Source organism: Borostomias antarcticus (assembly GCF_949987555.1).
Source record: "Borostomias antarcticus genome assembly, chromosome: 16".
NCBI classification, from domain to species: Eukaryota; Metazoa; Chordata; class Actinopteri; order Stomiiformes; family Stomiidae; genus Borostomias; species Borostomias antarcticus.
In genome coordinates, this window is record NC_140249.1 from 18,175,370 (window position 1) to 18,247,458 (window position 72,089).

Genomic DNA, 72,089 nt, shown 5'->3' on the forward strand with positions numbered 1-72,089 from the left:
GCGTAAAGTTGGACTACCGTCCGCGATCACATCTATGTCTTCCACACTGCTGAAACGGTCCTGATTCATCCCGGAACGGTTGTAAAAACTGTCCGTATGATTCCAAGTGTTCGCCATCCTCTTTGTTAAGGCGATCCTGGGTGCTTTCACCAGAATCAAGCTGTGATTGCATCACCACCAATTTCTTTCCTGACGGAAAGGGCGCTCAAGAATAATGAGCTCTAGGTCGATAAAATTACCATAGTAGCTACGGTAGCATAATATGCTTTCCATATCAACAGCTGTTAAGAGGTCTTCATCTTCACATGTGTGCTAAACTTCACCACGCGCACTGGCCGAGTGGTCCGTTGAAGCGCCACCCCCGAGGTAATGATTGGTTAACTTTATTACACGGTAAAGGTGAGAGAGGAGGACACAAGAGCAGAATCTGTGACGCTAAAAAGATACACAGCCTACATATACTATTAAATGACTTAACTCTTACCCCTTTTTGACCCAGAAATATTCGTGTTGCTAAGTATTAAACTAAGGGAGCTATTGAGCTCTATGGAGTGTCAAAATGTCATTCAGAAGCATATAAATGTACCGGTAAAATGTTTAGAGTATGACAAGGGATATTAAAATGTAGAAATTCATCCTAAAAATATCCTATAAATTAACACTCATGGCATATTTACGGCCCGGCAGCTTCAGCTTGTATTCCCATTGTTCTTCTTCCTAGTAAGTCTGACTTCCCATGCATGAAAAATCACCAAACTTTGCACATACTGTAGGTCCAGTCCTTTGCCAGAAGTCCTCAACTGGCATTGTGGGCCAATAGTCCTGATGGTGGCGCTAGCCTACAGCAAGCGTCTAAAGTTTAAAGCTTAAAACAAACAAACAAATCAGCCGTACGTGCTGTCACTTTGCAACCACCACCAAAATATAGGCCCAAGTGAGCAGAGGCTTCCATATGTTTTGAGCTGGCCGGAATTATTAAGTCCATAAATGTTTTTCTCAAAAACTGTAAAACCTATCAAACCCTACTCCTCTCACAGTTTTTGGTCAATTGACACCACAACTGCTACACTGCATCTTCAGACTGTCCTCCACAAGAGATCTTCACAGGTTTGAAATTATAGAAATATCAAAAATTCAGCGCATCAAAATGTTTTACTGTAAATAGTACTGTATGCAGCTACAGCAAATACTCAATAAATCTCCAATGTTCATGAAAAAGACAATTTTCATGACATGGTGGATGCAGTGTGAAAACTGTATTTTTGACAGTATTTGAAGTCAGTCCCCTCAAACTACCACTGTTCATACAGGAAAAAATACACTACTCACAATATAGTGTGTCTCCACAATGTCTCCATCATGTTATTGGCAACCCTGTCCCAATAGCAGACCATAAGACTACAACTGGCTAAATGGACTTTGATTGAGCCTGTGCCTGAACCTGTGCCACTGATTGTTTTATTGGTTTCCACCTGTCTTGTTAGTCTGTGTATAGCCTACATGCAGCTACCTTCTTGTTCTTTGTCTGTTCATTATTTGCTGTAACTTTGCATTGTCCCTGGTGTTGTCCTGTGCCAACTTGTAAGTCTGTAAGCTTTGTCTTTTATTCTCCATTTGAGTGTATACCTTGGTTTTATTGTTTAGTCTTTGGTTTTTGCCCATCAAGGTGCCTTTTTTATTTTGTTGAAACTGCTGAAACCTCCATGCTACACCTTGTGGTTGTGATGTTTAAGTCAGTGTGAAACCATGGCTTCTCACATAGCAGGTAGCTCAACAAGAGTTCAAGTTGCAGAATAAAAATGCTAATGCATACTCCATTTTGCTGTGATATGATTTTTATGCCTCCACCAGGCGATAGCCTGGCCGGAGGCATTATGGTCCGTCCGTCCGATGTTTGTTAATGCAATATCTCGGGAACACATTAATGGAATTTCTTCCCCTTTGGTAGAAATGTTCATTTGCACTCAATGATGAACTGCTTATGTGTGGGGGTCAAAGGTCAAAGTTCAAGGTCACTGTGACCTCACAAAATGTTTTTGGCCTGATGAACACAATATCTCAAGAAAGGCTTAACGTTATTTGTTCATATTTGGGTAAAATGTCCAGTTGGACTCAAGGATTAACTGATTACATTGTGGGGGTCAAAGGTCAATTCATTGTATTGTGAAACACTGGGCATGTTTTAATGACTGAGAAGGAGATAGGAAACAGTCCAAGTTAATCAATCATAACTAGGCTTACTATGAGCAGTGTCTTATTGGCTCTGTTCTGACTTCAGTGGGCAGTTCATTCCACGACTGCAGGGCTAGGAAAGAAAAGAGCTGTGACCGTAGGGGCCTCGGAGCGACGGGGGAGTCGATCACAGGCAGCAGAGAAAAGTGGTTGGGTGGGGGTGTAGGGTTTGACCATGGCCTGCAGGTAGAAAGGAGCTGTTCATTTCATTTGTCCTGTAGGCTAGAACCAGTCTTAAAGGAGTAGTAAAGGGAAAATGCATGTTTAGCCCTGTTTTAAGGTTACTTATGATCATATACAATGGTTCAGATCAAAACGTTGACAAAACTAGCACTTTTGAGAAAGTCTGATAATTGCTCTACCACTGTTTAGGTCATACAATGGATATGGGTGGGCATCTTGATAAATCATTCAAAAACATGTTAAACTCTCGATTTCAAAGACAAGAGGCTCACCGAGGGGATAATTCAGTGACGTAATTTGCATGCATTTTCCCTTTACTACTCCTTTAAACTGGATGGGAGCTGCTACAGGGAGCCAGTGCAGAGAACGGAGTAGGGAAATTGGGTGGAAGAGCATGGGGCCGTTGAACACGAGGTGAGCAGCAGCTTTCTCCAGGAGTCTGATGGCCAACGCTGCAGGATGTCAGCAAGTAGAGAGTTGCAGGAGTCTAGGTGGGAGATGACAACAGCCTGGATGAGCACAAGCGCACAGATTTCTTTCTCACACCCAGATTTCTTTCCTAGCATAAAGTTTGATAAGAGAGCTGAGTATTAGCAAAAGCAAGGAGATTATATTATGATATATGTACAATGAGCTGTGACAAGGAAGAATTACAATATTAATTGATTTTAAATATTAATCATTTTAGGCCAAAATTGGTAACGTGAGCTACAAATGACATGGCATGCTTACTTGCAATGTGGTAATAATGCCTTCAGGTCATTACACTACCCATGCATGATAGACCACTTTGATTTATAATGTGGCAAATGCTAAATATAGTGGCAGCTGCAAACATCAGGCCACTATAGCTAAATAATGCCAGACCCAAACTAGATAAAAACAGACTGTAAGTAATGTATGAACAATGTCACATTGAGCTTGCTCAACATGAAGTTAAAATTGAAATACATCTGAAACCTCTGAATGTAACGTTAGCATTAGCTAACGTTAGCATAGCTACCTATATACAGTATCAATACAGTTGACGTTAATATAAGGAAATGTAACATTAGATAATGTTAGCTAAGTTATTCGATGTTGACCCACTTACCCTCTAGATCTTTTCCAACGATTTCCTAAAGTAACCATATTTCATGATCATTTATATAGCAGGTTGATTGCTAAAAGCATGGTTTCAACTAATAGGCTAATATAGTTGGCAGACGTCAATAAACATTACTTCCCAAATCTCCAATAAACTAGCCAATCAGAGGCAGAGTAGGGTGGGTCTTCCTATGGTGAGATGTCTTCCGCCAAGTTCACAGGACTCATGAACACGCGCCCAGCATCCCTGAGGCTCGTTCACAGCATATTTCTAAAATCGGCTCAATACGTTATAGGTAGGCTATTGGTGGCTTAAAAAAAAAAAAAAAAACGTCAATGAGTTAAAAGTTGATCGTTTTTAGATTGGTCTCTGATGCTGAATGATACCCAGAAAAAAAAAGGTTTCCTCTGCTAGCCTTATCTATTATAATCTATTTCTAGTAGAAACAAGCCTTTTGGGCCGCATGCCGTCACGTGACTTGCAATACCGAGCTTGGCCTCTAAGCCCATGCTGGCTTCAATGCACCAAGCTGATCCTGGGGGCTTGGGGTTAACATTAAAGTCAATCACTGCAACAATATAACAAGCCAACTGTGCCTCAACAACTAACGTTAAGCTACACCGCAACCAAAAAGTAGGCTATAGGGTATAGGCTAATAAAATCAGAAAGGCCTAACGTTATACTGTAACTATGATGTCTAATCAATCAAGTGTAATCACGTCTTATAGCCCAAAAATCTAGGCCTATAGCCTAATGACCGTTAGCTGTGTGGTGGCACTCACAAATTATGGTGGCTAGCGAGTAGAGCAGCAGGTTCTGCTGGATTTTCCCCTGGCTGCAATATCATTGAAACGTGAGAATCATTCAGCTAGTATGTGCAATATAAAGAAACTTCTCGGATGGGGGAATATTACTGTTATGTGGAAAAAAGACGTGCATGCATAGTGCATAAGGGTCTGGCATATCTCCCAGACGGGCCTGCCTGCTCCATATACGGATGGTAATGAATGGTGATTGGCTGCTGTTGAGTCGCTCCAGGTCTAACAACTCATGACTAATGGAGTAATCTGTTTACACAAGCTCTCCTGCCTGAAAGACTGTGTGTGTGCGTGTGTGTGTGTAAGAGAAACAGAGAGTGAGAGAAAAAGAAAGTTTGTTTGGTTTATCATATATCCGATGATGATGCTTGCTTCAGGGTGGGGGTGGGGGTGGGGGGGTCAGCGACGTTGCCGCTGGTGCCACTTCTCGTGGGCGTTGAGGCCGATCCTTGAGCCGCACACTCGTCCGCAGGTGGAACAGGGGAACCCGGATGCCAAAGGAATACCGGCCGCCCGCTGTGTCGTTGTGTGCGCCTCTCAGCCATTCTCTGTACGTTTTTGTGATGGATTTGTGAGACTGCTCTGGCACAGGTCAACTGCCAGGCTGATCTGTCCTGTGCGAGAGTTTCAAGCTGCGTGGAATTGGTGTTTAAGTGCTGTAAAAGGACTTTTAGATTTGACTTCAGGGTTTACTCCCCTAGCCACTTTACCCCCCCGGGTTAACCCAAGTGGCTGTGGGGCTGCCTTCTTCCGCCTTTGCAGCCGTTGTGGTGGTTCTCACACCCATCGTCTTCCGCCTGCTCTGCCATTGAGGACTTAAGCATCACTCTTGGTCTGGCCTCTACCCTTCGATCTATTGAGCTTAGGTGACCCTGCCAGGAGTACGAGACTCCCGCCGACCTAGCTCTAGGGGTCATGGAGACGCACAAAGTGCCCCACCACGATAAGGTGGTGATCCCATCGGGACACTTTGGTTTATATCACACCTCAGGCAGGGTACCTACAATATAGGTATTTCTCAGTTTCTCTCAGTCCAACTAACAGATTTTTTTTTTTACATAAATGCACACATTTGTTCTGTAGCCTCAATATTTAGCAGAACAAATAGGCTTAGCATCTCATTTACCTTGTTTGATCTCATGACTAATGGAGTAATCTGTTTACCCAAGCTCTCTCGCCTGAAAGACTGTGTGTGTGCGTGCGTGTGTGTAAGAGAGAGACAGAGAGAGTGAGAGAAAAATAAAGTTTGTTTGGTTTATATCACACCTCAGGCAGGGTACCTACAGTATAGGTATACACTGACAGTTTCCCTCAGTCCAACTAACTGATTTTTTTTAACATAAATGCTCACATTTGTTCTGTAGCCTCAATATTTAGCAGAACAAATAGGCTTAGCATCTCATTTAGCTCATTTGGACTCTACTCAACCTAGCACCTGGCTCAATTTGTCAAGCCTAATTGAACTGCTTACCAATAATGATATCATAATCATCAATTCTTAAGTCCAGAAAGAGAAAAATTAGAAGAGAACAGTCTCAGATCCCAATTTGTTATACTGTAGAGCCACATAGAACCTCAATCCAACGACGCTCCCTGTTTTGGAGAAGATACCTGGCAGCTTAAACATCAAATTGCAGCATCATGCAAAAGCTAATTTTCCTGAAAGCATCAACAAAGGTGGACTGCCACTTTACAATATATTGCAATATTATTTTATGTAACCTTTATTTAACCTATTTAAGCGAGAAGTCCTGTTGAGATTAGAATAGTCCTGGCCAAGAGAGTCACAATAAGTTTCGAACAGCATCCAGGTATAACAACAAATACAATAACAAACAATAACAGTAATAAGATTTAAAACACATTAAGCAGATACCACTCAACATAGCAACAGCAATACAATTTCAACACAACATAGCAATTCATAGTCATAAGCCTAAAAGGAAAAAGACAGACAGAAGGAGACAGAACCAAGGAAGCAACTAAAGGCTCCAATTGAATTTGCCGCCAAACCATTCACATCTTTCAAAGACCTAATTGGGATCAAAGCATCAAGCTGCAAATCTGTATGCAAGTGATTCCAGACTACAAGGGCAGAGAACACAGGTCTGTTTGCCATATTCTGTGCCAGCCTTATAGACAGCAGGAGAGTGCCATTTGAACGCAAACTGATTTTGGTTACTGGTTTTGAGTGAAATATACCCACATATCATATCAGTGAGTCAGTCTGAACCTAAAACCTAGCTTGAGCTTCAGTAGCTTCAGAGCTTCAACATGGCAGCTGCTGCCATTGGTGTGTGAATGGGTGAATGAGAGGCCATTGTAAAGTGCTTTGGATAAAAGCGCTATATAAGTGCAGTCCATTTACCATTTATAACTCAAACTCACTTGACAGGAAAATCTGTTAAGATAATTAAAATGTTTAGTTTTTTTTTAAGTGAAATAGATTTCATAATTCAGTTCTGTGATGAAGCCTGTCAAGTTAATTGGTCACCCATACATAACATGTCAATTCAGTTCATGGTGTAGCGAATCAAATCTGTCATGTGTGGTGTTAATTGTTCAAGCTGTGAAAATGATTGAAGCCTACAGATGAAGAACCATACAAGTGCCATTTACATTTACAGTTATGTTACTGTTTTGTAATCTAAGTATATTCTGACTTTTACATTAAAATAGGGTTAAATGCACTGCATAGAAAACATTTAATACTTGCAAGTGATGTATATCATTCACCCCAAATATTATTAGTATGGTCTGTACATCTGTTAGTGATCAAGCGCTCTGCAAAAAATCAAAACGCACATATATGGTTATTTGTCTATAGGCCTCGATAAATTAATGAAATATTCAGGGATCAGAGCAAGCAAACAACTGTTCATGTTCTACTTGGTGATTGTTTATGGTGCATATGAATGTTTCCCTTCAGCATTGCCATCCCATTGTCACTTCGTTTTGGGGAAATTGTGTCAAAGTAAATGGCCATAGAGCTGACCATGGAGACACAAGCTCCTGACCATTTCATTGTTCCAGCAGCTTATCTTGGCTTTGACCAGTACCCATTGATATAACATTACAGCGCATTAATAAGCATAGTAATAGATATACATGCACTGTAGATATACTGGAGATATACTGTAGATATCCCAGATAGAAAGCGGATCTGGGCCATATACAGGCCAGATCTGGCCCTTGTGGCTTAGTTCTGGCCCATATATGGCCCAGAATTATTACACATCCGCTTGCTATCTGGAATACTGTACATGCACTGTATTCTTTTTGCTGAGTGACTTAGTTGACAATCCACTGTCCAAGGTCCTTTTGATCTTCATAGCTCAGTGGTTTGAAGAGATAGCTGTCTGATAATTCTATCACCAGACTGCAACTAGCCTCCAATCAATAGCCCAAAGGTTATGATGATGGGAAATATTTGACCAATCGGATCTCTTCATCCAAGGCTCAATTAACCTAGAAATGTGCTTGTGCCTCTTATCGAGACATCAGAAAAAGAAATGGAGAGAAAGAAAGATAGAGACAAAGAGATAGAGAGACAGAAAGGGGAATTAAGCATGATTGGGCAGAAAACAAAGCCTTGAATGTTTGAATCCATGTTATACTCAAGACCTCATAACTGCAAAACATAGTAATACTGTCAAATTGTCTTTACAGATCAAAATAGAAAATAGAAGTCCCCTAAACTATGTTCTCAGTCAAATGTAGCCTACCTGTAGGGGACAGAACTAGGTCATCATTCTATGCAATTTCAAAATCAAATTGAATGATAAATGCTAGTATTAGTAACATACTGCTACTGTAGTGTAAGTACCATACCCTCCATCCATAAAAGCAATTCAATCCAGTAACTGTGAAAACCTAGAAAGTCAATTTCATATTCAGCAGTCAGCAAGAGGGCATCACAGTAGACTACACCTCTGTGAAATGTTGCCATGAATTTATAACAAACACTTTTTTTTATAACAGTCAAACACTCGCGCATCATCCAATATTTATGGCTGTTATTTTTGCACTTAATATTTATTGGCTTCATTACTCACTCGCTCTGCAACAGTAATTTGCTCTCATGCACATTTGCATTGTGTTGATGTGGTAATATATCTTGATCCATTGGCTCTTCCAGTCGAGGGTTGTGAAATGATTAACAAACAACTGGGGCTGTGCCCGTCGTCTCCCTGAACTGCAGATGACCTTAGAGCACAGAGATCCAAACACTCTGGGCACATTTGCAGGATTTCCACTATAATTCTGCACCACAAGCCGTAATATCCACCCTGAAAATTGTGTGACCACAATTCAGTGAAAGTAAGGACGCTCACGGGTGGAATGGTGTGGGGTGCTGAATGCTTTGTACTGGAGATTTTGAGCCCTTTGTTGCATGTAAACACACATGCTCCCACATATTCACAGCAGCTCACACATGTTCACATCCTTACACATGCTCACGCTTGCTTGCTCACACAGGCACACACCAAATGTCCCCTTTACAGTGATCGCATGAAGTAGATAAGACAAGTCAATACTGTAATTCCCCTAGTGTCATTGAAGATTCCCAAACAAAACATAATAATAATAATAATACAATTATAGAAAAACAACAAACCAATAAGAATAAGGGAGGGGGCATAGCTAAACCAAGTTAGGGTGATAAAACTATGGGCTGGGGGGAGGGACTGGTAATCTGAAATTATCCCATTAATCTTATTATTTTATACTACTGTAAATGTAATGACTTACCAATTATATAAATTTCTGAGCTTTCATAACAGTACTTATATTAGTTATATTCTTTATTATTTCAACTTAAATTATTAGAAATATTCTACACTATAGAATTACTACTGTGTCATCATCAAAGTGAAGTCATTTGACAAGTCATTTGTGTCCTCAGTGATAACAATGGGCCACGTGACCAATATTTTCCTAAATTCCGTTCTTAAATTTAATCCTAAGAATGTTTCTAAAGAAAGCTCCCTTCTGATTCACAACGTATTTATAAATTGCTGAATGAGTTCGCACCTGCCTTCTCATAATGATGAGTCCCATGGGTTCGCAAATTGAATGCGCGTGGCTGTACATCCGAATTAGCCTAGGTAAACTCCCCAACAGCCCCATATAAGGACATGCAACTACAGGGTCATGCTTTTAGATGTCACTTCTCAGTATGAATACCGGCCATCCGCGCCCTTGACTCACCAACTTTTCGGTGGCATAATGATTAAGGCAGGGTTTTGTCATGTGTGTTGGCAAGTCAGAGGACAGCAAATCGAATCCAGCGTGGGCAATCAAAATCAGATTTTTATTTCACCAAGTAGGCTTCCTCCTACGAGTAATTTGCATTGGTGCATGGCAATAAACATAGAGAGACAGGACAGTGTGAAATAGAATGTCGAAGTGATAGAATACATTATAGAACAGCCTACCCAGATAGCAAGCGGATTTGGGCCATATACAGGCCATCTGCCCCTTGTGGCTTAGTTCCGGCCCATAAATGGCCCAGATCCGCTTGCTATCTGGGTACAGTCTACTAAAATGAAGCTTTAAAATACACAGCTGTCAAGCATGCCCAAACGAAAATCTAAAGACCGGATTCCACCTGTCATATTTAGTAACGTCAGTATAAGATGGGATGATATTAGCCTACTCGTTCAGTGAACGCTATACCCAGAGGGCACACAGTTGGACCAGGTGCATCAGGGATATTTTTGGGAAAGACAGCCCTCTCGCTTTGTAAAATAATAAAAACAATTATTAAAATATATTATAAATGATACTGCTGATAATGCTTAAGAAATTCTTAATTACTTTCGTGAATTAGCACCATTGACTGTTGAAACACCTTCAATATGATGTTAGTATGAAATATCTCAATTTACTGTTCTGGCAGTCCAATTAAGTTCAAGGTATGCTCAATAGAGAGAACCTTAAAGGGACCCCGAGGAGTTTATTTTTGGTTACGAAACAGTCTCATTTTAATGTGGGTGAATCTACATTACCAACACTTGTTTGTGTCCATTTTCAAAAATGTCGTTTCTTGTATGTAGTTTATTTTTAGATTATTATTTTGTGGTCTGGTCGTTCAGAACTTCCTTGGAATGACGAAATGATTTACTGCAGTAGCCTCTAACATCATTTGATCACAATTTGATTTCAATATCACAGTTGCCTGGACATGTGATAATCTTTTGGTTTGGTTTGTGCAACCTGTCAAACTTCAACCACACCCCTGCAAGACAATACTGCCACATACACAATATACATATTTCACACTATACTGCAGGGAGAAATGAAATCTGATGCAGCTCAATGCTATATAATACCGACCTCTTTCAAACTACTTAGCTGTGTAGAGATGGAATTTCAGAACTAATACCCAAGAGACAAAAGAAACCCATGACATAATACCGCTTGAAGGGTACACAGTAAGTATGCATATTCGTTATGAGAGATGCTTGAATGTGAAATCCCAAGGGGCCGCCCACATCACAATGGTTTTCTCTATCTGCCATCAAGATTTCCCTGTTACTATAGAAACAGTATAATGTTGTGAAACATTAGCACCTGTCTGGATCACCCTTGGTGGAAGGCACAGGGAGGAAGCAAGAGGAAGCACCAGCTGGAGCCGTCAAATACCAGTGTCAGAATCTGGAGTGAATAATAGCAATATTACACAAAAGGGAGTGCTGTTATACTGAATATCAGCACGGCTGTGATTCGGTTGTAGGTAGCCTACGAGGCCACAGGCCAAGTACCGAAGATAATCATAATCATAATGATGCATAAATGCCTGTACATATGAAGACTATAAACAATAGGCAGTCAAAAACAGACAGATTGGAAGCAAAATAAACAGACAAAATAAACTATGTGTTAACAGACAACAATAAGCTAAACAATTAAAGATGCTCTTCAATGACGGTCAAGTCGTTTGTGTGCAGAAATCAGGACAATGCCCAGGATTTGAAGCTCCACAGTGCTCTTCCTCATCACGTGTTTTCATTTCCCTGAACACATTCACTCAGCTCTTGCTGGGTTTATTAACAAACAAAGACAAGCAAATGCTGGACAAGTTGGCACCTGTTGTCGGAAAACGGTACTATCAGTTCTGCATTTATGTCCATGGAGTTGAGATAACCCTCGTGCCTGGGCTTGTGTGAGGGAGATAAGCGGAGGGACCATATCAATGCTAAGTTGGAAAATAAGCCAGCAACGAAGAACAAATTAATCTTAACCTAACAGTAGTAAAGAGTCATAAAGAGGCTCAGTTGTCCTCTGGGGGTGTGGTTTTCAGGCCTGGGAACTATCACGGCCACTAGGACAATGTTGTGCCTTTCTTGTACTGTACCTACTTTTTATATGACACGCTAATGACATCTTTTAATAGTTAGAGTTAAAAAAAGGAGGACAAGTCACCACATTTATGAGAAGTTATACTCCAAGGTCAACTGAACTTCCAACCGATTGGCCACTGAACCATGACCGAAGTGATTGCCTGTGCAGCAAGTCCTCCCTACACATAGAGAGGCATAGAGCAAGGACCATTCAGAGCACAGTATCTTGTTGCAGTGTCCTCACATGCTGAGAGGAACACTATCACTTATCCTGCTCAGAGTAAAAGAATAGCTAGTAAGGTTTCAGATTTCTTTAACGCTGAGATCAGTCTGCGGTGAATGCTTAAGTTGTGAGAAGTAGAGCAGAGTGAACGGTTGAACCGAGGAGATACTGTAGACTTGAGGGTACTGTCTAGGGGAGCTGTGAACAATGCTACCCACAATCCTATAGTGCAACAGCAATGTCTCCATCAATCAGAGACGTTGTTGTTGGCAACCCCGCCCCAACAGCAGACACTAGAGCTGTGTTCGGAATCGCTCCCTATTCACTATATAGTGCACTATATATGGCGTCAGCCATTTTGTTTGTAGTGTCCGAATTCTCCACGGAATTTTCGTTCCCTATATAGTCCACTATTTATTACCCACAATTCACCTTGATTTGCAGGGAACAGTGCATGTACCCTACATTTTCACCGTTCCCTAGGTAGTTCACTACATGATGAACCCTATATAGGGAATAGGGAGTGAGGGAACGAGGGAGCGATTCCGAACACAGCTTAGGACTACAACTGGCTAAATTGATTTTGATAGAAAGGAGACCTGTGTCACTGATTGTTTGATTGGTTTCCACCTGTGTTGTTAAGTCTGTAGCCTACATGTAGCTCCCCCAGGCTATTTCTTTGTCTAGTCATTATTTGCTGTAGATGTGCGTTGTCCCTGGTGTTTCCTGTGCCATCTTTGTAAGCTTTGTCTTTTCTTTTCCACTTTTTAGGTGTGTACCTTGGTTTTATTGTTTAGTCTTTGGTTTAGTTTTTTACCCCTCGTGGTGCCTTTAACAAACATTTTGTGGAAACTGATGTATTTTCTTTAATAATAAAGTATGGTGCAAGTGAGACAGTGTGCGGGTGCTCCTACTTTTTCTCAACTGTGTGTTTGCTCCACCTACAAACCTGTCACTAAGAAGATTATTCAGGTGTGCAAGAGACTCCTTGAGTTGCGGGGGGGTATTGTGAGTACGACAGGACCGGGCGCCTCAGAGCTCCTGCTGCTGGCTGCTTGAACGTCATGCGGACTTGATGTCTCGAGATGGGCCTCACCCAGGCGAGTTGAGCCTACATTCTCAGATTGTGGCTCAGCTTTGGGCTCGGTTCGGCAGGGCCGAGGTGGATCTCTTTCTACCTGCGTAGCTGGGAGCTTCTCTGCGAGCTGGAGGGGGAAGATGGTGTTGAAAGCACTGGAGAAGTCAAAGAACAAGACTCTCACTGAACCTCCTGGTCTCTCCAGGTGTGAATGGGCTCTGTGGAGTAGGTAGATGATGGCGTCGTCCACGCTGATTCGGGCCTGGTACGCGAACTGCAGTGGCTCCAGGAAGTCGCTCACCATGGGCCTCAAGACCAGCCTCTATGCACAGAATGTTGGGGAGACACAAAATGCAATACATATATTCACAAATCAGGGCTTCACTAGCTGGTAAGACAGTCAAAGTGATTAGAAAAGCAATGCAGAAGCATAAGGGGTTGACAGCACATGCAGGATACACTAGGAATACTTTGATGCTGGGAGTGCGATGAGCACTCAAAATCAAAAAAGTTCAAAACATTTTAACAGTTGAGCTTCTTATTCTAGCGCCCCCTGCTGTGAGGGGTGCAGGGGTTAAGCACCCCCATGGTGGGCCATCCTCGTGCGCTACTACTCCGCCACTTTGGCTGCATGCTCCGGAACCCACACACCAACACACGACTGAACGCTTCCTCCTGGGATATTGCAACTGTCACCCTGGTAAAAGTGATTTAATTCTATAGATTTAATGCATGTTTGTGTTGGTGAAATGTCTATGCATATTTGCACACTGACAGTTAACTCAGGACTATTTGAAGAGAAATTTTGAAGACTAATTTAGTCATCACACTAATTTACTCATCTCACTTTACTCAGCAGTAGATGTTCATCGCCCAGGCCCTTTGAGCCAAGGTGCTGTGAGCGATGGCCCTGTGAGGCCAGGCCCTTCAGCCCGTCTGACCTCCAGGCACGAGCAGCATCCATCGGAGATTAGCACCCCGGCCAGACCAGGTAAGAGTCTGACATGTCTACCTGTTTCTTGACTATTTTATTCTTCCCCATATGCCAGAAGCCCTACGCCGCCAGCACCTTAGTTTCCTGAAAATCCGTTTATTCTTTTTGGTTTTCAGTTACCTCTGTAATGCCATCGCCTGTGAGACCAACAGCTCCAGCAGTATTGCCCTCCTCATCTTTCCGGAGCCCCTCGCTTACCCCTCTGCCATCAAGCTCTGCAGATGCTGGTATGTGGAATTTTATGAACTACTTCATATTGCATGCAGGGATATACTTGAGTTAAATTTCCATTATGTGACAGTACAATTACTTATAGCCACATATGTGTTAATAGCCAGATTTCTAGCAGCCTGGCACTTTGGTAAACTACATTTAGATTTATTTTTTTACTCTTTAATTTAAATTATTTAAAAAAGTATTCTTAAATGTAAACGTTTTTATGCATACTTTTTAAATCTTTTTTTATTGTATCTGAAAATGTCTTTAAACATGTCTTTATGAAGCACATTGAGTTTTCCCTCATGTATAAAATGAGTTAATAAATAAAGCTGTCTTGCCTTCCAACGTTGGTTTTGCATTTGATCTCCACACCACTCGAAAGACAATGGGACTAACAGAATTTTTGTTTGTGCGACGAACTGGCATTTCTGACTTCGTCTTTCACCTCCTCTGGCATTTAAGAACAAACATGCTTAGTGCTCCAGTGGACAGACCAGTGTTTGACCTGTGCAACCCTCAGGTTAGGATGCTCAACAACTTCAATTTCAACAAAAATCCCTACCAGGCAACACTATCAAACATTGTAAAGTCAAGCCTGTTTCAGATTGTAAACTACATTGTTTACTTTTTCAGTTGAAAATGTATTATTTCCCTGAATTGTGAAAAACATATTTTCATTATGCCAACATATTGATAATGTTAACATAATGTCACTTTATCTTCATCAAACAACTATTCACCCTCTGCATCAATGTACTGAAGCAGCCAATGGTAAACAAGGAGACAACACTACACTCATGGATGTCTCCATTTTTGTACTCATAAAAGATCCTCAGTATAATTTTAACAGTAGAATATTATATTTTTTTTTTACAATGCTTGCTAGTCACATTTATTTGTGTTATAAAAACTGTTATCTTGGCCTCCACTCCAAGATAGTGTAGTTGCCTTAGGGACCTGTGTTGATCAACAGCGCCCCCCAAAGGACTGGTACTGTCATTCAGCAGGGACTAGTATTGGGGTTTGTAATTTGAGGATGCAGATCATGGGTCTAATGTACCATGTTGGTGAATAATGGCTTTATTATAGTAAACACATTTACATTAGTTACATTACACTTCAGTTAGTAAGAGTAATTTAACGACTTCTGTCTCTGTCAAAATACAACATCATGAAAATATATTGCTAGGAAACGAGCTGGCACGCAGGCACACACGCCATCTTATCCCAACAGCTTTTATCATCCAGGTGCATCTGTTCTACAAATGCCTTACATTTATATAAAATCAGTATCAATCATGTACGTTGTACATTTTACTTAGGAAATTACATCTCTAAAACAAGTGCACAGTGAACCTGTCGTCCCTCACCCATGATGCATGTCGTCAGTACAGTTGTTGAATGAAAATGTGTTAAAAGCAAATTCTCAGCTAATGATCGTGGATCTCCAGAGCATCCAGGGGCTAATCAGAGCTGGGCTTCAGAACACCTGTGCTATTCAGAGATCTGCATTGCGCCTGAAGCACAAGCCTCTATGCACATTGCCAATCAGCGATCGCAGAAGTAGAGAGAACATATCTGCTTTGTAGGACAAAATCCCACAGACTCCTCACCTAATGGCATGTCTAATTTCGTCACTGTTGGACACATACACTCCCCGGCCACTTCATTAGATACACTTAGCAAAACGAATGCAGTCTAATACAACTCCTGTAATAAATCTCTCTTCATGATTGTTCTAATGTTCACTTTATGTTGAAACTGTTTACGAGAGGTGGTGATTCAACTATATGATCATTTTGGAGGATGTAGTTTGTGATGCTGTTGAATTGTATTGCATTGTACTAGCATGTGTATCTATTATTTTGGCCACCCCTTTGATTGAAATAGGGTGGCCATAATAATAGACACGTGGCAGTACAATGCAATACAATTACCAACTACATCCTCCAAAATGATCATATAGTTGAATCACCACCTCTTGTAAACTTCAACATAAAGAGCTGCCGGGTGGGGGACAATAATCCTGTTTGTAGGATAAAAATGCTGACTGATTTACAGGATGAGTGCAAGTACGAGAGGACATGGTTTCTCATCAATCAAAAAACGACAGGACCCACCATTTAAGCCATTCACTTCGCTAACGTGGGGCCTGGAGTTTCCCTGTGGCCTACTTCCCTGATGTCACAAAGACTTCCATCTCCATCGTGATGTTCAGAAAAAGAAACACACAAACGACAGTCATTCCAAATGTCCTTCTGAGGCATTTGCTCGCAGAGGCCCCTGGAAAAACTTTCCAGTCATCTCACTTTCAAGCAACCCAAATCTCATCCCATTGGCCCTCTCTGTCAAGATAAACAAAGAGGAATTCAGCTCATTGTTGCAGTACTGGTTTCAGAGGTTGTCCTTTACATACTGTAGCTGAGAAGAGAGCACACACGTCAAAGGAATAGCTCCGTGTTAAACTCAGACATATCCTTACTCCTCAGGCACAAGGGATCCAAAAGACAGACAGAAGATTCAGCAGGGCTATGATTTTTGACATATACTGTACGGCTGCTTGGAGGCTGAGGTTCCAGAGATGGCTGTCCGCAAGGTCTAGTTGTCAGGCTCAGTGACACACTGCTCCACTATCTCCCTGAGGTCGGGGTTCTCCATGGCAGCTGCCACTCTCTCCTTGTCATTGATCTGTTTATTTACTTAAAAGAACAAAAGAAAAAGTAGAAAAAAAGTTATCTTCTGTTGTCAAACTACCTTAAATGATGAATGGAATCTAACAGTACTCTTCTATTGTGGATCAAAATAGAATTTTCCTCCTTTAATTCTATTCAATTCAACAAGCTTTATTGGTAGGAAATACACAGTAAATGTTGCCAAAGCATTCTATACTGTATACCATTCTCTATAATCTATCTAAAAGTAGCCTACATTCTTTTCTATTCTACAGAGTAAATTTGGATGAAAATGCGTACTATCTTCCTCAGTAGAGTGGGCTCCTTCAGAAATGTAAATGTCCAACTGTGGAAGAAATGAGGGAAAAGTAAAAATTACTTTGCGGTGTGTGTGTGTGTGTGTTTCTCAAAGTCATTGAGTCCTAATCAGAGAAGGGCTTGACAGAAAGCGCCACAGAAAATAGAATAAATAGCCCCACATGTGGAGCTGGCTTTGTCCCAGAGGCTACTCATTATCCAGTATGGGCAGTACAAGAGGAGAGAACAACAGCATTTTCTTTTTATTATTTACTCATCCTGCGGTTGCTGCTTAAAAAAGTCATCAAAAATGTTCAAAACAGGATAATTGCCTGTGCAAATAGCTAGATGAGAGAGTTTGCTACATAAACATAACTTAAGGGGTGTTTGTTTGTTCCCTGTTGCTTACCTTGTGCTTAAAGGGCAGGCACCTTTGCAGTTTGACTTGTAAACAGAGGCCTGAAAAACACATGTTATGTTAAGACATTTCCATTGATTTACTTCTTATATAATCAATGTGATACATGCATACTGTCCACCAGGATTACATATACAACACATCATTCTGGTGCTTTGTAGCGCTAGAATGTCTTTACCTTATTTCTGAGACTTTTACTGTCTTTTCTCTTTATTTTGATTGCTATTGTCTATCTAGTGTCTAGCATACACCAGAGATGCCACCACCAGGACTGTGGAGGTGTGGACAAGAGAGGCTGTGGAGAACCTACAGGACTGTCTCCAGTCCACGGACAGGGGCCTGTTCACAGAGGACTACAAGGAGGACGTGGACGGTCTCTGCTCCTGCATGACACTACAACCGGTCATACCTACCAAAGAGGTATCCAGCTTCTCCAACAACAAACCATGGATTAACAAGGACATTAAGGCGCTACTCAACAGGAAAGAGAGGCCATTTATGGCTAAGGACAGAGAGGAGGCCAGGTCAGTCCAGAAGGAATTGAAGAGGGAGCTGCGGCTGGACACTTCAGGCCCAACTGTGTGTGGGGGGGGTGGGAGTCCGGAACATGCCAATGAGCTTAACCAGTTCTTTAACAGGTTCAATGCAACCCCCACCCTCACAAGGCTAGAAGGCAGTCCAACACCTCTGCCCCTGCTTCCCTCCTCGCCTGCGAGGCTAGTAGGCAGTTCAATGCCCCCGTGACAACTGGACAGCCTGGAGCTTGTGGTGGAGAGGAGGATGAGGGACAAACTGAAGTCTATTCTACAAAACCCTTCCCATCCCCTCTATGATGAGCTGTGACAGATGAGGAGCCTTCAGCCAGACTCATCCCACCCAGGTGTGATACAGAGCAGTTCAAGCGTTCCTTTGTGCCAGCAGCCATCAGACTGTATAACAGTGGCTGAGTGTTCTATCAATCTATCCATCGATCTATCTAATAATGAAAGAACATAGAAAATTGTAAAAAATAAAAAAAAATCACTGTCAGTTCCCAGGATAATCAACCTTCAGAGTGTGTTCAGGGGAATAGACTAGGCGGACGTGGTCTTCAATGGAGCTATGTCCTTACAACTTAATTCATTAGTGCTCACCATAGGAACAATACGGCAAGAAACCAGGTTGGGAATCCCAGAATAGGCATTATGCAGTGTAAATATACACAAAAACATAATCCAAAGCAGAAAACAGACAGGTTTGGAAAAGTGCCTGGCACACATCTTATTGCGGATTGATTTAAATGCTGCTCCATTTCCAATTCAAAGGCTGGCCATCAGTGCAGTGATTGCAGCCTGTGTCATCACATACGGCTATTTGCTAGATATGAAAATGGCTGTATGCCTGATACTGTGCACATCACATGCAATAGTACTGTGCAATACTGTAGTAGCCAAGGCTGAATCCATGCCAGTTAACTATGTTATCAATTGAAAAACATACCGATTAGTGTAGCCAGGGAGCAGTGGGGAACTGTTGGGGTGAACTTGATAATGATGAGGTACTCGTCTTCGCCAAGCTCCTGAACCTCGACACATTTCTCGGTCACAACATCCAGCTCCTCCAAAGTGTTTGGTTTCTCAGGGTCTCGAATAGTGCGAATAACATCTGGGAAAACGACACACACAACAGATTATTGGGATTATTGTCTATTAATCTGCCATATCTTGCGCTTCCTCTTTATAAAGACGAGGAGGGAATTTTGGTTCGAATAATTACCCATAACATTTAGCGAGCTATGACTATATATATATATATATATAATGTGTGTGTGTGTGTGTGTGTGTGTTTTCCCCAAAAAAAGTTTTACAAGTGAGCATGCACTTTTGACAGTTATAGTATCCTAACACTTTAACTGCGTTGCTTTGGCAATGTTCTCTTGCTATGGCTAGCTAGTTAGCTCCTGCACTCACTAGATATATAAAATGAGATAAGATACTCTTATCTTACCGTACACTTCTAATGCTTTCTCCTCCATCGTTTTGGTCCTATGTGCATTCTTCTTATCAGAGAATCCAGAAAACTTCAAAACCCTGGTGACTGTGAGCGATACAAGGGTGGAAACTATGTCCATCTTTCAAACAGCGCCATACTCATACAGCTTTCGAGCTTTGACAGACGAGTTCACGAGTATTGGACATGGGGTCTATTGGAGATTAAACTTTGCGGTTTCCGCATGAACTCATAACCATGAGGATCGACTCAAGATGTCGGTTCCATTCATTAAGATGACATTACATTGTAGAGCTCTGCGTAAATTGTGCAACAAATGAACACCTGATCTGACGATTACTTCCGCCTTTAGATTCAGACAAAAGTAATTGATGCTTACGATTCCGCCATGATATGCCTATCATCCCGTTTTTTGCAGTTGGAAATCTTCTTCATTGTTTCATTAATTATATTTGATCTGCTATGATGTCGCTATGCACATTAATAATTGGGGAATTACTACATATTCGCCATTCGACGACATGAGTCTTACGCAATTATCCGTAGGCGAGCTTCTATTGGACAACTTCAACCAGCTGATCCGAACATGAACATGTGACTGTCAGGATGTCGATGAGTGTTTACATGTAGAGGAAGTAGATATGTTCAATTTCTTTTCCTATTGTCCTCCGTCTGATGGATAATTGCCTATTGTAAAATGTCAGTTTAGACAAAGAGTCACTTATTGGTCAACATTTTTTGCATGAATGTTGAACAGACCTGAACCTAGCGATAACTGCACGTTAGAGGTTGCTCTCATTCTCGAGAGCAATCTATGCAGAAATGTTGTGGACATGGGAAAAGCCAAAATGGCCCAAGGCTGCTCCTTGCTCTGTTACTTGAGCAGCACCGGCGAGCTAGTAGTTGGCGATATCTCTGTGAGCGAGACGTCAGGGACAACGCTCGATGGCACCTATGCAGAGTGAGTAAATCGAACAAAAAAGGTCGACTTTGTCCACCTTGAATGAATGACTCACCCGACCATCTCGCTCCGCCGTACTACGTCTTTAGCCCCAATTTGTGATTCTACCTTCACACATTGGGGGCTATCCTATGTTCTAACACCTACCTTTATTTATTTTTACTTTTACTGTCCTCAGCTTTGCCTGGGAGGACGTGACAGCTCCCAGCAGGTCCCGTATCAGCCCTAGACTCATGACTGTGGGTACAGAGTGTGGACTGCGACTCTATGAGGTAGAAGCCGACAGACTTGCCTCCAGTCCTCTTCTTGCCTGTCCCTCTGAGTATGCAGCAGACAGCATTGTGCAACTGGTCAAGGGTCATGACCTTAGTAAGTATCACTGAGGAAGTAAGATAATGCACATGCCACCGACAAAGAGGTCAATGGTTGCCATTCTGACCAGTGACCACACCTGACTTCACTTCAACTATTTGTCAAGAAAGCACAAGTCTCCTTTGTTTTAGTATCTCTGAGTGGCGTGACATCAAGCCTAATCTCTCCCCGTCTTCAAGGACGTCCATACACTGACCGTTGCCGCTTTCATTCTCGCAGGTGTGTCCGAGCTGGTGTCCTTGAAGGTGCTGTCCTTCGTGGACGCTAGATGTCACCTCCTGCTGAACTCCACCACCCTGGTGGAGCTTCTGTGTGAGCGGCAGGGGAGGAGCGAACCCCAGGCCCTGTCCTGCTGCCACCTCCCTCTACCCCCAGACGCCCGCGACACCTGTGCCCACCACCTGCTCTGCCAAGGCATACTCTTTGTGCTAACCACCAATGGAGTCATATGTATCCTAAATAAGAGTCATAAGAGTTTTTTATATCATTGTTATAAATTGTCAATGTAGTCCATGAATAAATAATGTTCATTCAGACTACACACAAATAATGGTCAGTTTAACATCTTCTCAGAGAACAAACGTTTAATAGGGTTGTGACCATGACGTGTTATTATCTCATTAAGCACAGCAGGCCTCTTTGACTCCGCCTCCCAGATGTGTTTGACGGTGCGGAGGGGAGGCAGCTTGCCACTGTGGACCTCCCGTCCTACCTGGCAGCCGAGCCGAGTGAGGACGAGACGCCCCCCTCCCTCTCCTCCTTCTGTCTCCTGCAGGTGTCCCCTGACCTCAGCACCGCCGTGGCCGCCACCCTTTCCAACGCCGCCGTCGCGGTCGACCTCAACGATTACTTCAGGTGATCTGTCGGGGAACCGCAAAGCGCCTCCTCAAATGTATTCAAAGTGTATTCAAAGTGTAGACAACGTCATCTAGACGTTTCAGTGTTATTAAAGTGACGAGATGGTAAGCAGTAATGTCCAGTAGCTGCTGAGGTAGGCACCCTTATATTCCAAGCACCAGAACATTATGGGATGTATGATCAGTAGACTGTGTGTGGGATTCAAGTTGAATTCCGAACTAAGAACAGAAACGTCCACCTACGGCTAGATAATCATCGTTCCAAAAACATTATTGCCTAACGCCAGGTGGATGCATGGTTCTGTATTCACCCGTTTCATACGGCTTGTGTCTGTGCTTTCCCTGGCCTCATTAGGAGGCACCCAGAGCAGCTGCTGTGTCGCCTGCCCCCCAGCCGCCCCCCTCTCAGGCCCCAGGAGCCCAGCGACCAGGACAGCCTCGCCAGCGCCGCCTACAGCCACACGGTGCTGGGCACCCACTTCAACACCGACCGGTAAGAGGAGCTGCCCGCACGCAACCTCTGAAGTGGGTGATAAAACAGCAACGTCGGCAGAAATCTCTGAGAGGCTTTTATCTCAGCGTATCATGACGTTTAAAACTGCGTTAACTGCGAGCTTTATGACATTTATGATTAAATGATTTGATATTGGTTAGTAATGATAAGTATTGCACCTGTGTATTTTAAAGCTACCCTTTTATGTCTTTTATGCCTACCTCTTAATTTTATTGTCCAGGTCCTGGGATGCTCGGCTGACGGACATGTACAACAAGGCTAAGACCCCTCCTCCCTCCCCGTATCAGCCAGGAGGGGCCCCTTGGTTTAGAGATTTCCCTCAGGTTGAGTGTCGTCAGGCCGCGTCCTCCTCCAAGCTCTCCCAGAGCAGAGTCCCAGCGGGAGGAGCCACAGCGCAGCTCTCCGCCCCCGACGGCGCTTCCCCGGCCCTGCTCTCCGCCTCCGAGTTCTCAGCAGTGCTGACCTTCGTCGCCCCCGGTAACAGCGAGACGACAGTGGCCTTCTGGGATTTGCAGTCTCAGACCGTGGCGTACCACACGGCGGCCTTGCCCGCCGTGCCCGTCCAGTGCTGCTCAGAGGAACCGCTCAGCCTGCTGCTCAAGAGTAAGTCAGACGCTGGACACTAGTGATGTAGGGGCCTGCTTTATTCATGTCAGACGCTGGACACTAGTGATGCAGGGGCCTGCTTTATTCATGTCAGACGCTGGACACTAGTGATGCAGGGGCCTGCTTTATTCATGTCAGACGCTGGACACTAGTGATGTAGGGGCCTGCTTTATTCATGTCAGACGCTGGACACTAGTGATGCAGTGAAAAATAGTTTTTCTTTCAATGTAAAAAAAACATCTCCAAATCTGGTAACCCTACCACAACACAGAGCTACAATTATACAAACATGGGATAGTGATTTAAAGCAATCATTCGTCAGCTAAATGGTTTGGCTACAAATGTGAAAGATTTTGTAGCTTTTATAATGCCCTGCAGTGCCACTACTTTGTTTCTTGTTACATTTTGTTGTTTTTAAGAGAAGATGATTGACTAAAATATTACAATATTAATGAGACACGTTTTATATTTATTTGGGGTAAATTACGTGTTCTATTAATCTAGCAATAAACAAATTATGGCTAAAATAATCGTTAAATTTGTAATTAGATTAATCAACTAATAGAAAAAATAATGGCTAGATTAATCGTTAGAAAAATAGTTGTTAAGTGCAGCCCTATAGAACAACAATCCCATGGCCATGAAAAGGGACTGAAGTCATCAGATTTACCGAAATGGAGGATATTCTTCATGTCATGGCCTTTTTCTCTTTAGTCTCACATGCCACAGTGTGCTCAGAGACTCCTTATGACAATGACGCACAGCAGCTCACAACAGTTGCTACAACTGATTGACACAGCTACAGTCAAATCTATGTTTAATCCCACACAGTTTCTATTGTTTGTTTTCTGATTGGATTTGATGTTTAATGAAATAACATAACGATAGAACGTCATTAACAGCTCTGACTGCGAGCATTCATAGCAGGTGACCTTGACCTTGTGACAACGAGAAAATTATTGGGCAGTCGAAAACGGTGCAGTTCTCCACGTGTAGCCTATGTGATGCGCTTTTGCTATGTTTCAAAGATTGCTCGTGTTTCCTCCCTCACTTGCAAAATACTGTTTGCACTTACAGGTAGCAACGAGCAACCGAACCATCATTTGGGTGTTTCCATTCAGCAATACAGACCCGCTGTTACGTAACACCGAATTGAAGGGGAGGAGAGACAAGAGACGTCTCTTCTGATGATAATTTATAGCGAAAAAGCTTCCTCAATGCATATCTTTATTATATTGCTAATACTGCCAGTGAGAACCCAGGCTGGAAAGATAAACGGTGCAAGATAACGTTTATATAGCTTACATTTCCAATACTGTTGCACGTGTTGCATGTCGACGTACTTACATAGTCAATGACGTCAACTATGTTGACGTGTCGCTCCAGCCCTATTGTCCTATTTATCAAAACTGGTGTCAAAATGGTCATTGTTTATGATATTGGCAAGAGATTTCCAAAGGCTGTGTGTGGGCTGTCATAATTAGGTGTGTATGTATATGTGTGTGTGTGTTTATGCATACATGTTTATCTTTGTGTGTGTGTGTGTGTGTGTGTGTGTGTGTGTGTGTGTGTGTGTGTGTGTGTGTTGCAGCATCGGGTCTGTGCCTAGTGCTGTTCGCTGTGTCTCAGGAGGAGCTTCTGAACAGGCTGATGGTATTCGGCAGCGCCGGCACCGTGGACTCCCTGTGTCACCTCAACGCCTGGGGGCGCTGCTCCATCCCTATCCACGCCCTGCAGGTACTGGACAGCACTCCTCTCCAACCCCCCCTCCTATCACACTAGCAGAGGTGCAAAACCCGGCATCAGAAAGTAAACATACTAACCATGTATTAGCATGCACTAAAACAGCTGATTTCACATACTGCCTGGCTAAAGAGAGTTATGCTAATTAGAATCAGCTGGTTTAGTTTAGTGCTTGGGTGGAGCTAATACACGGTTAGTATGTTTACTTTCTGAAGCCAGGTTTACACCTCTGCACACTAGGTCATAACAAAGGCATGCATGTGAATCTTAATGGACTGTACTGTACAATCCTTAACAATAACTAAAACAAAACTTGATTTCACTCAACATCAAGCCCAACACAATTTCACTTTAATGTGCCCATGATGCTTATTGCATACATTTGACCTGTGACATGATGGCGGCGAACATACTCGCTTGCCGCATCTGCTGGAGTGAATGTTGACGTGTGATTGGGCGTAGCTTGTTGACCTCCGCTGCCTTTTTCTGCCCGTTTCAGGCCGGGCTGAAAAACCACCAGGTGGACACGGTGGACTTCTTCCTGAAGAGCAAAGAGAACATCCTGTCCACGCCTGCAGGGTTCTCTCCTCCTGACCAATCACCTGCTCTGTCCACACAGAACCAGCTGAAGAGTAAGAGCTTGGCATCCATGTTGTGTACCCCGGCATTCATTTTGTATACCCCGTGGACCGAGTGTATATGACATACAGTGGTCACACATTATATTGCTTTACGGTTCAGACGTTGATTTGCAGTAACCATAGGGATTGGTATGTGGCTCTTTCTTTTTTATTTAATTGCTTTTTCAGTACTTAATTGTCTTTGCATGACTCCAAGAAGAGTTAGAACTTTTAAGTGATTGTTCTTACGCCACATTTGATTATCTTCCATTGTGGTTTCATGCTTCATGGGCAGTTTATTTGACAAACACTGATTGCATTCTATTGCGTAAAAATATAAAACATGCTTATATAGCTTTCAGTAGTAAATTGATATTCATAAATCGTGAGGATATTCAAGGCAGGGAATATAGTAATCTGAAACTCATATACCATACATGAGAATGAAATGCTTGGGAACACATGCACGCACACACACACGCACACGCACACACACACACACACACACACACACACACACACACACACAGGTATGAAGGTAATGAATCATATTGTGCACTGACGCATAGGATAAAGTGGACTGATGGCCCTGTCCTATCAACCCAGGGTCCTTTTGGACAGCTGGATTATGGGTAAAACATTGGAGCGTGCATGTAAGATTAGATATAGCCCACTGGCAAGAGACTAACTAGCAGGAAGGGAAGCGTGTCCATGTGTGTGTGATCTAGAGTCACAGCTCTCTCAAGGTAATTGCCTTCTCATATGTCTTAACCCACCACTGCCTCCTAATTGATACCATACATCAGCATTATTTGCGTGTGTTGAAGCTTGATTTCAACTAACTGCACAGGAGTACTCTAAAATCGGACCTCTATTTCATATTCATTAGCCTCTTACCGCACAGTTGTGCTATAGGCTTTGTTTTATTTGTGTGTGTGTGTGTGTGTGTGTGTGTGTGTGTGTGTGTGTGTGTGTGTGTGTGTGTGTGCGCGCGCGTGTGTGCGTGTGTAGATACTGTAGATAGATAGATTTGAGCTTTAATAATCCCCGTAGGAGGATTATTGAGTGTTTCAGCAGTGGGAAATTGCAGCAACGGTTGAAATGCAGAATATTGAAATGCAGAATGTATATAGGCAAGGCAAGTTTATTTGTATAGCACTTTTCAGCAACAAGGCAATTCAAAGGGCTTTACATGAGACATTAAAAGCATCAAGACAAAGTGCAACACATAAAAGGTCATATAAAACGAAATGCAAAAAGGAAACTCTTTTCTTTATCACATACTGAAACCTTCTCTATCTCCACTCACTTACGTACAATGTCCTTCTGTATAGTTGCTCACTGGCTTTTCACCAATGCCTCAAACATCCTTTCTGAACAAGGGACCACGTCAGCTGTCAGTGGCCTACTGTTGTGTCACTAGGCACACCTTACCAAAAGTCCAACTTCTCCATTTCCAACATACATTTCCTTCTTTCTCTTCCTCCCTCAAGTCGTTCTACTAACATTCTATTGTACTTTGCAGAACATGTAAAACAAAATGCAGGAAAAATAAGATACCGGACTAAAAGTTACAGTGCAGTGCATGAATAAATAATTATTTGATTTAATAAAAAGCAGCGGCAAAAAGAAAAGTCTTCAGTCTTGATTTCAAAGAACTGAGAGTTGCAGCAGACCTGCAGTTTTCTGGGAGTTTTTTTCCAGATATGTGGAGCATAAAAACTAAACGCTGCTTCTCCATGTTTTCTTTTAACTCTGGGGACAGAAAGCAAGCCTGTGCCAGATGACCTGAGAGGTCTGGATGGTTCATAACGTAGCAGCAGATCAGAAATATATTTTGGCCCTAAACCATTCAGTGCTTTATAAACCAAAAGCAGTATTTTAAAGTCAATTCTTTGACAGACAGGAAGCCAGTGTGAGGACCTCAGAACTGGAGTGATCCACTTTCTTGGTCTTAGTGAGGACTTGAGCAGCAGTGTTCTGAATCAGCTGTTGTCAGACGTGCAGGTTCTTAGTAGGAGTGTGTTTCTCTCTGTTGTCAGATGTGCAGGTTCTTAGTAGGAGTGTGTTTCTCTCTGTTATCAGACGTGCAGGTTCTTAGTAGGAGTGTGTTTCTCTCTGTGGTCAGACGTGCAGGTTCTTAGTAGGAGTGTGTTTCTCTCTGTTGTCAGATGTGCAGGTTCTTAGTAGGAGTGTGTTTCTCTCTGTTGTCAGACGTGCAGGTTCTTAGTAGGAGTGTGTTTCTCTCTGTTATCAGACGTGCAGGTTCTTAGTAGGAGTGTGTTTCTCTCTGTGGTCAGATGTGCGGGGCCTGTGCCCGGCCCTGGACCTGCTGCGCTGCGCCATCAAGGACACCCACACAGAGTCCCAGAGCCGACAGTTCTCAGAGCAGCTCCTCACCCTCACACTGGCCTTCCTCAACACACAAGTCAGGACCATCCTCTCCAACAACGAGGGTAAGATCCTCCTCTGCACAGCTTGGCTGACGTTGTGGGGGGGAAATACATTGGGGAATTATTTGAAATTTGTATCGAATTCTTACTTTTGGCCTCCGCCTGAACCATGAAATCATACCTTATTTGTTTCCTGACTCATCCCTTCCTGTTGGTCCACAGAGCTGGATGAGAACCTACAGGAGTGTGTGGATGTCTTGGATGGCTACATCTCCGACCTGCGTACCTACATGAAGAGGTTCCCCTGGCCTGTAGGGGGCAGCACCTCTACCCCCATCACATCCCCCACGCCTGCGCCTGGTGGGGAGGAGGCGGAGGACTGGAGCTCGCTCTCCACAGAGGTGGGACACACACAAATACACGCACACGCATACAAATTAAGATATTCATATCTGCTGTTTTATATGCTTACAGTAATAACACTATGAGACGTAATAAGACAGACATTTACCAATGACATATATGCGTCTGACTCAGGAGGTGGTCCAGCGAGCAGTGCTGACCAATCAGATCCCTCGCGCCCAGGCCTACCTGCGGAGCCAGAGCAGGCCAGAGCAGAGGCTGGAGGAGCTGAGGATGACGGGGCTACGCCTGGCTTTCACCTGCCTCACACACAGAGACCTGCAGGAGGCCAGCGCTCTGCTCAGGAACATGGTGAGAGAGACCGCGCTCTGCTCAGGAACATGGTGAGAGAGACCGCGCTCTGCTCAGGAACATGGTGAGAGAGACCGCGCTGTGCTCAGGAACATGGTGAGAGAGACCGCGCTCTGCTCAGGAACATGGTGAGAGAGACCACGCTGTGCTCAGGAACATGGTGAGAGAGACCGCGCTCTGCTCAAGAACATGGTGAGAGAGACCGCGCTCTGCTCAGGAACATGGTGAGAGAGGCCGCGCTCTGCTCAGGAACATGGTGAGAGAGACCGCGCTCTGCTCAGAAACATGGTGAGAGAGACGCGCTCTGCTCAGGAACATGGTGAGAGAGACCGCGCTGTGCTCAGAAACATGGTGAGAGAGACCGCGCTGTGCTCAGGAACATGGTGAGAGAGACCGCGCTGTGCTCAGGAACATGGTGAGAGAGACCGCGCTCTGCTCAGAAACATGGTGAGAGAGACGCGCTTTGATTAGGAACATGGTGAGAGAGACCGCGCTCTGCTCAGGAACATGGTGAGAGAGACCGCGCTGTGCTCAGGAACATGGTGAGAGAGACGCGCTGTGCTCAGGAACATGGTGAGAGAGACGCGCTCTGCTCAGGAACATGGTGAGAGAGACCGCGCTGTGCTCAGGAACATGGTGAGAGAGACCGTGCTGTGCTCAGGAACATGGTGAGGGAGACCGCGCTCTGCTCAGGAACATGGTGAGAGAGACCGCGCTCTGCTCAAGAACATGGTGAGAGAGACCGCGCTGTGCTCAGGAACATGGTGAGAGAGACCGCGCTGTGCTCAGGAACATGGTGAGAGAGACCGCGCTCTGCTCAGGAACATGGTGAGAGAGACGCGCTCTGCTCAGGAACATGGTGAGAGAGACCGCGCTGTGACGGAGCCGGCTGGATGGTCTGGTCTTTGCGGACAGGGTTTTACTGTTGCGTTTTTCGGTGTTTTCCCCAAAAAAACCTACGTTTGCACCTAGCTATTATACTACCGCGGCCAAAACACAGCTGGGACCCAGAGGCGGATCGATATGGCCGGAGCCATGTTTTTGCACTTGAAATCGGCAGGTGCATTCTAGTGTAAAGGGCGGATCTGGAGGCTTTTGGAATAGGCCTATACTGTAACGCTGTGTTCACTTCACATTATACAAATCTAACAGTTGATTTATTTTAGTGGATACTATGGTTAATATCAATTTGGAAATAAGAATAATGCAAAATAATAACATAAGATAAACTGTATTCAATGTTTACAGGTCCCCCTAAACGACACTTCAAATCATAACCAAAACAAGAGTAGACACTTCAAATAATAATGGGCCTCATTCAACAATATCTTCCTAAGTTCCGTTCTTAAATTTCTTCCTAAGAACGTTTCTAAAGAAAGCTCCTGTCTGATTTACGACGTGTTCTTAAACCACTGGATGAGTTCACACTTGCCTTCTCTTAATGGTGAATCCTACGGTTTCTCAAGTCGAAAGTGTGTAGCCACTCACCTGAATTAGCATAGGTAAACTCCCCGCTAGTCCCATATAAGGACATGCAACTACAGTAGAGGATTGTGCGCAGATCAATTGAATGAATACTAGTCATCCGCGCCCTCGACTCGCTAACTTTTCGATAGCGTAATGGTTTAGGTTGGGTTGTATCAGGTATGTTGGCAAGTGAGAAGACTGCAGGTGGAATCAAAATCTGATTTTAATTTAGTCAATTAGGCTTCCTACTACGAGGAATTTGCCTTGGTGCATAAACATAGCGAGGCGAACAGTGCAAAATGTCAAAGTGATGGAATACAATATACAATAGCCTATAGTCTACAACAATGTTGGCTATTAAATAGACATCGACAATATGGACATTGCTGAAAAGCTTTAGAAAGAAGCCTAAACTATTACCCATTTGTGGCATTGCTGTTTGCTGCCATCTTGGATAAGCCCCTCTTGGAAAAGAGATATTTGAAGTCAATGAGATTTACCTGTTTAAGTAAAGATTTAATGGATAAAAATGCATCACTGACACTGACAGAACCACAGACTTGAGCTATCAGACCTGTCCTGACTTTGAGAAAATAGTGATGTTGTTATCACACACACACACACACACACACACACACACACACACACACACACACACACACACACACACACAGGCCCCATGACTAAAGCGGAATGTTACAGTTTGTTCCATGGCTAAATGCACATTCCTTATTTACCCTGTGAATAGACGTTCTCTTGTTAGTTTTGTGTTGCCGTGTGGTAAGACTGAAAGTGCATGACTAAGGACAGGGTACCGGTGTTAAAGGTTCTTACTGAGGCTTGTTGGTCTTTGTTTGTTTGCAGGGTTTCAGTGTGAAGAAGCAACTTCACAGTATATGTCTCTACACAGATGATCGAGACCTAAGGGACTTTGTGGTAATTTTTTTTATTTTATTTTTTATTTAACCTTTATTTAACCAGGCAAGCATTCTGGCATTTGCTGTGTACTCTAGAACAATTGAATCATCATGCTCATCATCATCACTGATCATTTGATGTGTACTCGAGACCAATTTTACTCATGATTCCATAATTTGCAGTAGGTTTGGTTTTGTATCTCTTCTTAGATTTTCCATTACTTTTCGACTGCAAATTGTGTTCAAGTTCAAATTGCAAAAATCAAATTATTGTAAGGGATTTTAATTAATCCAGGTGGACGAGCTGTCGAAGCAGAGGTATTTTTCAGAGGAGGAGACACAGAGAGTTGCGTTCGTCAAACAGATTGAGAGTTTGGGTTCGGTGCCTGTTACACGGTGCACAGAGCCTGTGGCCAGAGCGAGGTAAGAGATCCACGTTACCCATGACTCCCTTCTTCATTTGTCTCTTTTGTCTTGTCTTCCTCACACATACTGTACTACATTTTGAAGCAGTTGATAACTGGCTAACAATGTGTACTGTTAGTCTTTGAGTGCGGTAAATATAACTTGATTCGCAAGAGGAAATCTGATTTGGTATAGATTATGCCGTGATGTCAACGAGAAACCTTGAAGACCATTCAAGTGATACAAATCTCAAGTAGGAATGTGGCCCAGTGTGACTGCACTAATGTCACATGATGGGGTATTTTCCCTCTGTAGCAACACTGTTGTTTGTATTGCTTTATTAATTATCTTCACTCTCGCACATCTCTGTTTTTTGTTTTGGTTCCTCGCCAACAACCTATCAGGGTTCTCCAAATAGCCCAGGCAGACCCGGCGTCGAAGAGCCTCCTAGAGCGGCAGGTTCCTGAGACGAGCTCCCTGTCAGAACCCAGTCTGTGGACCTCTGTCCGTCTGGACTGGGTCAGGCACTGGGACCTCCACACCCAGAGGACCATCCTGCTGTCTCGCCTACAAGACTCAGGTAGGGGAGACTCTCACATTGGAGCAGTTATCTTGTAGAATGTACAGTCCACATACAGTACCTATCTGTAGAGACAATGGAGACATTGGATTATATATATCATTATCAATCTTTTGGCGAAATAGTCGTTTTTGTTTAATCCTTATGGTTACACATACTTATCTGGATGGATGGAACTCCCTCTAACAGTCTATTTGTTTATGCTAAATAGTTTTATTTGCTTCTTGATTGATTTGTAAATCGAAATGCACTGTACTATGAAATGATTAGGGACTATCAGTAACGTACAGTATGTTGATTCGCATTGTTAGTGTTGTTTATTTGTTGTATTGTGTTTATCTGTGTTGTTTATCTGTTGTGTTTATTTTTTGTATTGTGTTTATCTGTTGTGTTTATCTTTATCTGTTGTATTTATCTGTGTTGTTTATCTGTTTTGTTTATCTGTTGTATTTATCTGTGTTGTTTATCTGTGTTGTTTATCTGCTGTGTTTATCTGTGACAGCCGTGAGTTCCTGCGACGCGGCGGACCTGTGGGGGTACCTCACCTCCCTCCACGACCAGCGCCGGGTCACCCTCTGGATCCAGAGCCTGGCCGCCCAGAACCCAGACCCCTCCAGCGCCCCACAGTGGCCGGCGCTGCCCGCCGACGTGGTCAACGACCACACGCTGTGTAGCGGCCACCTGAGGGACACCATCCTCTACATGCTGGCCAGGTGAGGCAGTGGGAGAATGGTGTTGGTGTATCTTAAAACATGCGTTGAAATATGGAGACTTTCCAGAACTGTACTTTTAGTCTACTGTTTATATACTATATTATCTACTATGCATTTGACCGAAATGAGACATTGTGTGTGCGCGCGGTTAACGGCTCACTCAGTTCCAGACGCGTCGGTAAGCAGGCTGCTGCTCTCTCACAAGCTGGCAGAGCTATTTTCACATCCATTTGATTTAGTCTACGAAGAACAAATTTAGGCGACAAACTGTGAACATCCGAGTCAGCTGGATTGATTATAATATATGAACAGAATCTTCTCTACGGTGTTTACTTGAGTTTACACCGTTTGGTGCAGTAGAGGGAAGCTGCCGCATCCCCCCGAACCCCTGCTTCTAACGTCTACGGCGACAGATAAGCCTCACCGTTTGACGAGTCCCAATGACGTAGGCTAGCTAGCTACTAACCGTTAACCCTCTCACCCCGTCTCTCAGGAGAGGGCTGTTCATCCAGGCGGAGATGGCCGACTTCGAGCAGCTGCTCTGGAGACTGGGCCAGGCGGGGGGCGTGATGCAGGCCAGTCCCCCTGTCCCGCAGTACCGCTCGCCCCTGGGACACGACTTCCACACCCGCTTCATCCACCACTGCCTGGACCACAGTCTGCGCTACCTGCTCTACACTTACCTGGAGCACTACAGGTGAGGGGCGGGGACACACAGGACCAGAGGGGGATTTGCAAAGCGGTGTTTCTCCGTGTTGGGAACGGTGGTTGGTCCAGAAGTGGGTGGTTGGTCCAGAAGTGGGTGGGTTATGTGTAGAATGGGGCGAAATATGTTGATAATTTGCTCAAATGTACAAAATCCAACAGTATTCTCTCTGCTCTCCCTCCCCTCTCCATGGGGAGAGGTCCTCAACCTTGTCACCTGCTCCTTAGACCCTGTCCCCTCCACTCTCCTTCAGTCTGTTGCGCCCAAACTCCTTCCCTTCCTAACCCACCCAATCAACGCATCTCTTGTATCAGGATGATTTCCCTCAGTGTTCAAGACTGCCAGCCACCCTCCTCCTGAAGAAACCATCTATCCACCCCTCTGTCAAAAACTACTGTACAGACCGCTTTCTATCAAAAACACTTGGAACGCACCATCTTTAACCAACTGTCTTCGTATCTCAACCAGAACAACCTCCTGGACTCCCACCAGTCCGGGTTCAAGGCTGGCCACCCGACAGACACTCCATGCTGCGAGAGCGAACTCGCTCTCTCCTCCATCCTGGTACTTCCTCCACCTGGCTATCGCCATTGACAACGCAGTGGTGACGCCGACTCGGACTGCGTTTGACCAACCGTCGGTCTCCCCACATATCACGTCCGTATGCTCTTGCAGATTCCTGCTCTACAACATCAGGAGGATTCGTCATTTCCTCACTGACGAAACGGCGCAGGTAGGCCTGCTCATCCAGGCCCTGGTCATCTCCCGCCTGGACTACTGCAACTTTCTCCTTGCTGGGGCCTCTGGAGCTTGTCCAGAAAGCTGCTGCTCGCCTGGTGTTCAACCAACCCAAGTTCTCCCACACAACTTCCCTTCTCTGTTCGCTACACTGGCTCCCTGTAGCAGCTTGCATCCAGTTTAAAACTCTGGCGCTAGCCTACAGGCTAATGAAAGAAGCAGCTCCTTCCTACCTCCAGACCATGGTTAAGCCCTACACCCCCCCCCCCCACCTCCCGATCACTATGCTCTGCTACCTCGGGGCGAGTGGTTGCCCCATCACAGGCCCCTGCTGTCCATCAACACAGTCAGCTATTTTCTGTTATGTAGTGGTGGAATGAACTGCCCACTGACGTCAGGACAGCAGAGTGCCGCCTGAAGCTGCCCATCTTTCGTCGTGAACTCAAAATCACTTCTTCAAAAAGTACTACCACGATCCTCCTTCTAAAGCACCATATATATTTTTTATTTTCATACTTTTGCACTTTCACTTTAGCACTAGATCATGCTCTTAGTCTCTTGTTTAGAAAGGTGATGCACTTTCTGCAGTTTCTGAGTTCTGGTGAGTAGTAGTACACTGACTTCCTACGTTAAATGCAATTATTGTAAGTCACTTTGAATAAAAGCATCTGCTAAATGACTAATGGTAATGTATTCTGCCGTTTAAATGTATGCTAATGATATTCTAAGCATGTTTCTCCCTTCATGGCAGGCTAACCCCAAGGAATTGTCCCGCTCTTGCTGATAAGAGTCTATATGAAAGTCACCCCTGGTTTGAAATGCTGGTGAAAATGCAAGAGATTACAAGAGACCTCTCAGGTATGGAGGTTTTCTGCAATCCATGCACCGGTTGTTGATATATTGCAAACAAAGTACTTGTTAGGGCTTTTACCACATTACACCAATGCATGCTATGCAGAATAACATACATATGTGAAAAAAAGCCAATGTTTAGATGGTTCATGGATCAAACAGCAACCATTGAGAGCTATGCTGATGTAACCGAGTTGAATTGGTTAAACTCACCCCTCAGTATAAATATCAGCCACCCGCACCATAGCTTTCCAGCGTCATAGCTGGCTAAAGCGGTCTTTACAGTATGTACAGTAAGGTGGTCATGTAATGTACATCGGCAAGTCAGAGGACGGAACCCAGCATGGGGCAAGCGAGGGTGGAAGCGATATCGACGAGCAAGGTGACACCTCCTCCTCCTCTGTTTTCTGGCGCTTACAAGGGTCACATCCCGACCCTTTGCTACATAAAACGTCCCTGCGTTGATGGTCCCCCCTCCCTGTGTGGCGTCCCTGTCCCCCCCCCCCCAGAGCCGGAGCCCGTGTTCCAGGCCAGTCTGACCAGCGCCCAGGTGCTGATCCCGGGCAGCCAGGCCTCGGTCAGCAGCATGCTCCTGGATGGACACAGCCTCTTGGCCCTGGCCACCATCATGTTCGCCCCCGGGGGCATCGACCAGGTCTGGGATCCCGACTCTTCTCTACAGTACCTAGTATAAGGATTCTGGATGTGTGCTAATGTTCAGAGCCGTGTGTGTTTACTGTGGAACTTGCTGGTCTTCCACACCGACAGGATGCATCCAACACAAAAAATGTGTGCTGTTCAGAAATGTATGCCGTTCAAATCTTATCAGCCATTTATGCGGATAATTGAGCTTCGTTACCTGTACCGACTGTGTTTAATCTCTGTGTGGTGTGTTGTGCTGCAGGTGGTGAGTCAGGGAGAGAGAGCGGGGAGCTCAGTTTGGAGGGTGGACCCCCAGCTGCTGAAGATGGCCCTGAGCCTCTACCCCAAACTCCGAGCTGCCCTCTTCCCTCAGAGTGGACCCCGCGGCTCCAACACCCCCGACATCTCCATCTACCACCTCATGCAGGTACTTTGGATCCTGTACATCTTTTTTGTTTACACAAATATGTTTTTTTTTTTACACATATATGGAGATAGACGGTTTATTTAGACCTATTATGGTATATTTAATGCTATGTATCTACAGAGCAGTGCCAAACTTATATTGGCCGGGTTTCCCGATAAAGAACCTTCTTAAGGAACCCTTCTTAAGCAACCCTTTGTATGGGAGTTAAGAAGTACTTTGGAGTTAAGTGCTTCTTAACTCGTTTGGGAAACCCGGCCGTTTCTTTCTGCTCTCACAACACAGGGCCTTATGAACCTATGTTAATGGTGTGCTGACAACCACTTGCAATACCACATACCTTTCATAGCATAGTACTGAATGCACCCACACTGTTTTGGTGGTCAATGTCAGCTATGTACCATTAGTTAGGTCAGCCCTAGGAACTCTATAGGGTAGTCCGGATTAGTGTAGGGCTTTACTTGGTTGTTGTGTCACATTAATAACCAATACGCACCACATAGTCCAACTCCAATTTCGAGAACTTGGGAGATAGCTATCAAAGTGTAGTTGGAAATGTGAAGATGTATTTACACTATATACAAAAGTATTGGGACACCTACACATAACACCTACAGGAGCTTTTATGACATCTCATTCTAAATTAATTTTTTAATTAATCAATTAACATTAATATGGAGTTGGTCCCCCCTTTGCAGCTATAACAGCTTCCACTCTTCTGGGAAGGCTTTCTACATGATTTTGGAGTGTGTCTGTGGGAATTTTTGCCCATTCATCCAGAAGAGCATTTGTGAGGTCAGACACTGATGTTGGACGAGAGGGCCTAGCTGGCAATCTCCGTTCTAGTTCATCCCAAAGGTGTTTGATGGGGTTGAGGTCAGGGCTCTGTGCTAGCCAGTCAACACCAACCTCACCCAACCATGCCTTTGTGGACCTAGCTTTGTGCACTGGGCCACAGTCACGCTGGAACAGAAAAGGGCCTTCCCTAAACTGTTCCCACAAAGTTGGAAGCATAGAATTGTCCAAAATGTCTTGGTAAGCTGAAGCATGAACATTTCCCTTCACTGGAACTAGTAAGGGGCCTAGGCCAACCCCAGAAAAACAACCCCAGACCATTATCTCTCCTCCAACAAACTTTACAGTTGGCGTATTTGCAGTCAGGTAGGTAACGTTCTCCTGGCATTCACTAAACCCAGACTCATCCATCAGACTGCCAGGTAGAGAAGTGTGATTTTTCACTCCACAGAACATGTTTCCACTGCTCCAGAGTCCAGTGGCAGAGTGCTTTCCACCACTCCATCCAACGCTTGGCATTGCGCTTGGTGATGTAAGGCCCTCTCGTCCAACATCAGTGTCTGATGAATGGACAAAACTTCCGACAGACACACTCCAAAATCATGTAGAAAGCCTTCCCAGAAGAATGGAAGCTGTTATAGCTGCAAAGGGTGGAGCAACTCCATATTAATACCTATGAATTTAGAATGGGGTGTCATAAAAGCTCCTGTAGGTGTAATTTGTAGTTGTCCCAATACTTTTGTCCATGTAGTTTACCTCAGGGAAGCCCCTTACAGAATTTAGACGCATGTTAAAGTCAAAGCAGGGGGCTATAAGAGCGGAGGGCTACCCGCTTAAAGGCTAAACAGCTACATGTATTCATGGACAGTTTTCCCCCAGGCTACTGAGAGCAGTGAGAAATGGAAGGACCTCTCTGTACGTCTGTCTCTATTTCGATTTTCTCAAGAGCCGGGCACTGTAGAAAAGAAATCAAGATAGGTCTATCCAGGTGCAGAGCTACTCAGCCAGACTCTTAATTAGAGATCCATGGTCGAATCCAATGTCAAGTTGTTTTCAGTTCTCTTCTCTCCGTGTGTTGTGGTCAAGTAATCAGAATCCATGTTTTTCATATGGAGATATTCATCTAGGCACTTTTTCATGGAAATTTTGTTTGCCCCAATATTGTTATGCATCTTATTATGGTGTATACATTGGGCTTACAGTGGAATACAAATCAAGTATTCATTCTTGGCTCAAGTATTTTGCTGATAGTATCCTGTTTTGTTTTCCATTCAGTCGCTGTATCCTTTGGATCCTTCCAGACTGTTTGGGTGGCAGTCGGCCAACACGCTCAGTTCCACTGGTAAGTGATTGATCCTGGGAACATGGCTTTTCTGTTGATTTGTAAAGGCAATACACACATCTTCCTTTCAATTCCTGCTGTTTACTGCTAAAGAAACCGGGAACTGCTCATTGTCCAAGGTACCACTCACTGTACTCAAACAGGTAGCAACCCCACAAAGTAGCCTTAGCCCGTGTATAGTTACCACAGTATGTCTTGTTTTCACCTCAGTAGAAACGTCAGCGGAGTTGCCACATTTCTCCAGCCCCCACCTGGTCAACAAGTATGCTTTGATTGAGAACCTGGACTTTCTGTACTACCTGCATCACGGACGACCTTCCTTCGCCTACGGAACCTTTCTCGTCCAGCAGCTAGCCAGGTCCAAGGACGTGAACTCACAGTAAGTACTGAACTCTGGATGTCCTTAACCCACAGAAGTGGTACACAATTGTCAAAACCCGCATTGCAAATAGCAGAATCTGAATCTATGTTTTAATGAGTCTCTGTCAGTCAATCAATCAATCAATTCATTTCTATTCATGCTATAGAGAGACAGTACATCAGATGGCCAGAGGATACAGAGAGCATCATGACAGGGAAACCCTGAATAAGCAGGCAAGCTGATTTAAGGAGGGGACCCAATTAAGTACGAAAATATTTTGTCACAAAACATACATACATATACGTATTCGGGCACGCACAAAGCGCACTCTCAACTCTGCAGCCCAAAAATAGTATCTGAAATTAGGAAGTTTGAGCCAACCACATGGTTAAGGTAGCTGAAATGTTTTTAGTCTGATTCTTGGGCGCTTTCCTTGCCATATACATTTTAAAATTAGCTTGTCCAATTTGTCGAATGTGGATTTAGGGATATAAATAGGTAGCATCTGAAATGGGTAGAGAAGTCGAGGCATCTGTCAGGAAAAAGTATTCCATAACGGACACCTTTTCTCCCTCGAAGCATCTTCCTGACGTCCGTGAAGGCCGCTCTTGCTTTAGCAACGTTAGCCGTGTCGTCTGGGAATATGGCAGTTGGATTGCCGTTGTAGTAGAGTTGACCACCGTGGTCACAAGCTTTCCTCAGCTTTCCATGGCATCTCCATCGTTGTGTAATTTAGCGATAATTACACGCTTAGCCTGTCACCCGGTCTTCTCTGTGTCAGTTATGCGGTGTGAGCGCTCGACCTGTACCTCCTTGTCCATCCACAGCACATTCTGAAGCAGCCTAGAGACTGCCGCGGGGGAGCTCGATCCTGGTTGCTCAGCGACGCCCACGATCCGAATGTTACCCCTCCTCATCCTTCCCTCCATGTCCTCACACTTTTCTTTTAACTCTTCCACTTGTTTTTTGAGTTCTGCTGTCGTGGTTTTGAACCGGAACTACCTCGTCCGACCATCCTCCATAGCCCTAGGCTACAGGGAAAACAATGACATTAGCAGTTACAGAGCATAATGTCATGATTTTAGGTAGCTTGCTAACCACCCACAGCCATAAGCCTGGGTAGTTAAATGACAGCAACAGTTATAGAGAGCGACATACTCACCTTGGTACCATTAGCCTGACCTCCACATGTGCCTCCTCACGTGGTAATTTTAGCGCCTACTGGCAGCCGAGCGTCACCCCGGTGGACGCTTGGTTGGCAGTGGATGAGGTGCCGCTCCACTCCCAGCCAACCGAGCATCACCCCGGTGGATGAGGTGCGCTCCACTCCCATTCCCCCTCTATCACCTCACTGTAGTTGATGTGTGGTGATTGCTGACGCACCTAATGGCCTCTTAGCATCATCCAAGTGGGTGCTGTACATTAGTTGTGGATGTGAGGTGATCCACCCCCTTCCCTATAATAGCGTTTTGAGCATCTTGAAAGGCACTATATAAATACAATGTTATTATTAGCATTATACAACTGAGTTACAATAGTACCTTTTTGACGTACTCTCAGTAGTGATGATACGATGGCGATTCTCGTCAATCAATCAATCAAGTTGGATTTATATAGCGCCCTTCATGATACCCAGAGCGCTTTACAGAGTCCAGTATTCATTTAGACACAGTCATACCGGTGGCGGTAAGCTACATCTGTAGCCACAGCTGCCCTGGGGCAGACTGACAGAAGCGTGGCTGCCAATCAGCGCCTACGGCCCCTCCGACCACCACCAACATTCATTCACATTCATACGTTGCATGTCTTTATGATGGTGGGGGAAGCCGGAGTACCCGGAGGGAACCCACGCAGGCACGGGGAGAACATGCAAACTCCACACAGAAAGGACCTGGAACGACCGGGATTCGAACCCAGGACCTTCTTGCTGTGAGGTGACAGTGCTAACCACTGAGCCACCGTGCTGTCTTTTATCCCTGTGTTAGGCGCAATCATGCCGCACAGCAGGCCTACTGTCTGGCCATGCGGCATTTCAGCACGCCCTCGGTGGCGGCGGCGTGCGTGTGCTTCTGTGAGCTGCTGGGGGCGAGCAGCGTCAGGCTGAGGGTGGACCTGAAGGCCCTGGGACTGATCCTCGGACACTGGAGCCGCAGCGCCGAAGAGAACGGCGCCGCCTCTCACCGTGACTCGTTAGGTAAAACTGGACAGACACTCCCAAGGACCGAAGTATTGTGTACATACACACACACATAGACACACACACACACGCCACACACACTCACCACACACACTCCACAGTATTGCTACTCGTAGTGTTTACCAGATACACACACACACACTTCACAGTACTGTTACTGGTACTGTTTACCCATTTTTTCTTTACTGGTACTTTTACCAGACACACACACACACACACTCCACAGTACTGCTACTGGTACTGTTCACAGGATTTTTCTTTACTGGTACCTGTACCTTTACCAGTACACACACTCCACAGCACTGTTTATCGGATACACGCACACAAAGTCATTTTCACATTCACTTGCCTTTTCAAGGTTTTGATGGTCTATATACTGTATCTGCTCTCCGTTTCAGCTGCAAAAGGCATTCATCTGGCCGAGGGTGAGAGGGAGACCGCAGAGGAGCTGGTGGTTCATCTGGAGGCTTCTGTGAAGAACCGTGTGGAGATGAAGGGCCTCAGCAGGTCAGCTGCGTAGAACGCCCGAATAGAAACCCTGCATCCTCACACATTCTGTTCTTGTTAAACACTTTCAATCCATCTACTCCTTGACGTCTGTGTACTTTTTTTTTGCCCATTTACCATATATGTTACGGTACAGTTACAAACACTATGCTTCCTTTACAGGTCGTCGTATGAGGCCGGTCAGGAGTGGGCACTGCCGGTCCAGTTCTGCCAGCTGCACGACTTGCCGCTGAGCAGCGTCTACCCGCTGGACTGCGCAGCCGATGGACAGTGGCTTCACTTCCTGCTCTTTGTACAGCTGCACAGTTACCCCCCTAAACAGGTACAGCTTGAGCACTTTGAGATTTCTCGGAATGTAAAGTGCGCTATAAATAAAATGTGTTATTATTATTATTTATTATTATTACAGTACACAAGCACTGTATGTCGCACAGATCTACTCATCAACATAACGTACTATCACATGTACATGTACTAACACATCCCATATTGACTGAAAGGGTTAAGACTGCAAGGGGTTTATCCTAAAGAAGGAGAACCCACGTTAAAGGTCGGCTTGGTTGCACTATACGTGTGGCGGTCGGTTCTGATTGGTCCCTCTCTTTGTGATTGACAGGTGAGGTCACTGGCGGCCCAGTTCGGCCCCGACCTGCAGGCTCACCTCACCCTGGCCTTCCAGGACCTGCAGCTGCACGCCCACTGGACGGCGGCGGACCAGGGCCCGGTTCAGGCAGCGGGGGTCCGGGGCGATGCAGGACGCCTGCCCAGCGAGGAGGTCCCAGAGCCCCCCAGGGAGCTGTTCCAGGTCCTTCTGCAGAGCCAGGAGCAGCCCAGCCCCTGGAGACACCTGCTGGGGGAGGCCGTGGGACAGCGTTGCCCCACACTCACCGTGCTGGCTGCCTGTCACCAGGTGGGTAAAGGGCACCTGTGGTGACCTGGATACGGCCTGAGATCCGCTCTTGGAGGGAATAGTATTTGGTTTGCTTGTCATGTCATGTGACTCAGGGATGGTGGATTACTGCATGTGTCGTTTTTTTCTCTCAGTGTAAGAAAGTCCCTGATGTTTCTGTGTCCACCTCTGATGTATGTAGGCTATGCGTTTATCCAACACTGTTCATTGTGTATGTATTTTGTGAATGTTCAGTATAAGCTGATAAGTGATGGACTGTTTAGCTTATCGACAGCTTGTAAATGACTGCGCATGTGTGGCGAGTCATATATAATCAGACAGACAGCTAGTTAGTGCTCTCTTTGACACAGTTCAAGGCTGAGTTTCCCAGAGGCATCGTAGTGCTACGTTCATCGTAAGCTATGGCGTTTATCATAGCGCTACGATGAACGTAGCGCTACGATGCCTCCGGGAAACTCAGCCCAGCTCAGTACCGCTGGTAAGTCTTTCCAGTTGAACTCACCCACCAGCTTCAGGTGCTTGCCACAGTACGTCCTTCTTTCAGTGTCGTTTGTTGAGCTAGTTATGCGGTTTAGTTGCACGTGTAGGTTAAGTTAACACAGGACTATGAGGGAAACGACAGATACAGCCAGTCTACATATCACAGCTAGTCAGAGACAGTCTACCTAGCTAGCTAGTTGACTGAACAGTGACGTTAGCCTGTCCTTGGATGCGGTTCCCAGCTAGCTAGCTACAAGACAAGCACATTAGACTACCGGCTCATTCATACAACTAAGGGCTCCTCATTCCGTTGACCCTGTGGAACATTCAGCAAGTTCCGTCACTACCAGTCCCAGCAACTGTGGAACATTTGTGCACGTTCAGCACGTGTTGATTTATTTAGTAACATTACACCAGTGTTTCACGCTGATGATATTGTTGGATGTGATGTTGTTTGGTGTATTTGATAAATGCCAGTGTACCACGGTGTAGATTTGATAATCACTCAGATATTTGCTGCTATTTATTATTAATGAGTAACTGTCTTTCTACAGACAGATTATGGGTAGACCATTGTAAGGAGTTGAGATTCATTTATTGTAGGCTATATCCCAATATTTTTTTTTTTTATTGATTATTATTTGTAAGAATTAAATGTTTTTTGCTCCCCCTTGACCTGTCTCTGTGACCCTCTTTTACACTGTTTATGTATGTGTGTGTGTGTGTGCGTGTGTGTGTGCGTGTGTTGTTCTGTGTGCGTGACATTGGTTGGATTGACAGGAAGCCGACCTGCTCCAGTGCCTCTGCGTCTGGGTCCTGACCTCGGTGGATGAGGTCATCGCCAAGGAGGCCATCGCCCATCTGGACGAAAGCCCCAGGCACCATGAGTGGAACCTCCACGACCTGTCAATCATCTGGAAGATGCTGCTGAAGAAGGGCCAGATTAGACCACTCAAAAGGGGCTTCCAGCTCTTCCAGAAGGTAATTCAATACACATTCATTGTCGGCAAACAAGGAAATAGGTTTACTGCAGTTATGAGTAGCAATAGCTTATGTCTATATTTGCGCCACCAGCTGGATGGCTGGATGGGCATGTTGTTTGCACCATAGCTGATTCGATTTTGGAGCGGATCTGAATTACAGGGTGGATCCACAAATTCTTTTGATACCATAATAATAAGAGAATGATACCAAACAGCACAGTGACTAGTCTACTTTTCACCCTTTAAATAGGCAGACTGACTGATCACAAGTTAAAAGACACCTGTGATGTTAATTATAGGACACACCTTAGTTTTACATGTCCGTATGGTCAAATTATTTTCAATATTTTCTAGGGGTACCAACATTTTTGTCCAGGCCAGTTTCATTAGTTTGTTTTTTAAAATGATTCTGTTGAACCACAATTCAAAAGCAATGTCTGTTTTTCATTAGTTAATTTTCATAAATTACTTTTGTCAGTTTCAAGTTATTTCAGTGACCACTCACTGTGGGGTTTTCTTTCTTTAACGGAAGGGTACCAACAAATTTGTCCACATGTGTATGTATATATTTTCCCCCAGGCCTTTTAATTAGCTGGGTTCTGTTAGAACACATTCCACTCTGTCTATCAGCTTCCTCCCTCTCACAAGTGAGCTGTATGGCATGTCCCCTCTGCCATTTTGTGCCAAAATCTCAACAGCATAATTCCACTCCTCTCTGCAACACAACAGAAAACCGAGGCGGGCAGAATATGACAGCCCTCCTCCTGTATAATTGTGTGTGAGTTTGGGTGGTGTTCTTATTTCTCCTCCCCTGACAGGACTCACCCCTGATCCATGTGCTGCTCATGCACGAGCTGTGCTACGACTACAAAGACTACGCAGAGGCCAAGAAGAAACTCCTGGAGTTCCAGAAATGCCTGATTAATGTAAGCATCGGCCCCTCAAGACTCTCCTAGGTCACCATTCCCATCACTCACAACCCTTCACAAAATCCCTTCCTCTACTAATAATGCCTGAGATGACTAATGGAGTTCTGAAGACTAGTACTGAATATAAAGTACATTGACTTAGTCTTGAGAAACTTTCAAAGTGAAAATGTCAGAGAGAACTTTATCTATCCCTATCATAATTGGAAAGTAAAGAAATGGACAGTGTGCATGTACTGTGTTCTAGTAAAAGGGAGGTTTATGATCTATGTCTGTGTAGATGACTTTCCACAATAGGCCGTTCCAGGCCCCCTGCAGTCTGACAGGCTTGTTATTGGGAAGGAAACGGATGCCCTGCCATTCTCAGTGGGAAAGAGTTATCGGGTCGTTTGTGTGTGACCTTGCTGCTCTTGTTGAGAGGTGTCATGAGAGATGAATTCAGTAACACACACACACACACACACACGCATAAACCCTTAACCCACACACAAAGCAGGCCATGATTATTTATTGTGTCATTGTGCCAAGCCCAGCGCTCATACATAAGAGAAAGGCTGTTAGTCCAGTTCACATTTTAATACACTTATCTTTTCATGATGTTGTCACTTCATAATCGTCATTGACTTTTAACTGTACATATGTTCTGGTTCTTATATTGTTGTGCAAAATATTTCACTATCTTCTGGTTCAGTAGTCAAAATAATCAAAGTACAAATCAGAAAAGGCACTTGAGGCACGCAGAAGTCCAATGCAATGACTTTATTGCTTCTTGAAAGACAAATAGCAGTAAAGACGGTAGTTTCCAGGAGAAAGACGCCGTACTGTCGTCTGTGTGACGTTTTATATAGTCTACGGCAATCCCCGCCCCTCTAGCTTAACCACAACCCATTTTTTAAAACACGCCCCTAAATTGGCACGAATCTAATGGTGTCCATCATGCTGTCTTTGCACTGGACCATGGCCAAATATGTCCCTTTAAGACACCATTATATCCGGCCGGGGGCTTTCCAGTTTGTTTTTTAAACAAATTAACTCCAAACAGGTGCATAGATAATTCAATTTTGACAGAAACGGTAACTCAGTTTGACATACAAGGAAAAGGGTGATGATCAGGAGAAAGAGGACTGCCTAGTGTTTAATTAACTCCGAGCAGGTGCATGGATAACTCATCTTTGACGGAACCAGGATGATAGTGGTCCCAGACCAGGTGGGAGAGAGCAAAAGGGATAATTTCAACATTCGCTCCCATAGTGCCTGGTTTACAGCCACGCAAAAAACCTCCAAGTGGTCACCAGTATTTACTCTGAGCAGATCTTTGCTACATCTCCCAGTGTTCACATCTGGTGTTACTCTGAGCAGATCTATGTTGCAACATCAGTGATTAGCTGTCTAAAACACTTTATACCATATGATGATTATGATATAATGAGATAATTAAATGCAGGGGACCTAAATCAAATTAAATCACAACAATATTCCTTTTGATCCTTTTTCTATTTTGTAAAAAAAAACACATAAGCAGGCTGGTGAGTGAATAGTATTACAACTCACATAAGGTGTCAGAAATAGAGATAAAAACAACATTCATTCCGGAACCTTCACTTTTTGTAAAATTATAATCACATAATCAACTTTTTGGGAGGGGTAAAGCAATACTTTGCAAACCACTGTTTTAACCAGCTACGCCACAGAAAAGCTAGCTCTTCATCAGCACGGGCGGACGGTATTTATACTGGGGGAGTGAGTTTTAACCAACAACTCGCAACCTACTCAGGATTCACGAGGAGTCTGTTTCGCTCAGTTACACTCACCCCCCTCTCCACATCCACAGGGCATCCGGGTCAAGGCACCAGTGTAGCTAGCTTACTGGCTCACTCACCTCTTTAGCCAACTGCCACATGTATCGATTGTTTTTATCTTTAGCCTTTAACTATGGCATTCAACATGTGTACATTGTAACATATATATATAATTATTGCAGTTCAGATAAAATATTTACCTTGATGGACAGTCCCAAATTGAACTTGAAGATGAACTTGATTATGTGAGTAGTGTGGGCTTGAAAACAAGCGTGTGCATTTACTGCCTTGGTCAAGCCTCCAAAAACACACAAGCTTGTTCTTCTTTTTTATGTTTTATGAATCATGGAGAAAGTATTTTGAGTATTTTGAAAATACAAAATTACTCCACTCTAAAGTATCTTGTCACAAATTGCATTCAATTTTTTTTCAGCCATGTCAAATCCAAATTACAAAATACTCAAAAGTAATTGAGATACACATTTCAAATACAAGTAATAGAAACAGTGCAGTAGCTATAGTTCTAATACATCATGTATAACCAATCCCCTTTGCCCCTCCCCATACCCCCCTGTGACGTCCCTCCCTGTCTCTCTCAGCTGAGGAACGGAGGTGTCACCGTGCCAGCAGGCGTCCCTCTGCAGTGGGTGGAGTGTCAGGCCTCGGTCCTCTTGCTGAGCATGATGCAACAGTGCTCCACGCAGTACGAGCTGCGCAAACTGCTGCAGCTGCTGGCGGACATGGAGCGCCTGCTGAAGTCCAACGGTGAGATGCTTGTAGTAACACTGATACTCTCATTTCATTTCAAACCTTTATTTATACCTGTAAAGCACTGAGGTTTCCCTCATTTACAGTGTTGACGAGTTAACTGTTGATCAGATACAGGGCTAGTCACCTACAAAAAATGTGCCCACCTATACCGTACTTTTTTAGTTTGCTCACATTTGATCCGATTAGTACATACATCATCATTCAACTCAAGATACTGTAATTAGTAAGTAGAATTAGAAAACACACTGAAGCTGTGTATCATGTGTGTGCAGGCCCAGACTTCAAGAAGCTGAGCCTTCTCAGTCAGGTTGTCCAGGACACGTCGGTGTGTCTCTCTCCCAGGCTGCTGGACAGCTATTCCACTGACGTCCTGCAGGGGGAGTGCCAGAGCATGCTGGAGCAGCTGCAGGCCAGCGGTCTGTTCCGTCAGGCTCGGCAGGTTGCCGAGCTGGCAGGTCTTCCCATAGAGAGCCTGATCATCAATGAGGTGAGCTCATGAGGAACCAGCACCGGAAGCTGCTGTTCCACTCAAGCTATTCAGCTCTACTCACCTTTCCTACGTAGATTTGTTTGAAATTGATTTAGTTTCTCATTAACCTTTTAGACAATAGCACCATACTGAACGATTGTGTCTTGACTCTTTTAGGATTTTTTTTTAAGGATTTTTTATTAGGATTCCCATTAGCTGATGTCAGTGACATCAGCTACTCTTCCTGGGATCCACACATAACACAGAACAACAACAGATAGAACAGTGCCATTTTAATGTGGTCTTATTCTCATACAGTTACTCCAGGACCTCAGTACCCAGAGGGCCAAGCGGCAGTGGGACAGGAGGGAGACGCGGGTCACTTTCTGGAAGAAATGCAACGAGCAGTTCAGGGCTAACGACACCAACGCGGAGGCCGCCGCCGAGTTCTTCCTGTCCCAGGCGTCCGGAACCCCCGGCCCTCCTCGGGGCTCGGCGGCCGAGACGGAGCTCCTCCGCGTACAGGAGAGATGCCTCCTCCTCAACCTGGCCGGTCACTGGCTCGCCCTGCTCAGCCCCGTTCCGCTGGCGCGGCTGGAGGACCTAGAGAAGCAGCTCTGGACCAGCCGGGTCCACCAGCAGGTCCTTCTCGCCACCATAGAGAGAGAGAACATGTTCGCCCTCCCCGCGCCCGCCATGGCCCCGGGGGAGAACTCCTACGAGGCCCTGGTGAAAGAATTCTCCTTCATCAAGATGGCGGCGCTCAAGGAGCCCAAGTACCTGAGCCTAGAGGGCCTCCCGGGCTCGGCTGACGAAGAGGAGAAGACGAGGTCAGCGCTTGACTCGCAGGAGCAGAATGCCCTGGACACGCTAGTGGGGCAGCTGTTGGACGAAGGGTGCATCCACGAAGCGAGCCGCCTGTGCCGGTACTTCTCCTTCTACCACCGGGACGTCTGGCTGGCGCTGCGCTGTCAAGGCCTGGCCTCAGGGGAGCTAAACGTCGGGCTGCAGGACACGCTCATCAACTCGGCAAGCACGCCCCTGAAGAGCTTCCCCAGCTGTAAGAAAACTACAACTCCCAGTGCACCTATAGTAACGCACCCTAACAGATGTCCTTGATTTCAAACGAGAGACAAGGTTCACAAGTCTGACATGCACTCAAATAGGGATGAAACGGTTACCGGTTTCACGGTAAACCACAGTGAAAATTCCCGACAATTAGTATTACCGTTTCAAAATAAAATATAATTAAAACCGTGTTCGATTACCGTGCTTTGAATAACCACGGAAAAATAGGCTACCATAGACATACAGTCTATACGTCATTCCCAGTTTTGACTTCAGAGGAAATTTTACGCTTATGCACTCACATTCAAAAATGCCAAATACCTCACTGCTGCCCTTCCATATTACATAGCAAAGGACATGATGCCCTTTCAACCGTTGAGAGGCCTTTGTGTTATTTTTTAAAATAAAAGTTGTTGAACGGATTCCAGACTGTCTATCAGTACTTATTGAACATTTTCAGCATATAAAAAAATAAATACTGTGATAATACCGATAACCGTGGAAATTTTGGTCGCTATAATCGTGGTATGAAATTTTCATACCGTTACATCCCTACACTCAAACAGTGAAGTAAATAAGCCCAAGTGCTCTCAGATGGACACAAACACTTAACACTTACACATATTATGTCTGGCCACTTAACACTTACACATATTATGTCTGGCCACTTAACACTTACACATATTATGTCTGGCCTTCAGCATTATTGACACAGCCTCTCTTTGATCACCTTTGATCTCTCTCTCTTGTTTCTTTAAACCCGCCTGCAGCATCCAGCTTCAACAGCCTGTCCTCCTTTGTGATGGTGCCGTCCCCAGACGACCAGATGGTGACCCAGCTCCAGGCGCTGGTCAACCAGTGTCAACATGGCAAGAGCTACTGCAAGCAGGTCCTGAGTCTGTACGAACTCTCTAAGGTACGGCCCGACTGCTCTCCGATCAGTTTCATGTAAACTCTTATTTAATCGTGCGCACGGAAGTTGAATGCAGAAGAGAAGCAGGTGTGTTACGCTGACTAAGCGTTCGCGACACGGCTCAGAGCTAGCGCTCTGCGTCGGTGTCGTCAATATCTCCGCTGTCCTGCGTTTCTTACTAAAACGTTCAGGTCTTTCTAATGGTGAACCCCCCCCCCCGTGCGCCCTAGGAGCTGCAGTGCTCGTACAGCGAGATCTCCGCGGAGGAGCCCCAGGTGGTGCTGCAGAAGGTGCTGCTGTCCCAGCAGCCCGAGCGGTATAAGAAGGCCCAGGCCTTCATCAGTGTGCAGGGCCTCCAGCCAGACACCCTGGCGCAGATGGTCTCCTCAGCCGTGGTCCAGGGCCTGCTGGCCTCCACCCAGGAGGGAGAAGCCGGTGAGATGATTGGCTGATTGTGTGATTGATAGATCCCCTGATTGGCAAAGATGGTTGCCTACATCACTAATCAAGGCTTTCATTTTCATTCATACTGCAAGTGCCTTTTATGTGCTCTACAGTGAGTAAGTGCAGATAACAATTAACCCTAGGACTAGATTAAAAGACACGGCCAACTGAGCATTGTAATCTAGGACAATATGATGAGAATGTATTAACTGTGTGTCTGTGTCTGTGTGTGTGTGTGTGTGTGTGTGTGTGTGTGTGTGTGTGTGTGTGTGTGTGTGTGTGTGTGTGTGTGTGTGTGTGTGTGTGTGTGTGTGTGTGTGTGTGTGTGTGTGTGTGTGTGTGTGTGTGTGTGTGTGTGTCTGAGCGCAGCTGAGAAGCAGATGTACAACCCGGCAGATGGGAGAGAGGCCTTCCTGCAGCTGGCCAAGCTGTGTGGAGATCCCAACCTAGTGGGCGTCAAACTGCTGGACCTCATCACGACTGTACCACTCAGTGAACTGAGCTGCAGTAAGTCCCACACTAGATCCCAGATCCCAGCTGCAGCGGTACCACCACAACTGCAATAGGCCCTGTGCACCAGCTCCACTACTTCCTGAAAGTCACTTGGCATCTTTATTTCCTGTCCTATATGATTGGATTAAGTGATTAATCAGGTGTGCGCTGGGTCTGCTGCACACCTTATTAATCACTTAATCCAATCATATAGGACAGGAAATAAAGATGCCAAGTGACTTTCAGGAAGTAGTGGAGCTGGTGCACAGGGCCTATAACGCTTGATCAACAAAGCCCCTCAAACATTCATGTCAATTGTAACGCTAACGTTTGTAATTACATTGAGCAATGGGATGTGTAGAAACACATACATGGGTCAATGACGTAAAGGTATCCCCATGTCATTCAGTACAACGCTGATTGCCCCCTTGAAAAATGTACATGCATGCAAACCCAAGAATATTAGTCAACTGGAGACGATTGCCCATGATGAATGGGCTAAGATTCCTCAGCAATGCTGCTAAAAGCTGGTGTCTGGTTATGCAGTGCGTTTGCGGCAGGCCAACTGCAAAAGAGCAGTCTACTAAGTACTAACAATGCTTGTCATGAAGGGGCTGTATAATTTTGAGACTGCAGTAGTCATTAAAAGTGACAATTTATGTTGAATTTGGAGAAACCAGACAAACAGCTGAACGTTTGTAAATGTTGCCAATAAACCTAATTTGCAACGGGGGTTGAATGATTTTGATTTTGCACACCTACTGTATGCCTAATATGTATTGTGACCCTTTCTCGGTCGGCAGCGGTGGAGCTGTTGATTCTGGCCCACGACTGCTTCAGTCTGACCTGCAACATGGAGGGCATCGTCAGGGTTCTGCAAGCCGCCCGCCACCTCAGCCACGCCCACCTGGCGCACAGCGAGCGCTACAGCCTGCTGGTGAGCCTGGCGCCGGCGCACCTGTCGGCCTGATTGACAGGGACGTTATGTTATAATCATGTTACTACACTATGTTACACTATGTTATTACCATGTTACTACAGTGGTTGAATTTTTTTTGTAAATAAGGATTTGAAGCGTCGCTCTAAACGTAACGCATGCACGTTCAGTACATTTCTGTGGTCTCGCTCATTTCTCATCATGATACAGTGCAGATTTGTCACATCCACAGCCGTGTAGCATGTTACCTGTGACGTGTATGCGTGGTCCCTTGTGTGGCCTTGCGTGTCCGTTTCAGGTGCGTCTCCTAACGGGCATTGGCAGATACAACGACATGACCTACATCTTCGACCTGCTCAACCAGAACCACAGTTTCGAGATGCTGCTCAGGAAGAAAGTACAGTCGGTAAGAGGCCTCGGAAAGCCAGAAGACACTATGGGACTCCCTCTTTTTTCTCTCACTCACACAGATACAGTTATCTCATTATCTCATCTGACAACAGGTGTTCACAGAACAGTCGGTGAACACAATAAACACAGCCAGGACACACACAGCTATTACAGAAACACAACATGACTGAGTTGATGACTCAGTGGATAAGGGGAGGAACTCCATGTTGTCTTTTGTGAACACCTGTACAGTATTATAAAGGACGCGTTATCGTCGATGAGCACGATTGTTTGTGTCACAATGCTATCTACAGTAGCCAATCTATCGTACACCACCTGGAAAAGTAGCATTGAAAGCGTGTTTGGCAGGCCAAACGTCTCGCCCAAGGACGCAACCCTGGGATCCTCACTTTTTATTTTATTTTTTTCATGTCGCGTGTGCCTGAGACTGTGTGTGCAACGATCTCATCCATGTGCGTTGCAGAACTCCAGTTTAAAGACGGCCTTGTTGGACTACATAAAACGCTGTCTGCCGGGGGACAGTGAAAAGTACAACATGGTGGCCCTGTGCTTCAGCATGTGCAGGGAGATAGGAGAGAACCACGAGGGAGCCGCGCGCGTACAACTCAAACTCATCGAGAGTCAGCCTTGGGGTGAGCCGCGGGAAAGACATCGCTAATGATGGCAGGCTTGTAGTATTTGCCAATGAAGAGATTTTAGACAGCAGATCATATAGGGGACAGGTTGTCAGAGTTTATATTTTTTATATTTTATTATGCCTTCTGTTGTATAGAAGGTACAACTGTTGTATATAATTGTAGCACCTGAAGATGCTCAAACGAAATGCATGACTGCAGAACTGCTGGGTTTTCTCTATACATTTGTGAATGTGAAGGCAGTGTTTTCACTAATTTCCTGTTTTCCCTAAACAGCGATGACGCCGGAACTCAAAAGTGCCTTGATGAAGGCCCTTACCCTCCTAAAGGATGCTGCTGAGAGCTACTCCAAGGTACCAGTCAGATGCTAAAGTGCACTGTGTAATGTTGCTAAATGAAGCATAATAGAAATAATCTTGCAGTGGAAATATAAACTGTGTTTGGGTTGTCTCTTCAGGACTCATGTGTGCGTCAAGCAGCACGATGCGTGAAAATGGCCAAGCTAGTTACTCTTCAGCTTCACTTCTTGAACCACGGTCAAAACCAGCGGGTCATCAACCTCCGCCCCTCAGAAATCCTGAACGCCATAGTGGCTCTACCTTGCTGTTACCAGGTTGGGGCACTAATGTAACAGAGATCAACCAAAAAACCATCCACTTCATAACAGGAAACGTTCATCCCTTGAAGACATGTCTCTTAATGAAACAACAACGTCATACATTGTCACAGAAGTAAATCCAGGCGGATTTCTGCCTGGATTTTCATCAACACATTCTCTTTCCATGTCCAAAAAACACTTCCAATTCTGAGCTTTCGGGACCTTTGAGATTCTCTGTTTCCCTCATCTCCAGGCATCTGTGTTGTCTGAGGCATATGACTACAGTCCAGACTGGGCCGAGGTTCTCTACCAGAAGGTCGTCCTCAACGGAGACTTTTCCTACCTGGAGGAGTTTAGAACGCACAGCAACGCAACGCTCCCAGCAAGCCTGTTTGAGGATATATCCAAGAAGTACGTCTCCAAGTTGATTGTACCAGGTTGTAAAGTTGCTTATAAGCAAAGAGTACAGGACATGATGCCAATGTTTCAAGCTAGAGAAAATGTATTGAAAGCCGCCGTTACCTCATCTTTGTGCGCCGTATGTTTGATTTTGTCCAATTACTCATCGTGGATATTGATATGATTTGTCTGATCTGCTTTCAGATTGACCCACAACAAGCCACCAAGTAGCGCTGGCCAGAACATGAAGAGACTACTGCAGCACTGTGAGGATGTGTACACTTACTACAAACTGGCCTATGAACATAAATATTTTGATGTGGCAAACATGTTACTTCAGGACTCAAAAACAAGCAGTTACTTGAATGATAGGCTTGGTAGCTGATGTCTGTGTCTGTCAAATGCCTCGAAATGCACTTTCATGGAATGTCTAATTGTAAAAATTACTTTCTGTAACATCTTCCATGGAGATGAAATGTTTCCTGAAATAATGTTTATTTTCTCTATGCTAAAACACTTACAGAATAAATCTCGTATTGTTGTTTGAAATCAAAGTTGTGTCCAATTGTCTTCCTTTGAATTCACCCCACAGGTTGCATTCTAACAATTATGGTGACATAACACCACCAACAGTACAGTTGATATATACACCGTTTACTGCCAGTTTAATTTTCTCATTTAATTCCTGTTTCATACACTGTTTACTGCCCTTACATACTGTAGCTTAAGCTGGTACTAGCCTACAGGGCAATGAAAGGAACAGCTCCTTCCTACCTCCAGGCCATGGTCAAGCTACACCCCCTCCTGACCACTACGCTCTGCTACCTCGGGGCGATTGGTTGCCCTGTCACTCCGAGGCCCCTGCGGTCAATCGACACAGTCACAGCTGTTCTCTATCCTGGCCCTGCAGTGGTGGAATGAACTGCCCACTGATGTCAGGACAGCAGAGTCGCTGTCCATGTTTCGCCGGAGGCTCAAAACTCACCTTTTTAAGAAGTACTACCAGGATCTCCCCTCTTAAGCACCCATTGTATTTATATTTTGCTACACTTGAATGGAATTATTGTAAGTCACTTTGGTTGAAAACGCCTACTACAGTAAATGACTAATGGCACCAGAGAATGCCATGATACAGCTAGCTACACATTAGGGCCAGTAGGCATATTCATCATCTGCCTGTTCGGCCATGTCCGCTAAAGCTTCTGTAATCTGTTGTTTACTCTGGCTTCATTTCCCTTTCTGGAGTCTTTGGGGTTCATCTTTGAGGTCGCAACACTCATGAATAAACATAGCATCGTCTGGAGGCTCTCGCGTAGAGCAAGAGTTTGATGAATTGCTTAAATCAATATGCTGCTAGCAACAAATTATGCCAGGTTGGATAATGTCCTTGTCTGCTTTGATTAATAATTAGTTTTCAGGAAGAGGAGAGACTTTGTAATACTGCTAACAGGCACTAGATGCCACGTGATCCTATTAGCTCATTTAATGTCAGATTTTTGTCTAACAAATCCTTTTTTGTTAATGATCTGATAACTGAAAAGAATTTGCATTGCATGTTCTTAGTGGAGACCTGGCTTAACAACTCTACTGGTGTAGCAACACTGATAGAGGCTTGTCCTCCAAACTATAATTTTCATTAGACAAAACAAGAAAGGATTACAGATTGCAGCTATTTTCTCAACTCAAGTTATTTTGCAATGACATTGACCTGGGTGAACATCAGAATTATCAGTGCTCATGATCACATTATATCAGCCACCAAGATATTCATCTGTATTTCTACAGGAATTCTCAGAGCTGATCTCAATTGGTATCACTAGATATGATAGATTAATCTTGAATGGAGACCTGAACATTCATATTTCTAAGTAGGATGACTCCAAAGCTATGGAGCTTATGAATCTACTGGACAGCTTTGAACTTACCCAACATGTAAATGAAGCCACTCATCAGCATGGTAATACTAGTAATAACAACAGGGCTAAATGATAATGTATCAGTACACAAATGGCGTATTTCTGACCATCACTGTGTGTTTTTTGATACAAAGATCTTAACAAAGACCCAAAGAGAAACCTTGGTTCAAAAGAGATTCCTAGTAGGCAGGGCTTAAGCACAGTTCTCTAATATTATGAGATCATTTGAGCCATGTAGCTATGAATGCTCTTTAAATGAAATGGTCCAAAACTGCCACAGTACCTTGTCAACTGCTTTAAATACCATTGGGTTAAAAAGAGGTTGACTGACAGAATCTCCCCATGGTTGAATGATACCAGTGTTAAAGGGGTAGTGTGCTATTTTGGATATCTAGCCCTATTTTTGGTCTGTCTACCATGAACCTGAAACATAGAGACCATAATTTCACTGATCATTCCAGTATTAAGATATCTGCCGTTTTTATGCAGGCTCTCACTGGGCTACAATGGAAGCCAATGAGGCATATGTAAATGTGTTGGAAAAACTATGATAAAAGTGGTTTTCCAAGACGGGAAGCACAGGGTATAATCTTTCCAGTCTCAGTATCTCTCTTTTTTATCTTAGTATTGCAATCCGAGTATTTTCAGGTGTTTGACCTAAGTACGACCATTTTATAAATCAAACAGATGCTTTTATTTTCATTCTTTTATTTCAAACCGACTCGATTACTGTAATGCACTCTTCACTGGCCTCCCCCCAAAAAACACTGAGACTTCAGCTCATTCACAACTCTGCAGCTCGACTATTAACCAGAACCAAGAGGAGAGAGCACATTAGTCCAGTCTTAGCTGCTCTGCACTGGCTCCCAGTAACATTTAGAGTTGATTTTTAAGGCCCTGCTCCTTATATACAAATATACAAAGCCCTTAATGGACGAGGACCAAACTACATTGCCAATTCCCTTGTCAACTATGCCTTCAAGAACACTGCGATCATCCACTGCTGGTCTACTAGAAGTTCCCAGTCGGAAGAAGATCGAGTGCAGCCTTTGTCAATTTTAGCCCAAAGCTATGGAACACAATACCTATAGATATCAGGGAAGCCAGTTTGCTTAATACTTTTCAAAGAAAGCTAAAAAACGTATTACTCTTCACTTAACTGGCTCCTTTTGCACTTGCTTGCTACTGCATTTCTTTTAAAATGTTTCTCTCCAGTACAATATTTTATTTGTTACACTATTCACAGAGGAATAGGCAAACTGTAATATGTCAACGTGGACTGGGCCACACTGGAAATGTCTGGTTCAGAGGGATGTTTTGATCATTAATCTTGCATTAGGGTTTATACAAATCACTGCACTGCAAAATATCTTCAAACCTACAGCACAATGACGAGAGGCTGAATGAAAGGAAATCAAGCAATTCCAACCTGTCCAAGATTAGACCTGACAGAATTTTGAACAGTGTTAATCTGTCATTTTATGAACGTCTTAGTATTTAAACAGCAATAAGGAGCTGCTGAGATGAATAATTTTGAAAATTATGACATTAGTCAACAATCATTCTGATATTAATCACAGGGTGTGTGTCATTCTATAGTTTTTAATGTGAGTGCACTGCTGTCATTCTTGCCCAGGTAGCTCTTGAATAAAAAAAATAAATCTAAATGGTTCTTAAACCTTTTTAAATAAAGGTGAATGAAATTAATTAAATTAAATTCTCGCCACAGCAGAAAATTTGCACCAACATTAAAGCTGTTGCTTGGCAAAATTTTGATATACAATGTTAAGTTGAACTTGGCAATACTGATTTGTTGAAGAGGCCTGTCCATTGACAGGAGTGTTAGTGTGTCTGGGTTTCTCTGGGATCTCTGAAGAGGTTCTTTTTGATCTTGGCTTCCATAGACCTGGCTCTGTGATTTCATTCTTTCAGCATCAGGTAGCGTCTTTTCTGAGAATAAAAATAAATAAATCTAGCGAGCACAGAGATTGTTTAGATTCTAGCCGTGGGGGGTAGGCCTAGGCCTATTCTTGTTTCCCAGCAGCACTCTTCTCTGGTTCAAACAGTTTCATACATTTTTTATCTGAATCCAATCCAATCCAACTTTATTTATAGAGCACATTTAAAACAACAGGAGTTGAATCATGATCTAGTATACTGGCTCACCACACATGATTGCTATAGGCGTTTTTCACAAACAAGTGAAAGCAGGGTAAACACAGGTGTAATTGATTCCAGTGAGCCAACATGCACAATATCAGGAGCCCTCACTTAAATCCTAAATGGAACAGGACCATAATCACCTGTGTTTACCCTGCTTTGACAGACACATCAAAATGGCTGCTGTGAAAAGGGCCTATTAAGTGGAAGTCATTTTTTTGCTTTCTTTGTATATTTGCACATAATAAGCCTAATTGCAAATGTGAGGAGAACAAACAAACCAGATGGCCCGGCCATGACCCTGTTTTTCACTTCCATTATGTCCCTGTCTCCCCTGTTTGTCTGTCTTTATTGTGTGTGTGTGTGTGTGTGTGTGTGTGTGTGTGTGTGTGTGTGTGTGTGTGTGCGTGCGTGCGTGTGCGTGCGTGTGTACGTGTGTATGTGTGTGTATGTGTGGTGGGCGTGTCTCACTTGCTCCCTCTCTCCCCTGGTTCCCAGCTCCTACTACACACCCGGTGCATCAGCCTGATGAAGGTAGAAATATCTTACGTCTGAAGAAGAGCTTTTGCTCGAAATGTCACACGATAGAATAAATGAACTAGTGTGCGGATTCTTTGCATTCTTCATGTGTTCTGTAGTAAATAGTGGCACTCAAGTTCATTCCCTATACCACATTAATTAGTCTTAAGGAGATCCATTTAATTCTCAAAAGATTATTTTACTCCATAAAGAATAAGTATCCTAGCCACATTTACATTAAATAAACCTTAAAACCAGCCCGTTTTTAATTATATATAATTCGCCGCTATATAGCCTATATCATAATAATTTTAAGACTTCTTAAATTGGTTACACTGCCTGTAGGCTATTACTCCCACTAAGCTTGTCTAAATGACTGCTTCCTCCAGCTTCGTGGTGGGATACCGGTGGAGACGATTCCTAACGCATTAGATGCCTCTCCGCGAGCACAGCATGACTTGATCTGTCACAGTCATTTGAGTTTAGTGCCGCCAATCTTTTCATTTAGGGATTCAGGGAGGAGCACTCGAGCCCCTGTAGAGCATAGGCTAATATAAACCCGACTATTCCTTTGTCATTACGCGTTTTTAACAGTTCCAACCTGTGTCCTTGGTTGGAATACCCGATGACTTTTGGTATTTTTGAATCAGCCTACCGGTAACTGTGATAGTGGTGTTGTTTCTGATCGACAATTTTACGAGGCATCTTTTGTGTCATGGAAGCGAGGTATTTTACCATCCATGCGTTTGTCATCACCTGCTTGCTCCACGGTACGTTTGCATGCGTTTGTTGTTAAACCAGAAACCAGTCAAACCGCTGCACAGGTGTTCACGAATTACCCAATTACTTCCTCGGCAATTTTGTCCTAAATAATATTAATAATAGGCTACTGCAGGCATTCAGGGCTACCTGTGGTGTTGGATTGGATCAACGGCCAATCAACTGATCGAGCGCTCCAGAAGCACTGCACCTGAAATACCAATCTATTGTATGTTAGGCTTAGGCTACAGACATATGTTGGGCTTGTTAATCGAAGTGATTTTTTTTTCTTTTCTTAATTATGATTATTGATTTTAGTCAAGTTGTACCAGTTAGAATACTTTGGACAACTTTGTAGGAACAGTTAGGTCTACTATCATGATCGAGGGTCAACAATAAAATAAAAGTATGTCTTCATGGACAAACGGAATAGGACCTAGATCATTCACTGTTAGTAGGCTACTCAAGTCATTTTATGTTGATTAGTTATTCAAGTAAATTAATGTGGTTTTGTTGGCTGGCAAGTTCTACTTAAATGTGGAGATTATCCTAATGTTTAGACATCTGAAGCCTGGAGTGTTTTGAAAGATTTGAGTGTTGTGAAACAGTTATCAATTTCACTGTCTTGTCATTACAATATGTATAATTTGCATTGAACACATGTTGTTAAGGGCTGGAACTTGACCTGTGACAATGTTTGATGTGTGTTTCTTGAAAAAAGACCACATTCAGAGAACTTAATATTTGTAATGTTTCATGTGTTTATAAGTAAAGTATGCATCCTGAGAGCACAGCCCTCTCAACCAAAAGGTTAAAGATCAGATAAAGCTTAGTGACACCTGCCCCATGTCCAGCTTCAGGGACACATCACCTCTCTCAATGTTAGTGTTTCTCTGTTTTCGATCTCTTGCACACATGAACCATCTTCACAACAATTCTCAGATACGATCCTCTCCCTGCTAACTCCATGTGAAAATGTCAGCATCTCTCCACCATCATCATGCCTCATCTCAGTATCTGATTAGATAGCATAGGGAGATCTACAGTATGTGCTCTCTTCTCACAGAGCTCATCTAATATAAAGAAATTGAAGTCATTGCTTATATACGTACAGTATATGGAGTAGAGAAGCAGTTAGCTTCAAAGGGGGAACAGATTTTGAACATTCGTCTTGTTTTTGCATGTACCTGTGTTGGGGGTGTAACCGAAGGCTTCAATAACAATCAATCAGAGAAATGACTGCATCTCATTCTAGAGCCTGGCGTCCCAGTGGAAAGGAGACATGAGACGTGATAGGTGTCTGTGGTGTGAGACAGGGGGATGTGAGAGAAAACGCCTGAGTGATGAGTAGGGCTGGGTTAAAAAAAAAAATTGATTAATCGATTCTGAATCGATTCTGAATCAAATGATTCAGAATTGATTAATGAATCCCAAAATCGATCTTTTATTTAATGAATGAATGAATAAATGAAGGAATGAATAGTTCATTAATTCATTCAATGATTCATTCATTCATCCATTTTTGGAAATCAGTATTGATACCCAGCCGTAGTATTGATGTGTTGCATAACTTGGCAGTCATGTAATTAAGGTAACAGCTAAAAAAAACAGGTTTTAGTAACACTAACTGAATCGATATTGAATCGAATTGAATCGAATTGAATCGTGATAATCGATTTTGAAGCTTGTGAATCGGAATCGAATCGATTCTTGAAATTCGAATAGATACCCAGCCCTACTGATGAGATTCTGAGATCAATACGCTGGGATCTGAATTTCCTACACTGGCTGGGTCCTGTTTGATGTGTTTGCTAACTTTCTACTTCTACTGGAAAACACTGACCCAATACCCTTAGGATGCCCACTTTCTTCTGCTAAGCACTCACCCTATACCCTATAACCTCTCCAGAACATGACATCAGCCCAATACCCTAGGATGCCCTCTCCAGAACATGACATCAGCCCAATACCCTAGGATGCCCTCTCCCGAACATGACATCAGCCCAATACCCTAGGATGCCCTCTCCAGAACATGACATCAACCCAATACCCTAGGATGCCCTCTCCAGAACATGACATCAGCCCAATACCCTGCCACTCAGGATGAAAAAGTGTCAATTTTTCTGACGTGGCATCTAAATATCCAATTTAATTACTTTAGGATGATTGACTGGACAGCATCTGACTGAAAGGTAATCTCAAATGAGATGGACAATTTCCATGAAATGTAATGGATGGAGGATGTCAGGGTTATTTTATTGGCTGTGCTATGGTTGTAAATGCATTTGCTTTTTGAGAATTGGTCTATATTGGAGACCCAATTCTGAAGTTCTTTTGAGTTTAATTCACTTTTGTTTGTACTGTATATACTCTATTTTGCTCCTTTGCTGATTATCCAGTCAAGTGGATACAGTGTTTGGGTAGGTGACCAGAACATGCTCTGTCAGTCTGTTGGTCAGTTTGACGGTTGTGTATTTTCTGTGTCCTTTGTGTGTATTGTGTGTGTGTGTGTGTGTGTGTGTGCGTGTGCGTGTGTGCGTGCGGTCTCCAGTGTCACTGCAGGGACAGCACCAGCGTCGACTGTACAAGGACCTGATGAGAAACTACAACCCACTGGAGCGTCCCGTGTTCAACGACTCCCACTCCCTCACCGTCCACTTCACCTTCAGTCTCATGCAGATTATGGATGTGGTGAGTCTTAGTGGGCTACCTGTCAACAAACAGCACATACCCACACACATTCACACTCACTATGAGCGGAAGCTGTTGGCGGCTCATCAACATGCCTCCCAGGGTCACAATGTGTATTAGTTTGGGCTCACCCACCCACAGAGCTACTTGGAGAGAAAGCAGGCTGCTTACCGTCTGTCTGATTCAACCGTTGAATCGTTTCTCTATTCGCCTTATTCACCTGGCAGCCATATTGGTCAGTCTGGGGTGCGGATGCGGAAGTGCCCGTTGACTTCAATGTTAAAAGTTCACTGTAAAAACACCACTTCAAGAACTGCCGTTGTTTTCGCGTTTGGAAATACATGGAGGTGAATGACCCATAGTTAGCCGTCAGCTGCATTCACTCCGATGTATTTCCAAACGCAAAAACAACGGCGGTGAAAAACAGAGTCTGGTAACCCCGATAGTGAATTCAGCCTGTTATTTTGACTATTTTGGTTCTTGAAGTGGTGTTTTTACAGTGAACTTTTAACATTGAAGGCAACGGGCACTTCCGCACCCCTAATTACATCAGACTGACCAATATGGCAGCTGAGGTGAATAAGGCGAATGGCCGCCCTATTGGTGAATAAGTGGCACTCTGCTGGTGATGACGGGGAAGATTTTAAATCTTGCGTGAAGAACGAACAGATACCGACATGCGGTCTGTTTTCAGTGCAGCGTATTTCACTGTTGCTGGTTGTTGCTGCGTGTTTTCACTTATTTCATTCACTACTGACATTACAGTTGCATGTAGCCTATAATGTTATCAGTATAATAAGCAAAACTGGGGGCCACATTGAACCTGTGCTGAATCGAAAACGTAAGACACGTTTTCTTCTTATTTCGAGTAACACCATATTAAAATGAATATTGCGTATTTGTTCAATCTTTTTTTCCCTCCAATATCTCAGGGTGGGTCAAAGAAAAAAAAATTATATTAAAAAATGTATTTAGAAGCACTCTAAAGTCCTCCAGTGACCCCCTCGTATAAATTTTGAATGGTCCGTTAGGCATCAGAATCATCTCTTAAAAAGCAGGTTTTTCTGTGAACAGAATACATACAAACACTATAAGGAGGGTTCATTTATCATATACCATTACATTACATTTACTATGCACATGTGTGTGTGTGTATGTGTGTGTGTGCCTAATTAGTAAAGATAAGGGAAACTCACACCTATGGACATGCACAACAACTTAAAATAAAGAAGTCACTGCACACTCTCGCTATGATTTCTTTTATTTAGGCTACCAACCTTTTGACAGCAAGCTGTCTTCGTCAGGATATCTCTACATGTATGTGTCTGTTTAGAAGACAGGCAAGCACAGCTCCCACACTGCAGCCATCAGTGATGTATTCTGTGTCTAAACGGAATCTTCCATCATAATCTCTTGCGTGCTCCCTTTTCGCTTGTCCTCTCTCTCAGCGGTGTGTGTTGGTGGACCTCAGATGTGTGCTACCTACAGAGACTCTCAGGGATAGATAGAATCAGCCTGCTATCACACGCACAGTCTGAGTGTACCCAGATGGGTCGATTTTTTCTTTTTTAAAGTGCAGTCTCCACATCATTCCTCATGTTACCTCACTTCAGGTCTATTTACCTCTCATAGCGCACAAAGGTTACATTTTGGGTCCAGTTTTATTCACTCTTTATATTAACAACATACATTTGGATGTAGAAGGTGGTAATCTTTATCTTCATGCTGATACTGTAACACTGTGTAATTGCCCCCATGGCTGACAAGGCTCTTGCCAAGCTGCACTCTGTATTCACTGATTTACAGAAGTAAATCTGAGTAAAGCTGGTGTTAAACGCTGATAAATGCCAAATATGTTATTATTCTCTAAATCGCATAAGGATGTACCCGTTGTTGAGTGGGTTTAGTTGCGCTAGAGGGTGTTCACATAGAACATGTTCATACAAGTATTAGATTCTGTAGATTATGCACTTTCCTTTAAAAATCATGTAGCTCAGTGCACTGCGCTTTATAACCACACATCACTGAACACTACAGTAATGTAGGCTGGCTCTCATTCAAGTCACGTAGGTCCATCCATTGCTCTCTCATTATGTACAGTATAAGGCCATTTTGTAAAAGCTTCCCTCATACTTGTCCTCCTTGGTAACTATTAGGCACACTACTATGGCTGGAAAACATATGAGGTCTCCTTTGTCAGATCAGAGCTAGGAAGGTCTGATTTGAGCTATTTTGCACCTGCAAACTCCAGAACACTTCTCAGTTGGACGCGTAGTACTGTACCATTAGGACATTTCAAAAGACCAGTCAGGGATCAGTATTCAAAAAGCATTTAATCTTACCACAGGCTAATTCCGCATGGCGTGTCCAATCAGAAGAGGGTAAAAGTGAAAGTGGCAAACAGACTTTGGCCAGCATAATCCGAGTCCAAATAATGAATGGCGGTGAATGGCCGGCCTGGCCATGTTTGGGCAGCTGGTGGACCTGCCCCATAATGTGGATCTGAATTTGGAACATTACCTCTCGCCCTGCACTGTCGCTGGGGTAAGAATATTGACTTAATATTAAGTGGATTGCAGGGTGCAGGCATGTTGGATTGCTTGTGAGTCTTAGCGACTAAGAAGTCCTCCTGACTGCCTCTAACTTCTCCTTACTTACTTACACACTGACTTAGGAGTCAACAGACTTAGGAGCTGTTTTTAGCCCTCTCTGAAATATTTTTATTCTAAAAATGTAGGAGTCCAAAACTAGGAGTTATTATTTTTAGGAGTTGCTCCTAAATCGGTGAGTTAGGAGCTACTTTGAGCCTTGTAATGTTTTGTGAATACCGGCCCTGATGTTTGCTAACAATTTCACACATTTTGTTTGTTGTTTAGTACTTTGTATTAAACAGTTTTCTCTTTTCTATTCATTCATATTTATTTGATTGTATTTATAATTAGGGGGCCAAGCACGAAAGTGCGAGGCACCCTATTGTAATTGGTAGTATTATTTTTCTGCATTGGAAGTCTATGGCAGCCCAACTTTTACCAATCTGCATGGAATGCGGTAGACACAATCTAGGGACCAATATCTAAAGTTCAATTTCAGCAAAAGCAAGATTGTGGAGGGTGTGGTTTTTCCCATAGAGGTGTATGACTTCTGAACAGTTGGACAGAACACCACAAAACGTTGTAAGCATATCACCACCATTAACCAGAGGCTCATCCTCCATTATTGGCCCAATCAAACAAAATATCGGCGCTAGAGAGCTCATTTTCTGTTTAAGCTTAGCTGCCATGCCAATTTCTATAAAACTTTGTACAGTGATGCAAGGGCATGCCTAATGGTCACTAGAGAAAGTTGAAACTGATTGGCCACAGACTGGCACTTAATTGACATTTTCAATGACCACATACTATGAAAGCTGAAATGTGGGTATAGCGTTTTTTGCCAGTTACCTTTGATGTGTTTGTTGCGCTTGTTCCCTGTTATTGCTGCTTGCAGCTATATTTGTGTTTTTGTATCTTTATTTTTACTGTGCATTTTTTCTGGAGTAGAGTAGAGCTCCTTTGATTTAAAAAAAATCTTAATGAGACCTGCATTAATAAAAGTTAATAAAAAAAGTTTCACAGCAGCTTGCATCTTTTAATGGAAAAGCTGGTCTGTCGTTCTACAGAACCTTGTTTGCTACTGTACCTGCTTGCAAGTAGAATTTAAAAGCAGGACATTAATCAAACTGACATTACGCATATTCATTCCCTTCCCCACAAGTGCCCATGTTCAATAAGAAGCTTTTAGCAGGGGCGGAGAGATCGACTTTTATGAATGAAATTCTTCACATTTTCTAGGTGACAAACACTGAGTGTTGTCCCTCACCTGATGAAATCCATTGAGTTTAGACATGTATGTGCTTCCTATAGCTTGTTTAAAGCTTGTTCGAAATGTTATTGTAGTTTAAGTTCTTGTATTTCACAGAATAGATCAGTTGGATCTAGTTTATAAATACTGTATATATATATATATATATATATATATATATATATATATATACCATAATATATTGGAGGAATTAAACTAGTGATAGTTTTTGGCTACCGGTAGGTCTTAGTGTCCAACTGTCAACAATCTGGTCATATCCAGAAGTAGGGTGTCTGTGGGTGTTCCTCTGATAGCGCATCAGTGAATACACATGTCCAAACTTTGTTTGTAAAGTAGTTTTTCTAGAACACATGCGTCACTGATGTCCATGATAAATTTGCACGAGTGGCTAATTGTGTTTATCTCACTGGTCATCTTCAACACGAGGTCACCTATTTCCATTGTGGACCTTGATGTGATGACAGGTGGTGAAGGAGCATGTGGCTAGGCAGCATCCAACAACAATCAAACATCATCTAAGCTAAACATTCTTCTACAATATCCCAATACAATAAGAGGATAAACAAGCAACAACAACCACAACAACATTAGGAGAATTATAGGCTGGCATTTATATACCAATACATTTTGCATGCTTCAACACTGAAACTCGACTTTTCAAATCCACAGAGTTTAGGCATGTTAAAGCTTCCTGTCTGTAATCCTTGTTTTACATGTTAGGATTCTTATACTGTAGGTTGGGTACGGGATACTATTGACATGCACTTTGCCTGAACTGAACTGTGATGATATTCATGATGGCTGCTATAGATGATGTTTGTTTGTTTTTGTTTGTGCTTTTATGTGTCTATATGTGTTTTTAATGTGTGTTTTACAGCATATTGCCTCTTTGAGTCCAAGTATCATTAATTCCAAAATAAATTCCAAAGGAATCTGCATAGTGTGTGGGGGAAAACATGTTTACTGTGCACGTTTCCTGTCTGTTTACAGGATGAAAAGAACCAGGTCCTGACAACCAACATCTGGCTGCAGCTGGTGAGCATCTTCACCCCTCCCCCCTCCCCACCCCCCTCTGTGTGCAAAGATATACCTCAAAAGAAGTGGTGGCTCATTTCAAGACAATTGTCCATCTCTCTATCCCGGCATCTCCCTTCCTCCCAAGAGTGGATCTTTTGTGATCGTTTCTCATTCCTTCATCAAGTCAGGCAGGTACCGTTAGGTTAAACACTCCTCAATCCTCCACTATGAGTGAAGATGTGGCGTTTTGAGGGGTTGCATTCAGGAACGTCCTCTGCAGCTCTGCTTAGCAGGCTTGAAGGATGAGTCTGCCCTTTATCGGCCCAAAAACTCCCGACACACCTCCCGAACCTCCCCCCACTCCTTCCCGACACACCTCCCCGAACCTCCCCCCACTCCTTCCCGACACACCTCCCCGAACCTCCCCCCACTCATTCCCGACACAGCTCCCGAACATCCCCCCACTCCTTCCCGACACACCTCCCGAACCTCCCCCCACTCCTTCCCGACACACCTCCCCGAACCTCCCCCCACTCATTCCCGACACACCTCCCCGAACCTCCCCCCACTCATTCCCGACACACCTCCCGAACATCCCCCCACTCCTTCCCGACACACCTCCCGAACATCCCCCCACTCCTTCCCGACACACCTCCCGAACCTCCCCCTACTCCTTTTGACTAACCACCTTCCTGGCTCAGCCCCATTCCCTACACTGAGATAAGGAGTGCTGCTACATTAAGAAAATTAAACCCTGCAATAGTGGATCATTACAGATGGGCTGGAGATGGCTGGCTGGTCTGGGACAGCGCCTATGGACTTGAATAAAAGGGTGAATTAAGCAGCCATAATAAATGTAAAAGTAAAGCCAAACAATCTTGTCTTCCTTTCAGCTTGGCTCCCAAAGGGTTGAAATGGATTGGTTTCTCCCAATGCCGTGTATTTGACCCAGATAAGTTGCTGTCAGAGGAAAAACCAAACTCTCTGGCTGAGAACTGGGACGCGATTGGCCACAGAATATTCTATTCCCATTCAGTCAGTCCATCTGCAAGGCTCTGTCAATGGCACGCTAGTCTGGATACCTGCTCTCTAGACCCAAAGGCTCTGTCAATGGCACCCTAGTCTGGATACCTGCTCTCTAGACCCGTTTGAAGTGACAACCATCCCTTTGTGTTCAGTGTCACACTGTGGCGTTGTAAACTACAGTATTCCCCACAAATCTTTTGTGTATACTCCTGTCATCCTCGGACAAGCCCTGCATCGGTGCTTCCAGCCATCCTGATCCTCCATACATCTGTCTACTGTACGTAGCTCGCAGAATGCAGGGGCCATTTCAAAAAGCCAATGTCAATGCCAAGGCTCTCACATTATGTTGTTGTTTTTAGCAATTCTAAAAAAACCTTTTCATCATTTAGCAACTCACATTTAATTAGGTTTCTTATCATTAGTGTGAAATCCTCGCAATTCCAACCTCAAAGAAGTCTAAAAAGCGGAGAACCACTAATCCATCATAATGTATTACTCACACTCTCCCTCGGTGAAGAATTATTTTATCCGCCAAGACTCTTCCCTTACCTTTTCCCACCTCTTTATTTCCTAAATTGCTTGCAGTGTTAAGTAGTCTTTTTTGCTTAATTTGATTCAGAGCACATAACAAATTGTTTTTTTCTCTCAATGTTTTTGAGAACCGATCCACTGAACTTTATGGGTGGCTTTTTAGGCTGTTTTGGAGGGGCAATGTTTCTATGCCCAGGGCTATTGTTATATTTCAAATGTCAACATCTATAACTGGAGCTCTTATAATGTTTCTTACTGGCAGAGGGAATGATATGAATTGCTGGGGTAATGAAAAAAACATAAATTTCTCATAAGAGGAAAACATATACTACAGTATGTACACACACAGCCACAGCAGATTAACTCTATTACTCCTCTTGGGTATTTTACGGTGCATATTTACTGCACAACATATTTCTGACATCATAAAAATGTATTTCTAAGGAGAGGATGGGGGTTGAAATGAGATTATTGTCTCAAAGGTATGTGCTTCCTTTTCCGGATTCAACTTGCATTTCCTCTGTTTCTGAAGCTAGTCAGCCACAGGAATAACAATGTCTCTTACCGGAGCATAAATACATTTAAATGACCATTTCTCTGTGTAATTCGATTTGGAGCACTCTCGTCTCATAGAAAGTCAATTAGCAAGCATACCTGTCCAATGCCAGAGAACAGCTATGAGCTTGAGAATGATGCCAGAAGCGAATCATGTCATTAGGGATCATGATTGTAGATGGACAGAGACAGAGTTCGTATGAGGAAGACCTGGACCACGCTGAGGGATGCTGCCCAGGCTGGGGTTGTGGTGCTCTGTTCAGGGGAAATTAACTCAATTTGGAGAGGAAGAGGGCAGTTTTATGGCCTTGTCTTCTGTGGGGTCCTTCAGTAGAAATACGAGGGCTGAGCAGACGTTTGAAGCCAGATAGCTAACCTGTCTGGCAGGCAGTTCGCAGAGTGCAAAGATAACTGCTTGTGCTAACCCCTCTATTCCTATAGAAAATAAAGTTTAGGCTATAATCAATCATCATGTGGTTTTGTGGTTCCAATCATTTTATTATCATAATCTGTAATTAAAATCATACAAGTTTTATTCCAATAGTTAATTCTAACAGTCTATTTCAGCCTCACCTTTATGAGGTGAATCCAGGGGAAAGCTTGCGTTTTTAATGATTAAGCTATCATAATGTGGATGGTAATATTTTTTTAATCTCCGCCCCAGCGACGGCCGGCGAGAGATAATGTTTTAGGTGGGGTGGGTTGTAGCAGCTCGGATCCAGTTTAAAACTCTGGTACTAGCCTACAGGGCAATGAAAGGAACAGCTACCCCCCCCCCCCCCGACCACTAAGCCCTGCTACTGTACCTTGGGGCGACTGGTTGCCCCGTCTCTTCAAGGCCCCTGCGGTCGATCGACGCGGTCACAGCTCTTCTCTGTCCTGGCCCTGCAGTGGTGGAACGAACTGTCCACTGACGTCAGGGCAGCAGAGTTGCTGCCCATCTTTCACTACAGGCTCAAAACTCACCTCTTCAAGAAGTACTATCACGATCCTCCCTATTGCATTTTTAGTTTGATATTCTTGCACTTTGCCTTCAGCACTAGATTATGCTCTTAGTCAGTTGTTTTAGAAAGGAGATGCATTTGTGAGTTCTGGCTAGTATACTGGCTTCTCCTATGTTAAATGCAGTGGGAAAAACAGTGAATGGTTGCTGATTAACAAAAGGGTTGCACTCCTTCCTATGGTGGGAGCATAAATGGAAGATGTTGGTTACCACTTCCAAACATTAATACAAAATAATATAACAATAAAAATGCAATAAAATTAAAAGAAAATAATATCTGATTCTCATTCACTATTAGGAAAAATTACATTTTCGTAGCCTGGATCCTGTGGTAAGCTATTACATATAAATTGAGGTATGACTTTAACCATTTCAACCAGTCACACCAACAAAATGCATTCATGTGCGGAGCCCTGCGTTCTCTGAGCACCCTTTCTACAGTAGTTTGGACAAGGATTACGCATAAACTACCAGACAGCTTTTCATGAAACTCAGTGGAGGAATGTAGCATGAACCAATTTAGAACACATTCAATTTTTGAATGGATCCAAATCACTGGGTGGGTCCACGAACCACCCAAATATGCCCATTCACCCCCATTCATTTTTTGGACTTTGAGAGCATTGAGCATTGAGCAAGTTCATTGTCAATAGGGGGAATTGAAATGGCCATATCTTGACATGGGAAGGTCACAGAGACCCAGAGTTTGGAAGGGCATAAAGCCTTCGATCTAACAAATGCAGCATTGCCAAACGTCCTGCTCACTCACATGCACGTGCGCGCACAGAGCCACACAATGCATTTATAGCTGGAGATCTATGCTCTCTGAGCACCATTTCTAGTTTATTTTTATTTTATTTCACCTTTATTTATCCAGGGGGAACCCATTGAGACCAAGGTCTAATTTTCGATGGTGCCCTGGTTACACAGAATTACATGCAGAAAAACAACAACATTCAAAAAAGGCAACATTATTTAAAACACACACAAATCTCGACTTTATAGTCCAGTAGCTTATTTTTGAAGGTGCCCAAGGAATCCATTCATTCATCCATTCAGTTTCCTGAAACTCATGCCGTGGGAGCACCATAACTAAAGGCACTCTATCCTAGTTCGGTGTTGACTCAAGGGAACCCAATAGCCAACCATTTCTGAGACCTTGTTCGATGGATGTTTTCTCACCCTGTTACAAAGGATGTTAGGTAATTAGGCAGTTTTTGTAAGATTGCTTTGTATAGGAGTCAGTACTGCACTCTCTTAGCGGCCAGGGATGGCCAGCCCACCCCTTGATACAAATTACAATGATGTGTTCTGAAATTATCACCAGTCACAAAGCGAAGTGCAGAATAATAGACAGTATCGAGGCATTTCAAGGTGGTGGTGGCAGCATGTATATAGACTGTATCGCCATAATCAAGAACTGGCAGGAATGTAGAATGCACTATTTTCACATGAGAGGCAGGCTCTATTTCTATAAAAGAACCCAAGCTTTGCTCTCAATGTTTTTGTTAACTCCTCAACATATTTTTTTTATGATAACTTTTCATCTATGAATATTCCAAGATATTTAAAGGAGGGCATTCTTTCAATGTCGGTACCATCCAAAGAGCACATTTTTGTGTCAGTATCCGGCAGTACATGGGATCTAGTAAATAGCTTATATTTTATTTGTTGCAGAGCAGACAGTGCTTCACCTAGTCGTGGGGCAGGTGTGTAAAGAACTGTATTATCTGCGTAGTAACGCACCTTACAACCTGAGGAGGCAACGTTATTTATATATAAAGTGGAGAGTAAGGGCCCTAAGATTGAACCCTGTGGCACTCCTTTAGTGACCTGCAGAGGCGTAGACTGAATTGAGTCAACCACAATACGTTGTGTCCTACTCGAAAGATAGCTTGCAAACCAGGGGCAGGCGTTTTGATCCAGGCCGATTGAGGCCAGTCTTTCTAGCAGAAGTAAGTGGTCCACTGTATCAAAGGCCTTTGAAAGATTAATGAATAGGGCAGCACAGTGCTGACCACTGTCCAGAGCACAGACAATATTGTTTATAACAAGGGATGCTGTTGATACAGTGCTGTGCCCAGATGTAAAGCCAGATTGATAAGTATTTAATATACAGTATGATCATGAATCAACCATCTTTGCCCTTATCAGTGACTGAAATTTTGTGATACACCATAGTCTGTGAGTAATCTAAACCATCTATCACACATGATAAGACTTTGTCTTAATAGATTGCTTTTATATCCAAGGGTGCCCTTTATTAAGTCTGTAGTGAAATTAAATGGTCCCTATAAAAGTTCTCCAAAAGAGTTATTTGGTTGACCATGGAGGGTAAAAGACTCTGTGGGCTTCTTTTAGAACCTGTTTGATGAGATGGTCCTACAACACTTTTGTGAGGGTTCTCCTACAGGCACAGGGGAATAACTCTATGGTTTTAGGTAGCATGTTTTCATAGGTGTTAAGTGCTAAGATTGATTCTCTGGCACGGTACCAAACCTCTGAAACTAACCCTATGTCTGTGTCCTCCTCTTAGTACTGGACAGACTTCTACCTACAGTGGAACACCACCAACTACCCGGGCGTGACCAACGTCAGGTTCCCCGATACCCAGATCTGGAGACCGGACATTCTGCTCTACAACAGGTACAGTAAAAACACCATCTCTCGACATTGTCATACACATACTGTATACTGAAGAGGTATTTTCTATGCCATTGTGCACTGGCCCCACCCATCTGCAAGTACTACAGTAAATACAAGATAATGTAATTACTGCTGTCACATTCAATGAAGAAACAGTCAGCTAATACCCTTATCATGATTAGTGTTTT

The 72,089-nt window shown here is 43.8% G+C and overlaps 3 protein-coding genes across 3 annotated transcripts in view; 1 reads left to right on the top strand and 2 right to left on the bottom strand.

Moving 5' to 3' along the window:
• Window positions 1-117, bottom strand: part of rxfp3.3b (relaxin family peptide receptor 3.3b) — a gene marked incomplete at both ends in the record, with an annotated part of 1,164 nt that extends 1,047 nt beyond the window's left edge. The window contains one exon of the mRNA XM_084451346.1: window positions 1-117. This exon is cut by the window's left edge and continues 1,047 nt beyond it. Within this exon, the coding sequence (XP_084307472.1) occupies window positions 1-117 (117 nt within the window).
• Window positions 118-15,253: 15,136 nt separating this feature from the next.
• On the bottom strand, window positions 15,254-19,704 carry ciao2a (cytosolic iron-sulfur assembly component 2A). The gene is made up of 5 exons (XM_084451272.1): window positions 19,554-19,704; window positions 19,047-19,211; window positions 17,559-17,608; window positions 17,153-17,198; window positions 15,254-16,879 (listed from the first exon to the last, which is right to left on the bottom strand). Exons 1-5 carry the CDS (start codon window positions 19,675-19,677, stop codon window positions 16,779-16,781), a joined length of 486 nt encoding a protein of 161 aa, XP_084307398.1. The 5' UTR covers window positions 19,678-19,704; the 3' UTR covers window positions 15,254-16,778.
• Window positions 19,705-20,194: 490 nt separating this feature from the next.
• On the top strand, window positions 20,195-53,717 carry spg11 (SPG11 vesicle trafficking associated, spatacsin). Its single transcript, XM_084451115.1, has 40 exons — window positions 20,195-20,517; window positions 20,696-20,886; window positions 21,109-21,339; window positions 21,546-21,744; window positions 22,102-22,239; window positions 22,481-22,863; window positions 24,458-24,603; window positions 25,109-25,241; window positions 27,530-27,685; window positions 27,845-28,023; window positions 28,160-28,336; window positions 30,668-30,739; window positions 31,016-31,143; window positions 31,530-31,705; window positions 32,208-32,418; window positions 32,912-33,115; window positions 34,614-34,720; window positions 35,224-35,369; window positions 35,619-35,783; window positions 37,851-37,917; window positions 38,131-38,296; window positions 40,264-40,472; window positions 40,874-40,982; window positions 41,145-41,304; window positions 41,599-41,892; window positions 43,153-43,353; window positions 44,174-44,281; window positions 46,680-46,845; window positions 47,124-47,338; window positions 47,639-48,380; window positions 49,159-49,304; window positions 49,532-49,736; window positions 50,115-50,252; window positions 51,041-51,174; window positions 51,473-51,580; window positions 52,049-52,217; window positions 52,497-52,573; window positions 52,678-52,833; window positions 53,072-53,229; window positions 53,422-53,717. The coding sequence occupies exons 1-40, from the start codon at window positions 20,303-20,305 to the stop codon at window positions 53,600-53,602; spliced, it is 7,266 nt and encodes a 2,421-aa protein (XP_084307241.1). The 5' UTR covers window positions 20,195-20,302; the 3' UTR covers window positions 53,603-53,717.
• Window positions 53,718-72,089: the final 18,372 nt, after the last annotated feature.

Excerpts from the sequence above, each read along its gene's own strand:
- ciao2a (XM_084451272.1), bottom strand. The coding sequence starts at position 19,677 with ATGGACATAGTTTCCACCCTTGTATCGCTCACAGTCACCAGGGTTTTG. Across the intron at positions 17,609-19,046 it reads CTCCCTGGCTACACTAATCG|GCCTCTGTTTACAAGTCAAA; the intron begins GTATGTTTTTCA and ends TGTGTTTTTCAG. Across the intron at positions 16,880-17,152 it reads CCACTCTACTGAGGAAGATA|TAAATAAACAGATCAATGAC; the intron begins GTACGCATTTTC and ends TGTTCTTTTAAG.
- spg11 (XM_084451115.1), top strand. The coding sequence starts at position 20,303 with ATGTTGAACAGACCTGAACCTAGCGATAACTGCACGTTAGAGGTTGCT. Across the intron at positions 34,721-35,223 it reads GATTACAAGAGACCTCTCAG|AGCCGGAGCCCGTGTTCCAG; the intron begins GTATGGAGGTTT and ends CCCCCCCCCCAG. Across the intron at positions 48,381-49,158 it reads CCTGAAGAGCTTCCCCAGCT|CATCCAGCTTCAACAGCCTG; the intron begins GTAAGAAAACTA and ends ACCCGCCTGCAG.